General features: G+C 30.9%; 4 protein-coding genes and 1 pseudogene across 4 annotated transcripts; 3 read left to right on the top strand and 2 right to left on the bottom strand.

The window, feature by feature from the left end:
- Window positions 1-4,014: 4,014 nt before the first annotated feature.
- On the top strand, window positions 4,015-7,377 carry LOC105629058 (excitatory amino acid transporter). Its single transcript, XM_012210573.4, has 3 exons — window positions 4,015-4,186; window positions 4,262-4,399; window positions 7,133-7,377. The coding sequence occupies exons 1-3, from the start codon at window positions 4,096-4,098 to the stop codon at window positions 7,147-7,149; spliced, it is 246 nt and encodes an 81-aa protein (XP_012065963.1). The 5' UTR covers window positions 4,015-4,095; the 3' UTR covers window positions 7,150-7,377.
- Window positions 7,378-8,585: 1,208 nt separating this feature from the next.
- Window positions 8,586-13,051, bottom strand: GSO1 (Leucine-rich repeat transmembrane protein kinase). Its single transcript, XM_012210574.4, has 2 exons — window positions 9,235-13,051; window positions 8,586-9,153 (listed from the first exon to the last, which is right to left on the bottom strand). Exons 1-2 carry the CDS (start codon window positions 12,752-12,754, stop codon window positions 8,783-8,785), a joined length of 3,891 nt encoding a protein of 1,296 aa, XP_012065964.2. The 5' UTR covers window positions 12,755-13,051; the 3' UTR covers window positions 8,586-8,782.
- Window positions 13,052-24,272: 11,221 nt separating this feature from the next.
- On the top strand, window positions 24,273-26,103 carry LOC105629075 (Peroxidase superfamily protein). Its single transcript, XM_089715629.1, has 3 exons — window positions 24,273-24,620; window positions 24,710-25,055; window positions 25,662-26,103. The coding sequence occupies exons 1-3, from the start codon at window positions 24,276-24,278 to the stop codon at window positions 26,072-26,074; spliced, it is 1,104 nt and encodes a 367-aa protein (XP_089571755.1). The 5' UTR covers window positions 24,273-24,275; the 3' UTR covers window positions 26,075-26,103.
- A 13,965-nt stretch (window positions 26,104-40,068) lies between these two features.
- LOC105629060 (Transducin/WD40 repeat-like superfamily protein) lies at window positions 40,069-51,128 on the bottom strand. The gene is made up of 13 exons (XM_037636525.2): window positions 50,964-51,128; window positions 50,754-50,881; window positions 50,427-50,570; window positions 49,425-49,555; window positions 47,932-48,162; window positions 47,250-47,425; window positions 46,684-46,784; window positions 45,046-45,201; window positions 43,955-44,010; window positions 43,809-43,866; window positions 40,816-40,933; window positions 40,631-40,741; window positions 40,069-40,528 (listed from the first exon to the last, which is right to left on the bottom strand). Exons 1-13 carry the CDS (start codon window positions 50,971-50,973, stop codon window positions 40,416-40,418), a joined length of 1,533 nt encoding a protein of 510 aa, XP_037492453.1. The 5' UTR covers window positions 50,974-51,128; the 3' UTR covers window positions 40,069-40,415.
- A 7,570-nt stretch (window positions 51,129-58,698) lies between these two features.
- LOC149493124 (uncharacterized) lies at window positions 58,699-59,355 on the top strand (annotated as a pseudogene).
- Window positions 59,356-72,089: the final 12,734 nt, after the last annotated feature.

Raw genomic sequence — 72,089 nt, forward strand, 5'->3', positions numbered from 1 at the left:
TCTTGTCATGCTGATAGCATACTGTATGCAAAATATGAATATAAACACTCCCAAATACACTCTAAACTTCCAACATCTCCAAGAATCATCATAACACAATAACCCTTTATATAAATATCTTTACATAATTATATAAATCCTCAAAAGCATTTAATATCTAGCAATTAATTTCATTCAGAATCTATATCAAGTTTTCATGACCTAATCATATCAACTATAGTAAACTATTTCATCTTCAATCATTTCATAAATATTATTCTTATCACCAACTACTTACACCAAAATAATTACATGTTTCACTTATATTTACAATCACATAAGCTCTAACAATAAAAGAATTATACATGCCATAACTCTTAATACATGCCATAAATCTTAATTCTACATCTCTCAATTTACTATGACCAAATTAAGCACTTCTGCTTTGATAGTACTCCTCAAGTCTTCAAGTAACAACCACGATCTTCAACCTGCGCGTGATAAAAATCGACGCGCTGAGTATAAAACTCAGTGGTTCTTATACTTCACATACTAAACAAAGTGCGATGGCAACTAACTTCAAATACCAATTTCATAAAGCATTGATACTCATAGAATCAGTAAATTTTAACATGAATGTCTCTTTGTAGCAACGAATAAACTTCTAACTCATAAACATAATTAATCTACTTCTCTCATAACTCCTTTACATGAACCTTATATTACACATTATGATACTATCATGGTCTTACCTGCTGTTCATTGTGTTGTCTGCATGAAATCAATAAATATGTAAGAATACATAACAGTATATGTTCATTGTCTTACTTGCTATTCATTATGCTGTATGACTTATGCCCTTTTAGTCACATCATATAAGTTATGATTAATAACAACTCATGACTGTATGGCTTCTTAAGAATTAAATAAATAAACTTGTGAGCATATATAACATTATACTTTCATGATCTTACCTGATGTTCTTTATACTGTATGAACTCTGCAACTTTGATTAAACTCAGTGAATATCACAATGAATGAAGAAACATATAAGCACATACATATGTGGAAATAAATACACATTTACTCGCATATGGAATGTAAGCACACATATCATGATACTGTCATGTTTCACTTGATGATCTTTCTTGCTGTATAGTATACTGTATGATTCATGCAATGTTATGTCAAGATATCTGTATGGCTCCATAAGGTTATAGTGAAACCTAAGTGATAAGATAAACTGTATGAAACTGGGTGAAACTGTATGCTATAGGCCCCGAACCGGATTCGCCTATGCCAATAATGTCCGTTTTGGTGCCCCTAACCGGATTTGCACCGCACGGTTTAATCATATCCACTCAACGGCCTGTAGCCGGAGTTCCAAACTGTATGGGGCGCAGATCTGCTATTCTATGTCGCGACATAGCCTTATCTACATGGTTTCTCCCTAACCTCAATGGAGCTTATTATGTACATGTCAATAATATAACACCATAATACATAAATGGTTGCATAACTTCATATTTCATCATGTTGATTTGATTTCACATCATATGAATGCTTGTATGTTGTTTTCATCCATGTTCTTATGTTGTATTTTTGTTGAAAAATGATTGGATGCATGCATGTTGAGCAAAGGAATGTAATTACATAGCAAATGAAAGGCAAAAGAGTGTCAAAGCATCAGTCGCGAGCGCGACATTCCAAGTCGCGAGCGCGAGATGCTTCCCAGAGAGAAGTCGCGAGCGCATCTTCAAACCTCGCGAGCGCGAGAAATGCATTTGAGAGTCAGAGGGTTTTCTGGCGCAAGTCGCGACCGCGCAGCACAAGTCGCGAGCGCGAGATGAAGTCGCGAGCGCGCTTGTGTGATTCGCGAGCACGAGATGCGCACACTGAGAGTCAGAGAGCTTCTGGCCAAAGTCGCGACCGTGCATGTGATCCTCGCGAGCGCGAGTTGTGCAATTGAGAGTCAGAGAGCTACCTGACTCAAGTCGCGAGCGCGCAATAGGAAATCGCGAGCGCGACTTGCTTTCCAGTATGCGCGAGCGCGCGACGTGATTCTGTGCAGTCTGTATTCTTTTGGCCATAACTCTCAATAGCTAACTCCAAATTGAATGATTCAAAAGCCCATGTAAAGCTAACACAGAAAGGAACAAATAACTCTTCTATGACAATTCCTAATTCCATCACTTACTGGGGTCAAAATCAAGATGAAGTTGCTGGTAAAATTTCCAGCAAACTCTGGTTCATAAACTCATTCCATCCCCTGTTTTCACATCATTTTCAATCCTCTCACGCCACAATAAGCAACATATGATCTCATGAGCAACACTCCACACAATTTTTCATGCAAAGAACATGGGAAATAACAAGAGATATCAAACCTTGGTTTCAAAAAGCTGGGACTCTGTTTTAGCTTCTCTTTTCTGCAACTTTTGAACTTTCTTCTCCTATACACAAGAATTCTCATAACTCATCTCCAATATAACTCAATGAAATAGGAAATAACATCACACTTCAAGGAATTCTACTTACTTGCAGTTGACTTAATGCTTAACTATGTTGACAATGGAAAGAAAATGGGCGGGACAAGTAAGAAGAGAATGATAAACATGAAAATAGGAAAGTGAACTGATAAGAACGGGTAGTCTCTAGAAGAAGTGAGTTGGCTGTGTAACATATCTAATTGGTACCTCAAGTGTACAAAGGCTACAACTTCATACCCAAGCTGTATGTTTTAATGCAAGCAAGTCCTAACTTTACATTCACATAAGTCCACTTATACTCTCATTCTACCCCAACAAGGTTTGATTCAACCCAACTCAACTTACCTCTATGAAATGACTCAACTCAACTCACTAGGATGTTACATTCTCTCTGCTTCACCATCGACCTCCCTTTCTTCTCTCTTTTTTCTTCCCCTTTACCTTCAACGTCTCCTTCTCTAATCTGTCATCTGCCATGGCTGGATAAGCGCAAAGAATAAGTGCAAAGACATACACAAACAAACAGCTCGATAAAACAATCAGTGCTCAAAGCACAGTGCCTCTTCATTTCTTCTTAGATTGGGCAAAAAATTTGGGAGTTATTTACCAAAATTCGCCACCTTTTTCTTCATTTTACCTCTCTTTCTATCTCTAGATCATTTCTTATATAATATATATTTAGCTTCTTGAGCACTAACTGATGGCTTCTTGATGGATATGATTTTTGGTTTTTACTTACTATTTGATTAATTTATTGGAATATTTATTTTTCTTTTTTCTTATTCATGGTTTTGATTGCAAAATGTGGAAATTTTATTTTCTTAGGTTAAACAAAATCTTTTTCTTCATTTTTGTAAATCAATAGTTAGTTTATTGCTTAAGAATAGAGATGACTATGCTTTGGTTTCAAACCGGAATCGAACCGAAACTGAACTGGTTAAAATTGCACTAAACCACGGTCAACAGTTCTGATTCTAAAACTGTAATCAAAATCGTGAACTTAGGGTTCGCTTTCGGTTCTTCATTTTTTAAAACTAAAATCGATAGTTCCGATTTCATGAAAAACATATTCTTAAAGGAACTTCTAATTTATTTTTTTATTATATTTTTTTAAAGTAATTTTTAAGAAATTATTATTAAATTAGTTTAGTTTTTTTAAAAGTAATATTTATCATTATTATTATTTATTCAAACTATAAATCTTTAAAAAATATTTTAAAAAGTTTAAAATATATTATTTAATTTCAATTTGAAACCAATAAAAAATTGAAACGGACAATTTTAAAACCGTCGTCAAAATTGTCTAAAATTAGTTCGATTTCAATTTCACCTTTTTTATATCGGATCTAACAATTTTAACATAGAAACCGATAGTTCTAGAACCATGGTCACGCATACGTTCAGTTTAGTTTTGTAATTTTTTTTTTCAAAAGGGAAAAAAATAAAAAATAAAAAGAAAAAACGAGTTAGGGAGCAACGTGGCAAGATCAAGTAGGTTTGGCTGATGATCACAACCATTTAAGAAAAAGAAAAAATGGAAAAAGCCAAGTAAATACAACCAGCACAGAGTACTGTGAAAGAAAAGTTCTATTACTGGGGAATAAGAGAGAGGTTTGGATCAGAAAAAATGGCGTTGAGTGCGACGGTGATCGGAGCATTGCTAGGACTGGGCACCCAGATGTATTCTAATGCCCTTCGCAAACTCCCCTATATGCGCCGTACGTTCTTAACTATTTTTATTTTTATTTTTTTGTCTTTTTCAAGAACTGAATTAAATGTTTATGAATATGCAGATCCATGGGAGCATGTAATTGGGATGGGATTAGGAGCTGTATTTGTTAACCAGTTAGTGAAATGGGATGCTCAGCTCCAACAAGACCTCGATAAGATGCTCGAGAAAGCCAAGGCCGCTAATGAGCGCCGTTACTTTGGTACTTCATATCATTTCCATACTTTATTTTATCTTTTGCGTCTCAAATTGCAATTTGAAATGATGAATTGTGTGTATTCGTTAGGAGATATGGTAGAATTTTTATTGGAATTAGGTTTTTTTACAATCTTGATAATATAGGGGTTTTGCTAATTAAAGAAAATGATGTTTTTCCTCTTTGTATTCGTTTAGATACTTCATTTTTTCATTTGCCTCTGGCACATCACCGTATTGGTAATTGCAATTTGAAATGATAAATTAGGGGTATTTGTAAGAAGGTAAGGTAGAATTTGTTGGAATTAGGTTATTGACAATCTTGATTAATATAGGGTTTTGCTAATTAGTGAAAATAGATTATTATCTATATTCTAATGACAGCCAATGATGTGGAAGGAAATGGTTTAATAATGGCTGCTTCACAGAAATAGTTATAGAGGAAGGGGAAAAGTGGAATAACGGAAAGAGATTCGAATGAGAAAGAGAGATTGGGAGGTGATAATGTAGAACTAAAATGAGATGATGTAGCAAAAATGCAGCAAGGTATTTGGCATTTGAATATTTGGAAATAATATTGGTTTGACTATTTGGAAATAATGTTGGCTACCGCATGCGGAAAGGAAATTTAGGATTGCATTGTTGTTAACAAACGAGTGAGTTTTTACTTGGAAGGTGCAGCTGTGAAGTAGTTGGGAGCATGCACAAGAAGTCTAAACATCTAATGTGGTGGATAGAGTTTGCTAACTATCTTCTTTCAATTGCAATGTTATTATTGATTTTCTTTTTCACTCTACCATCCTAACGTCTTCCCTTTGCATCCTATTCCCTGAATTTTAGACAGTCGAGAATTGAAATTAAAAGAATAATTTACCTTTGATTCTCTCTTTTGAGTATTGTATGTCACCAGTTCTCTTTATCTATATCTTTGTCCTACTGCTACTAATTGATAATTATTGTAAAGAAATTGTTTCATTTGCTAGTGCATGTGGCTGTCACACCTTTGAACCTTATACTGCTTTTTTCATCCGTATGCTTCCTATGTCATGATAAATTTCCTAGTTGGATAAATTATCCTTATTTGTGAGCTTCAATATTAGTGTCACCTTATTAAAATGCAAAACCTTGAGACTTGCGCCCTGCTTGGTATAAATAAATTCAAATTGTATCAGGCATTTATAAATAAATTATAGGTTCAATTCATTTACAAATGAATTTTCATTGCTTGGCATACTTAACTTAAAATATTTAATTCAATTGAAATCCACTTAATCATGTTTGGAAAAAGTTCAGAATTGAAAATTCATTTGCTTTTATTTCCTAAAATTCCATTGACATAATAATTTTGGAAAGTTAAGGACGGATGGTTTTGTTAAAAAATATGGTTGTTTTGTTTTGAGGAATTCATTTGGTTCACCTATTTTAATTGGTTTAGTTATGTTTAATTCTATTGAATTGAATTTGTAGACTAAAATCTTCGGTTTTCTTTTTCATTCTAAACACAAAATTTTGGATTTCTAAATGAATTTCACAAAATTTTGTAGGACTTATTTATTCCAAATAATGGGTTAGATGTTATGATGTTTCAAGCAACTAAACAAGCCTGTAAAATTGTCTTACATGTGAAACAAAGAAAGGAAGTGAATTGCTTTGTTTTGCTGCTAGAAAGCCTGCAAAATTCTTGCTTTAAAAAGAAGTTTATTTCTTTTTTGTGCTTTTTATTGTTAGTTTATTATTTTGCTGGATGTTGATATATAAGCTGTAGTGTTTATGTTCACGAACCGTCTTAAGATGCAAAACATGTAAGCTTGCTCCTTCTATTTGAAAATTAGTGGTGTATTCTTAATAGCAGTTGTCCAGAAATCAGTGATAGTTCATAGATCACGGTGCAAATGCATCTTTTGTTCCTCTTTTTAATTTCTCCAATTGTAGTAATTCACCATTAAAGCTCATCTGTCTCTTTGTTTTTGATGGAGGAATAACTTCTGAAAATAAAGAAAATGATGTATTATGTTCCCCTTTACTATTTGTGCCATACACAAACTTGGCATTCATTTTATGATGAGGGATCATATCTTTTCTTGTAATAAACTATGATTCAATAAATTTAATGCTTGGATTGTCCTCTTCCCATGTATGTTCCTGGGTATGCAACATATTATTCACAGTACATGTTGATTTTTCTTGAACTTCCTCTAGGAGACTGTTATACCTACAATTATTCAGACTGGTCAGAACTTTTTTTAGGACTAAAGAAAATGAACCTATGTTACATTGTTGAAGAATAATTCAAGATTTTTATTTTTTATTTTCAGTTATAATGGATCAATTAGTTGAGATATTCTAGTGAAGTTTTGCTAGTAAATTTGTTAGATATAGACATGGGAATGATGACTCATGATCTCTTAATACTCTCTATTTAAATGGGTTTTTGGTGTGTATGAAAAGTACAAGTAATTGCAATAAAAAAGAAAGAAAGAAAAGAATTCTCAAAATTTCTGTTTCTTGTTTCTTTGTTCTTTATTTATTTTTTTTATTTCCAACATACTTTTGTGCCCAACAGATCGAGGTCCATTACAGTTATCTTTCTTTTATCATCTATCTTGAGTTTTGCTTATAACAGGACTGGACTTGATATAATTTATTGGTGTTATGATATTGGCATATGCATTCAAAACCATATTTCCCTGTGTTGACATGAACTAGATTTTTAGATATAACTTTTGGTTTCCTTTTTCAGATGAAGATGATGATTAGCTTACGTGTTGATTCTCTTTGCAACTTTTTGGACAAGGGGTTCCTCTTTCTGGAAAATTGTAGCCTCTGAATGACATTTATCATGGGCTATATACACTTGTTGGTTCTTTTTTTATTCTCTGTTGCTGAGCATGTAAGGTTGCTAGAACTTTTGTTAACTTGTACTGAAATGGCTAAAGCTGCACCTCAGATAATAATTGAAGCAATTGAGTGATTTTCTTTGTTTCAGTACTGTTTTTTGACGCAATTTTATCGCCTTCAAACTTTTAAATGCTTTCCATTAATTTTTCATGGGTTAGTACTGGTGCACCTATTCAAAGGTTAAACCACTTTGAAGTGAGTATAATATTCAGAATGTGGTCATGGTTATCATCAAGTGTTGCTGCAGTAGAATATGATTAATGATTATCAATTTCTTCTTGCTATATTTCTCCAGAGACCTTGGGACATAAAAGTGTGGATAATTAGAACAGTTTCCAGATACTTTTGTAGAGTAGAGAATGGCGCAGAAATCAAAGCAATTGTCTGAGCCCTGAATTAAGCCTAAGATCTTATATTTAATTGGAAATTCATTTGAGTTTATTTTCATTGTCATTCCAATTTCAAGTTGAAGGAAACAAAGTTGTACTCTCACTCCGTTCTTTTATACATATACAGGAAATACAGGAAAAATTTATATTTTGGATGTTCTTTTTATACAGAGAATTTTATATAATTTGGTAACTTCGGAAATAATATTTATATGAAAAGTCTATCTTACTTTTGTCTTAGTCCTTCGTGAAGCATTTAATGCGGGGGATTTTCAAGGTAATGACAGACAAAAAGTATAGATGGATGGATTGTTTTATATCAATTTATGATGAAAAGTAAGAAAAACAATATGTGGTTATAGGAGATATGAGCGCTAATTAAAATTGTTTGAACATAAAATGACCACAAATTTTTTGGTTAAGCATATTGAGAGGAATCCTTATGTATTTCATCCGAATTTTAAAAAAATTGTGTTATATTTAAAATACGTTTTTAATAACCAAATATGGTTGGAAGATTAAATAAGCATAAGTTTTTATATTTTTATACAATTTTTTCAAACAATAACTAAAAAGCATTTCCCTTTAAATTTCAGGGTATAAACTTTTCCTTTTTGCATCAAGATTAGAACGAAATTTTAGACGTATATTTGACATTAGATGTGGAATTAACATAGATGTGGAATTAACGAGATATTAGGAGTAAATTAGGGAAAACAAGATAAACAAAGTTGGTTAATCATTTTTTAAATCTTGGTGAAAATTTAATTATTCCTGTATAAAAGAAGGAAGAGTGCTTGTTTTCCATTAATTTTTGGCAGGATTAGTACTGGAGCACCTAAACAAAAGCTAAAAAATTTCGAAATAAGTAAATTCTTTAAAACAAATGTTCAGATTATCCACATGTTAAAGAGAAAATCTTGTGCAATTCCTCAATGCTAGTAAATATAGATACACCAAATAATGATAACAATTTCTACTCTTCTTTTCCTGAGTAGACAACATAATCAAAACAAGACTGTGAAGTTAGCGTAGGATCTAGAGAACTAATTAGAGGTCTTATTGTAAACTTCAACTTCACTCAAAATAATAATTTTCAACAACTATTTATAAGCATCCATATTCATCTTCTCAAAATCTGTCATTCTATTGTTGAACAAATGCAGGAGCAGATCGCAGGCTTCCCTCGATGATGGCCTCTCTCGTGGGCTAGTTTTAGTGCACTGCAAAGCAATTTCAAGCACTTGATATGCTGCAGCGTCTTCACCTGGTAATAATGGTTTCAATTCAGGATCTATCAACTCTTCGCGACTACACCCTTCCATTTCCATTTGCTTCTCTACCCATCTCACCATATCTATCTCAACACCAAATGATGCATCTGTTGGCATTTTTCCACTCACAAGTTCCATCAGCACGATTCCCATGCTATAAACATCACTCTTCTCTGTCGCCTTGAGCGAGTATGCGTACTCTGTGAACACACCAAATGTTAATAATGTATACATAAATATGGATATGAAGGAAATGAAGTCAAGGGAATCTATTGCAATACCTGGAGCAATGTAGCCATATGAACCAGCGAACCAGGAATTTGATTCTGTATTAGAGTCATTATCCTCCACAAGTGCCTTTGCCAATCCAAAATCCCCCAAATGGGCTTCCATATTCAAATCAAGTAATACATTGCTCGATTTGATATCTCTGTGGATTAGAGTTGGGACACAGTCATGGTGGAGATATTCTACTCCCTGAGCTAATCCGACAGCTATCCTTAACCTCGCCTCCCAATCCAGGCTTTTCTTCTTCTTGCTGTTAACTGGTTGTTGATGCAGCCAATCCCATACGCTTCCATTCTCCATATACTCGTATATCAACATATTAGAACCTGCTCCCTTGTTAGTACAATATCCGAGCAACTTCACTAAGTGCCTGTGCCTAATTCTCCCAAGTGTCTTTACTTCTCTTGTGAAACTTTTGTTAAGGAGAAAATCATCTTTCCACAGTATTCTCTTGACTGCTACTATTTCCCCAGTGTGCAATTCAGCTTTGTAGATTGTTCCAGATCCCCCTGAGCCGATTATGTACTCATCGCTTAAATTTTTTGTAGCTTCCATAATGTCTTCCCATCTGAAATCTCTCTTTGCAGTGCTGCCATTTTGGAAAAGTGGTCTCCGCTGTGCTTTTGAAGAAGTAGAAGAGTAAATGCAGCTTAATTCGCTTCCTCGTCTGAGAGACTCTCGCTTGTGTTTGAAGAAAAGAGCAAGTCCTAGTACAAGTATAGCAATTGCAGCTAAGGTAGTAAAAGCTGAGATTACTACCACAGTTGATTCGCTTAGGCCAGACCTTTGATTACCAGAACCAAACTCATCACATTGATGAAGAGGACTCCCACAAAGTTGCGAGTTTCCCTGGAATGCCTCTGCTGGCCAGTGTGAGAATTGCTTGCCTAATTTCCCTTGAAGATTGTTGAAAGATAGATCGAGTTTGCCTAGACTGCTCATTTCTGCAACTTGTACAGGGACTTCTCCAACAAGGTGATTGTGGGACAGAACAAGAGCTTCAAGTTTGGACAATGTTCCAATGGAAGGCGGGATTTGACCAGAAAGATTATTGTAGCTGAGATCCAACATGATTTGAAGATTCTTCATTTGTCCAAGCTCAACCGGTAATTCACCACTAAAGCTGTTATTAGACAGCCTAAGTTCATACAATTTATTTAGCTTACCAATCATCTGAGGGATTGGCCCTGACAATTGATTATGGTTAAGATTAAGCACATTAAGCACTTCCAGTTTTCCAATCTGAGCAGGAAGACTTCCATTCAGTAAATTACCATCAAGAGAAAGCACCAAAAGTTTTGAACAATTAAACAACTCCACAGGAATAGGTCCAAAAAACTGATTCGAGGAAAGCTTCAGCTCCCCCAACAAGGGCAACCTGCCAAGCCACAGTGGTATAGACCCAGAAAGAAGGTTGTTGTTCAGATCAATGTGGGTCAATTTAGTACACAACATAAGCTGAACAGGAATTGGACCCGTAAGCTTATTTCCTGATAGGTCTAATAGCGATAAGTGGAGAATTTTCCCCAATGTCCAGGGAATTCTCCCTGAAAAATTATTGTTTCCTAATCTTAACCTTTCAAGGAAAGGTGAATTCCCCAACTGGGGAGGAATTTCATGCTCAAATGCATTATCTGTGACATCGAATGATAGAAAGGACCTCGAGCTGCATAATGCGGAAATGCTACCTCTCAATCTGTTTTTAGACAGATTGATTCTGGTCAAGTTTTTTAAATTGGTAAGTGAATCAGGTATTTTACCTTCAAGAGAATTGTTATAAAGCATCAACTGTTCCAAATCCTGAAGGAATCCAAAACTTTCAGGAATTCCACCAGAAAGATCATTATCTGCCAAATCAAGAATTATCAGTTCATGACAGTTACCCAAACTAGAAGGAATTTTACCCACTAGCTCATTTTGCCTCAAATGGAGCAAATTCAATCTTTCTAACTTCCCAACTGAAATGGGTATTTCTCCACTAAAACGATTTCCAAAAAAGTCCACCATTTCCAAATTTGAACAATTTCCAATCTCCACTGGAATTTCCCCTGATAGCTGATTGTCATAAAGATACAAAATTTCCAAATTGCTCAGCATTCCAATTTCTTTTGGCAGATTACCTCGAAAATTGTTGTGATATAAAGCAAGCTCCTTGAGGTTGGAGAGATTTGCTATTAAAGGAGATATTGAACCCTCTAAACTGTTGTTATGGAGATAAAGATAGGCCAATTCAGGTAGTGAAAAAATTTCAATGGGTATTGACCCGTTAAGTGTGTTATTGGACAAATCAAGCTGTTGCAGGGATTTACAAAGGCTTAATTCTTTTGGAATTGGTCCAGAAAGTTGAATTTCTGCTAACATTAAACTCTCCAAATTAGTAGCATTTGAGCATATGTTTCTTGGTAAGACACCAGAAAGATTGTTGTTTGATAAAACCAAGTAAACAAGATTACCCATATCGCCAAACTCCTCTGGCACGCCTCCGGTCAGCTTATTCATAGACAAATCAAGATTCTGAAGATTACCCAGTTTAGCCATAGACTTTGGAATAGCTCCTTCAAGATTATTACCAAGTAAATTCAGATAAACGAGTTGACTCAGTTCACCGAGTTGACTGGGAATCTCCCCAGAAAGACTATTATTTGCCAGGTTTAGGAGTTGAAGATTCTGTAAACGACCCATTTCCACTGGGATTGATCCATTTAGATTGTTGAGAGCTGCTGTAAAGATTGTAAGGCTTGAACAGTTCCCTAACTCGGCAGGAATCGGTCCCTCTAACTGGTTCTGTTGCAGGATCAAATTTTCAACTCGGGTGAGTTGACCGAGTTGAGGAGGTATTGGACCAGATAGGCTGCACGAGGCCAAAGCAAGAGTCACCAAATTCGTAAGTTTACCAAAAGAAGTAGGAATAGGTCCAGTGAGTCCATTATCACCGATTCTCATGACTCGGAGATTACTGAGTCGACCGAGTTGAGTTGGAATGGAACCAGTGAGTTGGTTTGAGAACAAAAGCAAAGATTCCAATAAAGAAAGATTTGAAAGAGCAGTTGGGATGGGACCCATGAGATTATTAGAAGAAAGATCAAGATGGATTAGGTTCTGTAAATGACCCAAAGAAGGTGATATTGTACCAGATAATGAAGAATCAGATAAGTTTAGACTGACAACTCTAACCGAGTCATTAACCGAGTTGTTCATGAGCCCACAAGTAACTCCATTCCATGTACAAAAATTTGGGCTGCTTTCATTCCAATCATGCAAAACATTTTGTGGGTATTCGGTAAAAGATCTTTTCACTTCCAAAAGAACTGAAAATTCATTACTTTGACAAATAACAAAACCGAACAAAGAATGCATTAGAAGAAGAACATTAAGAACAGATAGAACCTGCTTAATACAAGCCATGTCTGTCTTCTTCAGTGAAAAAGAGTAACCAAATAAAGAAAAAAGGGACTGAAGATGGGTTATAAAGACATGCAAGTGTAAGTTTTTATTCATGGCGGTGGATTGCATGTGAAGGAGTTCATGGAGCTTAAAATGAGGTTTCTTGATTATTGATTACGGTGTGTTGGAAGTTGGTATAAATTTGCAGAGCGTTTTAAATAAGAGGCCTTAAAAAGGGTGACAATAAGAGATAAGAGAAGGTCAATGAATATATTTTATGCCATAAAAGAGAATATATATACTACTGGACTGTTCTATTGAGGTCGGAGACAGTATAGAAGGTGGCATGCAGGATTAAATGAAAGAGAAGGTCAAAACGGGTCAGAGATGGGAAAAGTTCGAGAAATGAGAGTAAATATAAACAAGAAAGTCAAAATATATCCAGAGGAATGAGAAATTTGTTTGGTTGTATTGATTTTGCTTTTTGATGGTCATTAACATTAAATATTAATATAATGGAATAATTGAAAACGGGATTGATGGTTAAAATAATTTGTGTATTTTCTCATACAATTTTATTTTTCTTTTCCGAATTATTAAATAATAAAAAAATAATCATAGTTTTTTTATAGTAATAAAAAAAATCAAAAAACAAAAATCAATATGGATAATAATCAAAATAAAAAGATTTCAATCTAAATATTTTATTAGGTATATGGATAGAATTATTAAACACGTAAATTGATTGTTGGATATACAATTAAATTTATTATAATATTTTAGAAAAAATAAATATAAGACTCCACTAAAAGAACTCCATATTTAGTAAATTTTGGGAGATGTTGGCTCCTATTAGCCCGTGTGTCCGTCTTGACTCCATTAACATTTTGCTAGAAAGAAAGGAAAAAGAATATCTGGAGAGAGTGGTTGGTGGGTGGGTTTGATTGAAGAAGATGAAGATATTTATTACGTATGGAGAAGGTACAGTAGTTACATGACAGACAAAAGAAAAAGATGATTGATGTGGGTTTGCTTGTTATAGTGTATTAGCTAAATTATTCAAACCCTAATAAGAAAGTGAGGGGTTAGATTTCTAATTTAATTCCCTATATATTTGTAATTTAAAATGTTTTATAAACTCAAAGTTGTCATTCCTCACGTAATACCCAAATATCTGTCCCAATTGCATGTTTGTTCTATAAGCAATTACTCTCCCTTTGTCTATAAATATAAGTCGTTTTATAGTAATTTTTTTATCTACAAATATAAATCATTTTTTTCAATTTTCTTATATATATATATATATATATATATATATATATATATATATATAATAAATTAATTATTAATACGCGAGATAAAAAAGTAATTTAGTTAAATCATTAAATATTTTGTTATATTTTAGGAGTCCGTTATTTTTTTAATCACTATGTAAAAATGTTAAATGATTTATATTTATTGACGGAGGGAGTAACATTTTATACATTTATATTCTTATATTTTGGTTAAAGGCTTTTGTGTCATTATCATCAACTTTCAAAGGAGAATAATATAATGTTGGTTGTTAATTATTGTTTAATTATAATTAAATTCTTATATTGGGTTGAGCTACCAAACCCTAATGTCCTTTTTTGGCCTTTTATATCTTTTAATTGGTTCAAGTAACCCAATTGCCTAATCCAAAATACTCTACTTGACACCTTGTCCACTCAAATTATGAGGAATTAATTGGGCATTTGTTTAGTCATAACTAATTTTTCTTATACTCTTCTTTTGCTTTGCACAATCATGTTCAAACCTACTTCATAAATTATAGAATTTCTAATATTCTTCATTTTATGTGATGGCATATTTTTTTTAAAATATAAAATTTATTAATAATAATAATATCAAAAATTACAAATAAACATATAGACCAGACATAGAACATTGCTAGTTAATAGAGTTCGTTATCTTCTAATGAAAGAAAAAAATTCATATCATTTTGAATAATGAAATTAAAACTAAAAAAATATAATGTGAAGGCTTATTATTAATGTTAGTTTAAGCTAAAATTACGTTTATTTCTCCATTGGAGCTAGCCTTGATCTACAACTACCACTAGAATCAAAATTGGCTATTCAATTATGATAAGAAGAAAACAAAAATGAAATTATAGTCTAATCAAATCTTATCTTGTAGTAAACAATTTTCAAATATTTCACTCTTGTGCACAAAATTCAATAGGCCTGATGTGATTGAATAGAGAATTAAACAATGTACCCGAGAGAATATATATATATATATATATATATATATATATATATTATTTCTTATGTTAAATAATACTTATCAAATTTGAAATTTATATTTTTTTAAAAAAAAATTATTAAATTTATCAAAATTATAATAAGTTATTTAGTAAATTGACTCTATTATTCTTAATTTAATACTAATTTTTAAAAAAAAATCATTAAATTAAAGTAATAATTATTGGTCATATAGAAAGGGTAGATATAGAAAAAAAAATTTATTGCTCTTTAAAACTACAAATGTGACAAGTATAATGGAACATGGGGTTCCACAGGAACTTTTTAAGTAGTTATAAACATTATTATTTATGATGTTCAATAACGTAGTATTTGAATTAGCTTTTAAAAGTTAAGATAATGTTTTATAAAAGGTTAATCTATATAATATTTAGTTTTTAGCAGTTTATAAAAAAGCTACGCTACAAGCTACTTAAACAACTAACAACTATCAAAATAACTAATTTTGTAAAATAGGCCCCGAGTAAAACATGAAAAGAAAAAATTACCTTGAAGTGAATATAGCATATGTAGCAAAAAGATTTTACAAAAAAAAAGGGGAAAAAATCTATATGCATGCAAGTATATATATATATATATATATATATATTTGGCCGGGTCCCATGCCGTAAAACATGTTCTGAGGTACCCAGGATGGTCGCTGAAATATCCACGGTTTTATGGGAGACCACTGGGAGGCATTTTGTTGGTATCAGAGCCTGTTAGACAAGATGGCTATGAGATTCGGAATCTTGAGTAGGGGTTCTCACAGTGTGACCTGTGACGAAATACTGGCTCTTACCCTACCAAGACCCCGGGCGGCTAGCCACCGCGGGAGGTTGGCCTTGTCGTGAAGCAAGATATGGTGACTGTCTGTGCATTTGGCCGGGTCCCATGCCGTAAAACATGTTCTAAGGTATCCAGGATGGTCGCTGAAATATCCACGGTTTTATGGGAGACCGCTGGGAGGCATTTTGTTATATATATATATATATATATATATATATATATATATATATATATATATCTCATCAATCAAGTGTGGCCTGATTAGTCTTCTCACGTCTTGTTGAAGATGTGGAGCTATCAGCCTTTTCAAGTATAAAAAAAAATAAAAATATTTAACTTACTCATCTCTTCACAATTTTTTCATGAACTAGTGTCAAGAACTTGAAAAGTTATTATGTTTCTTCTTTGTCTTTGTCTTATTTTATACCCTAAAATATCCCTTATCTTATAGATTTAAAATGATTTTTTGACTGCTAAATATTAATTAATTAAATAAACAAATAGCTATAGGCCTTATCAGCCACAAGTTGATGTAAGACAATAATGCTTTTGTTGATATTAATTTATTATATTTAATCTCTTCATGTGAACTAATTCTTTGTTCCACCTTTTCCCTAATCTCAACCCCAAAAGGTATAATTTTATATTAATTATTTTTTAAACTTTACAGGCTTCAAATATCTTTTGTTTTATACTTTTATTTAATGTTTATTAATTAAATTAAATTGCCTAATTATTTATTTGCTGTTGTTTATACAATTTTGGCTATAGCCATGTCTCTTTTGATGGCTGTTTGAAAGAATTTGGTGCTCATAATCATATTTATTGAACAGAGACAGCCTGTGATTATTCAGGATTTCTGTTCATAAAATTTATTAGATGCTAATTAAAGGTTTCACTTAGTTAATTTTAAAATTTATTTTTGCATTCTTATATAACTTTTTTTTTTCAAAAAGGAACTTTTATTATTAATCATATTCAATTATAAATAAACTTTAATTTAGAGATACTGAAGTTGTTATAAAATTTTAAAATTACGAGTTTAAATATCCAATTACATTCTAATTTACTAAAAAAAAAAAAATCAGACTCCAGCTGATGGTTGCTAAATATAATTATTCGAGTTTCAAACCGTCAATAATATGATGTAAAAGCAATTATTTATATATATCAAAATCAAGCATTAATTGGGACTATTTTTTTAATAAATTTAAGGTTTATTATTTATATTTAATATAGTCATTTAATAATTAATTTATTAAGTATATATCGTGTTTCAAAATCAAATTCTGATCAACATCAAAAAAGAAATCATTTGTCAATTGAATTAAATTTTAGAGTTACTTTTTTTTTTTTTTTTAAGTATTATGGGAGGCAGTTTCGAATCCAAATCTATTTCCGGATAATATATATATATTTAGTACTGAACTATGCCTTGATCTATAAATTTTAGAGTTAGCTGAAGCATAAGATATGTGAATATTATTAATTATTTAGACTAAATAAACATTAGATGCTTAGTCCAAGAGAATGCAAACAAACAATATGTAACTTAAAAGTCTTTAAACATTATACAATTTGCATTATAACTTCACTTAGTCTAAAGCTATAAGCAGTTTCTTTCTTTCTCTTTCTTTTTTTTTAAACCATCTGGTATGCGAGTGTTTAAAAATGATTTTATATTTTATAATCGAATTCGAAGTCTTCAATTAAAAAGAGAGAGCGCATTTCTATTGTCTCTGTCATTTCATCTTACCTTTTAAAACAAAACTATATAAAATTTTCATTCATATAGAAAGAAAAAATTTTGTGTTATATACATGAAGTTTCTATCTAGATTTTTGGAAAGATTTACTTACACTTGTGTACGATCTATAAATTTAATAATGATAATTTGATGTAAATAAAAATACAAATATTTTTTAAAAAATAGATAAAACGGTAATAAAAGTCAAAATTTTTTAATCAATAATAAGCTATTGACTCTGTGTATGATACCAACGATGAATATATATTCAGTTTACTAGAATGTTTTTCATTTTGCCATTGTTTCTGAAGTTTCTTGAATTTACTTATATAAATGTATATAATTTTCCTTCCACCAAAGAAAAAAAAAAGTTGAAGTTACGCACCAAATAAGATTAATCATTCATATTATGTGGGGATATTTGCACTGAAATTAGATATAGACAAGGGTCTATTCATAAATATTAATTGTTTTAGTAGCTGTTAGCTGTTTAAATTAAGAATATTCGATAAAAATAACTGGTTAATTTAAAATGATAAAGAATGACATTAATTGTTTAATATCTGAATTCGAAGGAAAAAAACAATGGATATAGTTATCAAAAAATTTAATTAAAAGCTAAATGCTAAACGTGGTGTTTTGACTTGATCAAAATCCTAAAAGTTAGTTGAAAAACTGTTGTTGAACAGCCCAAAATTATAGAAAAAAAATAAGTAAATAAATAGATAAAACTTTATGGCTGCATTTCTATTTTAGCATTTAAATTATGATACATGTTTAAATTAGTATTTTAAAATATCTATTTTTTTATAAAAAAATAATTCAAACTCTCTTTCGTTTTATTTATCAAAACGTATGTCTGTCTGTAAAATGTTATTGAAATAATTAGACTATATATAAAACCAAATATATCACATATTCAAATTTTGAATTAATTTTGTAAAATATTTTTTAAGCTTTGGTTGTACCTTTTTTTCCATTATGTTTGTGGTATGAATTATTTAATATATATATATTGAAGTTTTTGCTGAGCTTGAAAATATGATTTTTTGATAATATTGGTAGTTTATGACCATCACACCCTAATAACCTATGTTATTAGGGCCTAGATGATGATGATGATGATGAAACAAAGATAATTAAAGCAAATGATCACCTACCCTAGTCTGTAATGGTGACGCCCTGGGACTTTTGGTCCCGGATTCGATTGTAATAACATAACGTAATGTTTAATTTCAATTTATATTTGTGTTTTTTAGTGGGTTGTATTGCACTGACGAGCTTTTAAACCGCTGTAACTTTGTCAATAGTGTAGAGTATAGAAAATTTACCGTATATAATTCAAAAAAACAAAGATAATTAAAATTAATATTAAGAGTTTTTTTTATCAAACTAGAATTTCATTAATTGGAAACTATATTCAGATATGAAATACAAATTAATATGTTTCTATATTTTTGTATAGGAAGCTTAATAATAAATCACTTATACAAAGAATAAAAAACCACAATCTTGATTTAAAGTATCTGATTGAGTTGACAGAACATAATATTGTGCTATAGGAGATCACTTGCCTCACTTGGGCACTATTTATGGTCATTGTTCGACTCCATGGTCTTTCTACAAGTCCAATTTGATTATCTTCAAATTTTTTCTTTCTATTGCAAAAGAGATTTGTATTTTTTTCTGCATGACTATCTAAATAATAAAAATGCTAAACAAAATCACCATAATAGTGATAATTATAACTTAGAACTATATCTGAGGATAAAATATCAATATATGAACAATAATAAATCTTAATATATGATTAACAATAACTCAAATCTGTAAATAAATTTAAAAATTATTTATAAAAACTAAATAAAAAAGGGAAAGAGTGACCATGAGAAGTTGTAACAGGACTTATTATTACATTAGAAAAGTGCAGGTTTTCAAACTAGGTATGATGCTTTTTTATTTGTTGTTTAATACAAATGTGCCATATGGTCTATAGTTGATGTCGTGTCATGGACCTATGGCCGAAGGTCATTATCTATCCAAAAATTGGACGGCAACTGTCAAGCCCAAGTGTGAATAGACTAAACTGCAATTCTTCAACTCAGTTCCATAATATATTTTATAAATAAAATTGTGACTCCTAAATTTTATGGAACACCTGTTGTATGCAAAGACATGAATTTAGTAATATTGTACATCTATTTACACTAATAATAATTTTTAATTTTTATATACAAAATATTAATTTAATAAGTGGTTAGTATAATTTTTAAAATAATAATTTAAATAATTTTTAACTGTCTAATAATTATTAGATTAATTTAATTTTATAAATAGGAGTATTCAATGAGATCATTTTATAAATTGAAATATTTAATATGTAAAATTTTAAGATAAAATGTTCAATCGATCAAAGTAAAATTGAAAATTCGATGAATTTCTAAGTAAAATACAGGGATAAATTTATACATTGGGCCTAAACTTTATACCATTCAAAATAATTACAATGTGACGTTGAAGTTTTTCTCTTTTTATCGTGCTCAACGTTCAGTAGTGCTACAAATTCTTTTACACCCATACGATTTTAAATACGCCATTATATATTACTCAGTCGTTCTAGAAAAATAGTTATACTTCTTTTTGACATAGATTGAGAATAGATAGTTAAATTAGTTCAACCATAATATTTATTCTTCTTTTTCCATATATATTCTTATATGAAGAATCTTTTTCAATAAAAAATTAAGGTTTAATATATTGTTTCACCATCGACTTTAGATTTTGTTTAATTTCACTCTGATTTGATCTTTATGTTAATTTCAGCTTGAACTTTAATCTTTTATTGTAATTTCACTCCAATTTGATCTTTATACCAATTTTTACCATGAACTTTGGTATTTTATTGCAATAGCATTATAAATTATAATTAGGACTTAAATTGTAAATAAACAATAAGTTGACTTTTGACTTTGGACTTAGATTAACTAAATATATTTGTGTCAATGAAGGAGTATGGGTTAATAATATGAATAATCTCTATTATTATTTTGAATATTTTTAGATTGTTTTTTTACTTTATAATAAATAATATTTAACAATTAATTTTTTGATATATGAATGTATTTTTTTTAAAAAAATAGAATATAATTATATCTTATATTCTATATTGATAAAAAAATGTTACAATTTCTAATAATTTAGAAGTCAAATACATTGATAGAAGCTTTGATTTAGATTTTATAATTATTTTAAAATTTATATTAAAATCAAACCATAATAATATTTATATTCGATTTTTTTTTTAAAAAAGGGTTTGTATTAAAAAAATTAATTTTTAAATGTTATTTATTATCAATTAAAAAACAATTTAAAAATATTTAAAATAATAATAGAGATTGTTTGTGCTATTAATCCAAATTCTTTCGCTCGTACAAATGTATGAAGTTAAACTAAGTCCAAGATCAAGTGTGGACCTATTTTTTATTTACAATTTAAATTCTAATTATAATTTAGGGTGTTATAGCAACAAAATGTCAAAGTTCATAGTGAAATTGGTATAAAGGTCAAATTATAGTGAAATCGTAACAAAATGTCAAAGTTCAGAGTGAAATTGATATAAAGGTCAAATCGGAGTAAAATTGCAATAAAATTTAAAATTGAGAGTGAAACAATAGATGAAGCCAAAAATTAATATCTCAGCACAAGTTTCAATTACTTTATACTTCCCATATTTCAAAATATAAATCGTTTTGAGTATTTTAAAGAGTAATAAATGATGTGTTTTGAATATTACCCTTATTTATATTAAATTTAATAACTACTATTGGTTTTAAGATAAAAGATAATTTGTTCAAATTACCCTTAATTTTGTTATAATTTAGGAGAATTAATTACTTTCTTAATCCGTGGAAAAACCTTAAACGACTTATATTTTGATCGGAAAAAGTATTATTTTATATTTATATTTGACTAAATATTTAGTGATTCTATGTATATTATTATCAGCACAAATTATATTATAAGGTATTATAGGAAAGTTAACAAAAAGATCATTTCCAAAATGGAAATGAGATTATTATTTTTTGAAAAACCTGTCATGAAAAGTGAAATTATTATTATTTTTTGTTTTTTGGGACGGAGGGAGTTGATTATAAATTCAAAAGAGACTCAAGACCAATTGCAGACAATATTATAAACCCATAAAACTTGGGACAGGTATTCAAATCTGAGACGCAAATCGTGATGCAAAGTTTACATAATACATAAATACAGATGCAAATACGAAACCAAGAAAATATCAGTAAAAAAAAAATTAATAAAACAAATAAGCAGCTTGGATGGTCTGGATGTGGAGGGTGATGACCTGTTTGCTTGAGTATGATTCCGAAGTTCACATGTAATATGAGCACCGGAACTTGACATGACTTTTTTAGGGTTTAAAGAATGTTATGCATATCTAAGCTTTAATAAAATTTTTAGAAAGGAACTAGTTGTGGCAAGAATGAAAAAGTTTTGTAATTAAGTGTTTAAATAATAAAAATTTTATCAATTAAATATTTTATGCACACATCTCTCGTTGAAAATCTTAGAGCATCTCCAATGCAACCATGGATTGTTTTAATTTATTTGTCACGTTTGAAAAATTGAAAGTTAAAAAATAAAAAACTTCTCCACTCCTATTGTCAGTTTAACCTGTGAGTCTAATGTGTCAAAAAACAAAAGCGATACTGTCCATTACGCTCTCTGTTTTCAGTGGGTTTGTTAAACAACATGATTCAGTTTTTTATTCTGTTTTTCCTATTCATTCATTTTTTCTTGCACTAAAAATGATTTCTTCTTCATGCATTGAAGAGTTATTTTTAAAATCTAACATTTACAAATATGCATTAAGCCAAATTACCATCCATAATCTCTATTTATTAAGACACATCAATTGCAATCCATAATTGCGTTAGAGATGCTCTTACAAGGATAGTATGAGAATTATTCTTTCATTGCTGATGTGCTAAGATGACTTTGAGTATGTGGAGTTAGAATATTTTCATGTGAAAATCACATGCCTTCTGAAGAAAAAGACTTTTATGCCCCATTCGAGAGAAAATGAGAGTTTAAGTTTCAGTTACTTAACCAAAACCAAAAGATGAGATCTAATGTTTTTAAAAAATCAGACCATACATCAAATTAGCTTGGTTTCTAACTCGCGGTTAGATCCAATCTTCTTTTTTACTGTTTCTAAAACATCATTGTAATCTGATTGACGTGCAGTAAAAAAATAAAAAAATTTAACAAAGTACTCTATCATAACCCGAGTTATATCATCCTCCTAAAAAATTTTCCCTGTATCATAATTCATTTTGAAAATAGAATTTCTTTTTCTCCTGAAATTAGCCTCGGAATAAAAAAAAAAAAAATGAAGTGTTTTTATCCCCTTCTTTAAGCCATGACATTCTAGAGCGTTGGGCCCACGTACTTTTCTCCCTAGCTAGTTGAATTTCTGCTTCCTTCTGCTTCTCGATATATACAATCAGCTGCCTGTCAAATTTTCTGTCGAATAACCATTTCACTTCGCAAAGATATTAATTGAGAACTAACATTTCCGAAATGCCTGCTATCCCAAACTCTAAGATCCGAACTACATTTGAAAATTTTATCATTCAAAGATTCAACACTGCTGCTCTCACCAGAAAAGTTCCATGAATTCTCAACTACTTGATTACCCAGTAAGGGCAATTTTGTCTTTAGGTTTTTACCCTAAACCTGTTTGACATGTCAAATCTTATCTGTCATACCATAAATTGTCCTGCTCAATAAATTTTTTAAAATTAAGTGGATTCACAAGTGCTATTCTTGTTTTTGACCAGCCATGTAGGAAGGAGACACCTGATTGAAAAAAATTTATCGGTTTAAAAACTTTATTGCAAACGTTTTCCGTTGAAACACTGAAATAAAAATTTTTGAAGAGATCAAAGACTAAATTTATAACTAAGCCTTTTATTTTTAGTAATATGTTTAGCTTTTTTTTTTTTTCCATTATTATTGAGGTTTGAAACCCTTTAAATACATTATTAAATATACAGGGCTTACAAAAATTACGTTATAACTTTATTTAAATGAAGCATTCAAAAATAAATAAATAAATAAATAAGAAGAAGATATTTATCTAAATAAAAGACCTAATGGTTAATGGGCCTCCAAGAGACCCACTAATTGAGATCCCTATCATCTATTGTACCAAATATTCATTTATAAAATTAATTAATCGGAGTCAAGTCAAATTCACAATAATTTTAATTTTAGAGTTCATTTGCAAATTTAACAAACTTTTATAGTATTTAATTTACTTTATAAAATCTTTAAAATTAACAAGATATAATTCCAAATGAATTTTGGTTTATATAAAATTTTAAATTTTTTAAAAATTTTAAATTAAAACATATTAATTTATAAATAAATACCATAAAAATCCATAACACTGAATAAATTTGAAAATAAAAGAGCAAGAAAATAATAATACAAGTCAACTTCTTTTTTTTTTTTCTTAAATACAACAGTCAAATGTATCCTTAACCAAACTCTACATGGTGGCATGTCACTCCATGTTTACAGGAAAGTGCCTCTCACGTAGTTCTCCACCTAATAAAAAAAAAAAAAAAAAAAAAAAATATATATATATATATATATATATATATATATATATATATATATATATATATATGTCATTACATGATCCTTCAATTCATAGCTAACCCATATATTATATAAATCAAAACTTGAAGAAACTCTATCATAACTCCAATTTTTTGTATCTTAATTAATTTCTGAAATCATGAATTCTCTCATCTTCTACTTTCTCTTTCTCCTCTTGTCTTTTCATTTGATTTCAGCCTCAAATTATTATTACAACCCCGCAAAATCAGAACAGAAAGAAGAATACCAGGACGATGAAAGTAATAACAGTAACAATGAAAATGAAGGAGAAGGACCATTCCTCACCATTCCTACATTGCTTGATCTATCTTCAGATGATGATTTGTTATCTTTTGTTTACTATCATAAAAGCTGTCCACAAGCTGAAGCCATTATCAATAGGAAAGTTAAAGAATGGGTGAAGAAGGACTATACTTTTGCTGCCAGTCTCCTTCGCTTGCACTTCCATGATTGTGCTGTTAGGGTAAGAACTAAGAAGTGATGATTGATTGTTCAGACATTATATATACCATTATTTAACTCTTTTGATTGTTCTTAATTAATTATATATAGGGTTGTGATGCCTCCATTTTGTTAAACCATGAAGGAAGTGAAAGGACAGCAAATGCAAGCAAAAGCCTTAGAGGGTTTGAAATAATTGATGATATAAAAGCAGAGATTGAGAAGAAATGCCCAAAAACTGTGTCTTGTGCAGACATTCTAGCAGCAGCCAGTAGAGATGCTACTGTTCTTCTTGGAGGTCCATACTGGATGGTGAATTATGGAAGGAAAGATGGCAAAGTTTCTCTTGCTAAGGAAGCTGATCTAACTGTGCCGATGGGTCGGGAGAGCATTACTAGTTTGATTGAGTTCTACCAATCTCAGGGCCTTAACGTGCTTGATTTGGTTGTTCTTTCAGGTAATTTCACAACCAAATGCACATTTTTATTTATAGATATATATACATGGGCTGGTTTTGTTTAAAAAAAAAAAAGTTTTGAGAACTCAATCAAAATGAGCGGAGCCGAGCTTGAATCTGTCTTGCTCGATATTTGACGAGTCTGAAAATTTTAAGCTTGAATTTGACTTAAAGCTCAAGTTCAATTCAAACAATTTTAAACTCGAGCTTGGCTCGAGGCTCCGTGCTCGCATAAATCTAAAATAAATAAATAAATATATATATATATATATAAGTTTGATAAGAATCGACGAACTTTCGAATTGAACATCATTAGACTCAAACTTAACTCATTTGTTAACGAATCGGCTCGAGTTCGTTCAGAGCTGAACTTTTTAGAACCTTTCATGAGTCAAGCTCGAATAACTCGCGACCCAATTTGGGTCATTTACACCCGTACTTGTAGTAAGTTAACTTTTTATATTTGTACCTCCTAACTTTTAAAAAATTATTTTACCCCTTTAATTAGTCTTCAATCCTTGCTCCCTCATTGTATAAGATAGCTTTCAATTGATTAAGTTGATTACAAATTTAATTAGACATGAGAATTTTCTCTCTGTTAATTAGGTGCGCATACAATTGGGAGGACTACATGTGGTTCAATACAACATAGGCTCTACAACTTTGAAGGAAGTGGCAAGGCAGACCCATCTCTTGACGAAAAGTATTTGAACTTCTTGGTAAGAAAATGCAGATGGGCATCAGAATATGTGGATCTTGATGCTACAACTCCAACCACTTTTGATCTTGAGCACTTCAAGAACCTCCAAAGAAATATGGGACTTATCTCCTCAGACCAATTGCTATTCTCTGATCCAAGAACTGCTCCTCTTGTTAATACATTAGCTTCTGCTCCCTCAGTTTTCCATTACCAGTTTGGTGTTTCCATGGCTAAGCTTGGCAATATTCTTGTCCCTTCTGTTCAAGATGATGGTGAAGTTAGAACTGTTTGCTCCTCTGTTAACTCTAATAGTTACTAGCCTTTTGTTTTCTTTTTTTTCATGGTGTAATGAGGTTTCTTGCTTCTATATCTCTTTTGTCCAGTGTTTTGGTGACTTTCTATTCTGGTTTATTCACATAAATAGAAATTTTGCTTCACAATTAATTATATGTTGACATACATGAGATCCTTTTTTTGGGTACTCTTGTTTGAACAAAATACTATATGGCCTCTCATTTCTTCACTTCAATTTTTTTAGTATTGAATTTTTTGAATGATTAATGTATTCTCGTGTATATTAAGCATAGTACTTGGCTAAAATCTTGTACCCGAGATCTAACTTTCTCCTTCTAGTACTTTGAATTTCAACTTTAGTAACAACATCGTCCTAATTTCAAATCGTAGCTAATATTAAAATAAAAAAATATTTTATTCATTATATTGAGTATAACTTAAAATATTATTTTTAAATTGACACAATATTGAATAAAAAATAATATATTCATTTAAAAATAAAATACTTCCTATTTATTTATATAATATTCACAACAAATAATGATTTCCTAAAAGTAAAATTATACTGTAATGAATAAAATCTACTTTTATAAGAAATCTAACTTAAGTATAATTTCAATAAACTCTAATTAAAATTTCATGCTTAAAAAGTGGCAAAACAAAAACTTAAACCAATATTCTATGCTTACAACTAACTAAAATTTATTATTTTACTTGGCTTTTTATGAATTTAAAAAAAAATTCTAACCAATATAAATTAGGATATTGTTAAATGGTGAGTTTTTAATTAAACTGACTATGTAGGTCTGATGAAAGTAATATTTTATTTATTAAATTGAGTACAATTTAAAATTAGGGTGCTATTAAAATTAAAATTAAAGTTTAAAGGTACTAGGAGAAGAAAATTGGATTTAGGATATAATTAAAAATACCCACAAACTTTGAGATTTTTTAATAATTTACCATAGTAGTTGCATGTATTACCTAGCAATAAATTTAGGTTGGAATTCTCTTCCTCCAACCCAAAATATAAGTCATTTAAATTTTTTGCACAAAAATCAAAGAAATAATTAATTTTCATAAATTATAACAAAATCAAAGGTTATTTGACCAAATTACTCTTTATCTCAAAATCAAGAATAACTTGTGAAAATAGTTATTGTATTTAATATAAATAAGACTAATATTATTTATTACTCTCTGAAATACTTAAAACGACTTATATTTTAAAACAAAACAGCTACTATAAAATGATTTATATTTTGAAACAGAGAGAGTATATATATAGACTAGACTGCACAGACATGAATACTGGACATGAGATACGACATGACACGAATACAGGATATGATAATTTAAAAAAAAAAGACATTGACACACTTAGAACATGCTGCAGTAAAAAGTATAATTTATCAATAATTCAAATAAATAAACAATCATTAATCATAAACATAAAATAAATAAATAAATTCTTATTTCAATATAATTAGTTAAATTCTCAAAATTAACATCAGCGTCAAAAAATATAGTATTTCTAACTTAATTAGAGATAACTTGACAATTTTAAAATTTCCTACATTTTTAAAAGAAATCAAATTAATCTCCGATGATATTCCACATTTTAATTTTCAAATGTGTCTCTAAAGTATCTACAGAAATATCCTTAAAGTGTGCCAAACTAATAAAATAAAACCAATAATATGACAGTTTTTAAAATGTCTGACACATACGTGTCTAGGTTGTCCAAGAGGTGTCGATGTCCAACACGGATACGACATAGATACGTTGAATTTTTTAAGGTATCCGTATATTTTAGTATATAGATGTCCCCTAAAATTTTGAAAATTTATTTTTATTATTGAGTAGTGCTAATTGTCTCGATTATTGTATTAGCTTTGACCTTTGTGGCTAATCTTAATATGTAATGCAATAATTTTACAATTTTATTTCCAGATGAATACTAATAAGCTAAAAACATAGTACAAAATTTCACTGCATTTAGTATATGGGTATACACCAAGCTGATTCATGAAAGATATTTTAAAAAATTACTAATTATTCTAATATTTTAGTGAATGATAACGAATTTTTTTATTATAATTAAAAATTTATTTTTAATTGGTTTGGTGTACGAGTCACTGTGCATAATTGTAGTCATATCACTATATTGCATTTCAAAAATAAGTGTTGCCACTCAAATTTGAAGTGTATGGTTGTGCTTTTGGCATAAAATCAAAATCCATAGACTCTTTAAGAACCAATTATCTCTTCCGTGGACCCAACTTGGTCCTCCTTCGAGGAGACTGTAGGTTGCTTCTCCCAGCGCGAGACTAAAACACGTTATTTTATGCATTACTTTCTTTCTTTCTTTCTTTGTATATTTTCAGCACCGCCACAACAATAGTACATTGTTAAATAAAGCCATCAACACCTATCTCTATCACCTCCTCAAAGCAAAGCAATCCCACCTCCACCTCCACCTCCCTTTGCTTTCCCCTTTCCTTTCTTTTTCTATCTTTTCTCTCTCTCTCTCATTTGAATTCTCTTTTATTCTTATAATAAACCCTACAAGGTATCTTCTCTACTAAGACCACCACCTTCCTTTCCTATCTCTAACTCCTCAAGAACAAAAATATCTATTATATATTTACATGTTAAATAAAATTAATTAAGGGTTTTTCTTTTATGCTTCATTTATATATAAAAATTCCATTTTGCATGGCTAGTGATGTAATGTCTTTCACCATCTTCTTCTTTCTCCTTATCACTACTATTATTCCCATCACCTCTATGGCCAGTGACAGAGAGCATAATTTCCAGGATTTGACAAAAAACGACAATCAGTTTTCCCCAAGAAGACTCGGTCCGGCCAATGCAAGGGTTTCAAAAGGTAATACTCATAATAGTAGACAGAAAGAAGGGTTTATTAGCAGATCTCCATTGCCCTGGCAAGAAAGGATCTTTAACTCAAGCTTTCATGAAGTTCCAAGTGGTCCAAATCCCATTTCAAATAGGTGAAAGAAAGATAGAATCCGAAGACAGAACGTCATTTCATCTTCTTCTTCCTGTTTTTGGTTTGTGTCGTTTTGCCCTTTTTTCTTTTCTTTTCTTTTCTTTACATATATATATACAGGTAATTAGCAATTTAGGATTGTGAGATCACTACAGTTGATTCATATTATTATTGTTTTCCAAACAGAACCTATCTACCAATCATTTAACCATGAGAATGAGATCACATGTATATGATAATGATATGATTATGATATGTTTTGGGAATTTCTTTTTAATGATGTACAATAGTCATGATTATATATATATATGCCACATTTCTTCTTTATCTTCTCCTCTTAATTATGGCTGCAATTAATTAATTATACTTAATCATTATATGTAATGTTCTTTCTTTTTAATTTTTTTCCTCTATGTACTAAATTTAGTCAAACTATATGTATACATTTGCATCCAACCTTCTTGTTTTTTTATTATTATCAGATCAAAATCAATGAAAATGATAATATATAATTACTATGTCAAGCAAACTATAAATAGACTTTTATTTTTGTAAAAAAAATTATTTGAAATATTTTCTTTTTTATTATTAATTAAATAGGGAACACACGTCACACATACTTCTTCACAAAACTATGACAATTTTGTAAATATGTAATAAATATAAAACATTTAATATACATAATCAATATACACTTTACACAATTATATAGGATTTGGAAGGACTAGCTCACTCCCGAATAAAAATAAAATATTTAAAATGTATGATGAGCTTTATTTCTTTTGTCTTTTTATTTTTATTTTTATTTTTTATTTTTTTGGATTTTCTATCTTTTCAAAAAATAGGAGAATGAAGTGAAATGTGCTGAGGATATAAATAAATCTTTTAGAAAAAGAAAAATAATTTCCTTTTTGAATTAACTTAAAAATTAAAAAATAGAAGGATTTATGAGCTCAGCAAAGAGATAAAAATTGTGATTTGCGAGACAAATTGTACTGTAGATGTACATTAAAAAAAAGACATAATGATTAAAAAAAATGTATTTGGGTTTTGGGCTTTTTGTTCATTTTGAGACTGCATAAGCAATTATGAAAATAAAAAGAAGGCCCAAAATACCATAGTTTTGCGTGTAAAGTGATACGGACTGGCATCCAAAGCTGCAATGAAGAGTCTCTTTACCTGTCTCTGAATTTACTGAACTACCCCTACTATACTTCTGGTTATTACATTTGTTGCCACTCTTTCAATTTCTTTTAAAAGCTGAAATGAATCGATCAAGACCATGAAAAGGCTCATCTCTGTCTGTATATAAAATATATGCCTTATTTGGTGTTTTTACCTTGTCGTTGGTTTCTTCACCTTATTTGTTTTTTACTGCAACTGCCATTAGTTTTGTTTCTTCTGTTGGCTGCTGCTTTATCTTTGAGCCTACGGTTCTTTTTGAAACTGCAAATTTTAATATTGACATTTTTTTATTATTTTTGGATAAATAAAAGTTTAATTAAAACCCATTTTGCCAAAACAAGAAATTCAAGAATATATAAGAGAAATCATATAAATGATATGGGAAATAGTTATTTATGTGATATTTTTAATTTGTTGTAATATTAAAAATAATAAATAAATATTAGGAAAAATAGTTTGAATTTTCCTTCCGTAAGTCCATTGACGTACCATAAAGGGACTACTCTCCCAAAGTTACAATTTTCATACTCAAGACAGCTTGAACTCAAGACCTTTGATTAAGAGAAAAAAAATTTCAACCATTCCACCCCAACTAACATTAGTGTATAGAGCCAATTTCTTTTTAAGGTAAATTGAAATTCAAAATTTTAAATTAAAACATTTAAATTCACTTGTGCAATGTTATTCTCAATTCAGAGTATTTTTGAATTAATAAGATTGTCTATCAATATAATTTTTAAATAATTTTAATTTAGAAACGATCTTTAATTTAAATAGTTTCTAAATTTATTTAGCAATGGATTTAGCTCATTTAGAAACTTAAAATCCGTTTCTATTTTTTGTTTTTCTTGTAATTTAAATAGTTTCTAAATAGATTTATCTTTTTTTTTTTTTTTTGAGAATTAAATTGATGATTTCTGAGTAAATGTTTTATTATCTCATCATATAAGATGTTATATTCTCATTTGGAATGATTAATCAAAGATAAGACCTTATGCTACATATTAAAGTGAGAATCAAGATGTTTGCAATTGATTATATTCCCTTACTTTCCATAATTATAAAAACTTTCCTAAAAGCAAGTTTATCAAGTCAAGATAAAGACTCTTATGGATTTTGCAAACACTTTGTCTTTGCATAATCTTCTCTCTCACACACACACATTTTACAAGTCTAGAAGAGCAAGTAGGAGAGCTTTGCTTTTGGCAATCAAAATATGATGCTGCCTTCACTTTTTATTTTGAGTAGTTTAATCAAACTTTAAGGGACTTTTGTAACAATGACTCAAACCCAAAGACCAATGTACCTACCTAGTTATTACTTTCCACTAATCAACACTCTAGCTTTGAAGATTTCAACTTTTTTTTAGGAATTTTCAAATAACTTATTTTCCATTGTTTGACTGTAATATTAAAAATTAGTTAAAATATTAAAATTTTTGACTTATAAGACCATAAAAATATCAATAATAATAGAAATTTTGTATTTAAAAAATTTTATTGTTAAATATGAGAAGAATGCAAATATATATATATATATATATATAAATTATGAAAGTCATGGTGAACGGTAACTAGTGGCAATGGCTATCGATAATTATTAAATAAAAAAATATGAATTTATAAAGTTATAATAAGTTTGTCAATGTTCGAAAAATATTTCTCTCTTAAAAATGAAAAGTCATTTTCCTTTGATCAAGAAAATATTTTCCGTTGACTTATTTTCCCGAAAGCGCCCAAACAACAAAAAACTATGGAAAATATTTTCCTGCAAGTTATTTTATGAAAACATACGGAGCTTTAATATTTGTATATATATACCTAAAAAAGTTTTTATATTTGTTAATCCTTTTTTTCATATGTTGAACTCGAATTTCTTTTTTTAGATCCATCAATCTTACTTGATTGTGAATAAAAATTCTTTGAAGGTAAAAATTATTTGTATTATAAGTTAACTGATGAAGAAATAAAAGAAATAAGTAGAATAATTATAATAATTAAGAAATGGTAAAAAAATTTAAATTTCTTATAAGTTATTCTATAATTTCTTTAATACCATTGAATTTATTATGCATACAAATAATGAAAATCATATAAATTATAAAATTATATATGAATCTTTCACGAAACTAATCATTCAGCTGATTCATTAGCAAATGGTCTCTCTTTTGACCTCGTGGACTTCATTATCTGAATTCTCCGTCTGTTAGGACTCGAGAATTTTCGGATGCTAACGTTATTGTGTGTGTGTTTGTGAATGTGAATGAGTTCTAGCATTCTAGCTTTCAGAACTTGGAACAAAAGCACTCCTCCATTGTTGTATTTAAGGGTTGCAAGCAATAAAAATATCCTCAAACAGACAAAGGAAAACTGTTTGTCTCCTTTGAACAAAGCCGACATGAAGCATTCTATATTATTTAGCTTTTCTTTATTGAGAGAGAGTTGTGATATTCCTCTGCATATTTCTCCACTCCGTTCAAGCAGCGGATCCAACCCAAATGATCAGGGGGTCAAAAAATAATTTTACATAATTATAGTTGATAAAACTAAAATATATTTCTTTTCAAAAATCTTTTACACTGAGATTTTTTTTTTTGGGGGGGGCCACAGCCCCTTTGGCCCTAGCCTGCGTTCGCCCCTGCTCCATTCCTTGAATGGACAAGGAGAAACGGACCACACTTTTTAGGGGTGGATTGAACATTACGAAGGACACATGTCATGCATGCTGACTATCTTTTAATACAAAAAGTACCAATTTTATAAGAATGGTCCTTCATTTTCATTCAGCCTCAAAGGCAGGCATGGCCATATTGCGGTTCCGGGAACCGGAACCGTCGGTTCGAACCGGCCCGGAACCGCAACTGGAATCGGTGAGAACCGGAACCGGGACGAACCGGAACCGGAACCGGAAAATTCCGGTTCGATTCCGGTTCCAGCAAATGTGGAACCAGAACCGGCGGTTCCATAGAACCGGTCGGAACCGGAATGGAACCGCCGGTTCTCCGGCCGGTTAGAACCGCCGGTTCGAACCGGTTCGAACCGGCGGTTCTAGCCGTTGTAACTGTCAGATTTTTGTTTTTTTTTTTTTAAAATTTGTTGTTAAATGTCTTAATTACCCCTCCCAACTGTCATAAACGGCTACATAACGGCTAGTTTGAAGGGTATTTTTGGAAAAATGAATTTTTGGATTTATTATAAATACCTCATTTTATTTACAAATTCATTACAAAAAAATCTCAACTCTCTCTACTTACTCTCTCTACAATATACTACACTCTCTACTTACTCTCTCTACAATATACTACACTCTACTCTATATTATTCATTTATTTTTCTCTACTCAACATTTATCTCTTATTAAGGTAATTATTCTCTCTAATTTTTTTTATTCAATTTTCCAAATTATATTTTATTATCATATAATGGCAAGTGGAGGAAACTCAAATTCGGGTAAGGGCAAGGGAAAAATTGGAGAATCATCTATCCCTACAAACGACATCTATGATATGATTCCCGACCAATTTAATTTTGAGGGTTTTCCAAATGAAAATTTGGATATTCCAACTCAAGAATCCGAATTTAATGAGCAATTTCAAGAAGATGAAGAGCAAGAGCAAGAGCAACGAGCAAAAATTGTTACAAGAGCAAGACAAAGTTCCGACATATTCTCTATTCATTTCACAAAAAAATTCAAAGGTGAGAAAATGTATGATGTAATTTGCAATTATTGTGGAAAATCTTATAAATTTAAACAAGCGGGCGGCTATGGATCATTTTGGAAGCATTTGGAGGCAAAACATCCAACAAAAATAGGAGTTGATCGGTCTCAACAACAAATTTCCGGGTACACTTCTAACCTTTCTTTATTTAAATATTCTGAAAAAATACAAAAAGAAGAATTAGCAAAAATGATTTCTATGGAACATTTATCTTTTAGTTTTGGTGAAAAAGTAGGTTTTAATAATTATTGTCAAAAAGCTTTAAATCCTTGTGCTAAAAGAGTACCAAGAAATACAGTAAAACGAACTATTATTTCTTTGTATAATAAAAGAAAAAAAGAATTAGAGCTTTTATTTTCTCAATTGAAAATTCGTGTTTCAATTTGTTGTGATGTTTGGAGTGATCATTGGCAAATGCATTCTTATATGGGTATTACATGTCATTGGATTGATGATGATTGGAAAATTCAAAAAAGAATTATTGGTTTTCGTGTTTTTGATGATAAACATACTGCAAATAATATTTATAGAGTAATTGTTTCAATTTTAGATGAATATAAGTTGAAAAAAAAAATTTTTTCAATTTCATTTGATAATGCTTCTGCAAATACTAGATCTATTATTGAACTTAAAAGAATTTGTGAACCAAATATTGGTGGTAAATTTTTTCATGTAAGATGTGCATGCCATGTTTTAAATTTATGTGTACAAGATGGTTTAAAAATTCTTGATTGTTTTATTTCTCCAATTAAAAAAGCTATTTCATATTTATGGACACATCCCCAAGTAATGAAAAGTTGGGCTAAATTTTGTAAAGAAAATAATAAAAGACCAAAACGTTTTCCAAGGGATGTCCCAACTCGTTGGAATTCAACATATGAATTACTAAACGAGTCTTTTTCTTATAAAGAATTATTATGTTTTTTTGTTACTAATAATATTGAGGATATTAATTTATATCCACAAAATTGGGAGATTTGTGCAAAAATTTTAGATATTTTAAAAATTTTTAATGATGCTACCTATAAATTTAGTGGGGTTTATTATCCCACATCTAATTTATTTTTACCTATGTGTATTAATATTGTTACTGCACTCCAAGAATTTCAAAATGATGATTTATTAAAAGATTGTATTTTTTCAATGAAAAAAAAATGGTTATCTTATTTTAAAAATATACCACCTCTTTATCTTGTTGCTATTGTATTTGATCCTAGATGTAGAATGGATGTATTATGTGATTATTTGACTATTTATTATGATGTATTAAATCTTGATGTAGAAGATAATGTTAATATAAATGTAGTAATGCATGAAGTTAAACAAAATATTATGCAATTATATAATGAATTTATTCAAGTTTCTAGTTCATCTACATCTACTTCTATTTCTACTTCTTCTCAATCTAATATTCCACAATTTTCAACACAAAGGGTAAGTGGTGTTGGTGTTGCCCAACAAGTTTTATTGCAAAGACAAAAAAGAACAAGGGAATCCAATTCTATTTCAGAATTTGATAATTATCTAACAACTTCTTTTGAGTTTGGTGATGATTATGCAGATGCAGATTTTCCAATTTTAGATTGGTGGAGTCGTCACGCAAATACTTTTCCAATTCTTTCTTTACTTGCAAAACAAATTTTAGCAGCTCCGGTCTCCACTGTTGCGGTTGAACAAGCTTTTAGTCAAGGAGGTAACATACTTGATGAAACACGATCTCGTATGACACCCGATTCATTAGAAGCACAAGCGTGCGTGGATGATTGGACCAAAGCCGAACTAAGAGCCCAAGAAAATCCAAACGAAAATGAAGATTTATTTGATTTATACGATGGGTCCTCAACGGGAACATCAACCGGTGGTGCAAATAGCGATTAAGGTAAAAGGGGTGACATTGATATAAGGTAAGTAAGAACTACGTGGGCTTTGATTCCTCTAAACCCCAAGAGGATACGTAGGCAACTTAATTTTTTTTTTTTAAAAAAAAAATTAAGTTCAAGCCCATTTTTTTTTTTTTTCAAATTATGTTCAAACTTAAAAAAAAAAAAATTCAGTTCAAATTTTTTTAAAAAAAAATCATTATGTTCAAACTTAAAAAAAAAAAAATCAATTCAAATTTTTTTTTTTAAAAAAATCATTATGTTCAAACTTAAAAAAAAAAAATCAGTTCAAATTTTTTTTTTAAACCGGTCTTAAAAATTTGAAATTTTTTAGGTGTATTTTTAAATTTTTTATGTTCAAATAATTTTTTTTTTAGTTGGTCTTGATATTTTAAAATTTTTTAACAGTATTTTTAAATTTTTTATGTTAATATAATTTTTTTTTTTAAACCGGTATTAAAAATTTAAAATTTCAAATTATGCGATTCGCCGGAAAACCAATCGGAACCGTCGGTTTTGTAATCGGATCGGAACCGGAACCGGAACCGGAACCGGACGGTTCCAAACCGGAACCGGAACCGGCCAATTTCGGTTCGGTTCCGGTTCCAGCTTTTCTGGAACCGGAACCGCCGGTTCCGGAACCGTGGCCATGCCTACTCAAAGGAGATTTGGCTCGTAGTATCCAATTGTTATATTTTTAATCTCACCAAGTAAAATTCAGAAATTTAAATTAATTAATTGATACAACTCTCAACCTTTAGGCCTGGATTAATTAAATTGGAAACCCTATTTCAATCAAATCAATTAAAGAAAGTATTGCATTAAAGCCGGATTAATTACTCCCTGGTAATATGATTCAGATACTGGTGATTTACACAGAAACAAAATAATGTGATTTAAAGATAAATGTGGTATATTCTAAAAGATTAAAACATTATGTTCTTTGAATGGTGTATTACAATATTAATTTCAAGAATCTAAGTTTCAAATCTCATAGTTGCTCCATCTTGGTAATAAAAAGGTTAATTGCATTAGCATTTAATTATGTGTTTTTGATTAATATGATTTTGCAAATTTCTTTTATATAGAGTGGCATTATTATTAGAATAAAATTATCAAATGTCATAATTTGCCAGAAGGTTAAATGTATTAACTTTGGGAGCAAATTTATGTATTAGGTCAATTCAGAAGAGAATCTATTTTTAATATTGAAATTGATTAAAATAAAGGAGTAAGGACTAATCTACCCCTTGAACTTAAACACAACATAAAATTTGCTCAAAAATTAATTTTTTATATAATTGGTCCCTTGAACTTGCACCAAAAGGACAAAATGCCCAATTTTTTAAGAGAAACTTTTTTAATAGTTTTAACTAATAAAAAATTACTTTAAAATTTAAAATTAGAAAATAAAAGTTATTTAAAATATGATAATAATTATAAAAATTTACAGTATTTGTTAAAAAATAATATAATAAATATTTGATTTGACAAAAATTATAGAATTAGAAAAAGATTTGATTATATTGAAATATTTGGTTAGAAAAATATTTATTATTTTTTTATTTGATTAGTTGTTTAATTATATTTGATTTAGATAAAATATTTAATTTATTTTTTAATCATATTTGATTTATTTAAATGAGAAGAAGAAAAATAAAGGATTTATGAGTCATTCCTTAAGAGTTGAGGTATGAGATTCTTTTATAATAAAGGCACATCCAAGAGATGGGCCAGCTGTGTTGTGGAGCTCACTTCTACGGTTCTACCAAATTGTCTAAACATACCTTTTCTTACTTTTTACAAAAACCTAATATTAATTTTGGATCTTATCAAATTATCAAAAAAAATTTAGAGTTTGCCAATCATGCACTGATCTGATTGGTCTTCTCACTTATGTGAGAAGTGAAAGGTCTCGAGTTTAACTACTATGCCTACGGTGTAGTCTGCAATATTATTTCTGTCCGTAAAGACCTTTATTGTATTAAAAAAAATTTTGGAGTTTTTTCTGAAAAAAAAAAAATTATCAAACACTACTTTCCCTTAGACGTCAAAATCATTCCTTGTAATTGGTGTTAACAGATCATATAGCGCAAATGGAATTCTCTAATCTCACTATTTCCACTCCATTTGTTATAGAAGAAATCATGTTTCTGCAATTTTCTAATATTTGAGATATGGTTGGAAAAATTCATAAAACGAAAAATATTTTTTTAATTAAAGAAAATTAACTCATTATCCTTCAAATATTGGATGAATTTCTTTTTTTTTTAGAAAAATCAAACTAGAATTTCATTAATTGAAAACTTTATACAGATATGTGATACAGATCAATACATTTCTATATTTTTGTATAGGAAGCCTAACAATAAACCACTTACATAAAAAAAAAAAAAAACACAATCTTAATTTGAAATATCTGATCTAGTTGACAGAATATAATATTTGTGTCGTAGGCGATCGCTTGCTCCACTTGGTGGCTATTCATGGCTACTATTTGACTCCATGATATTTTTACAAGTATGATATAATTACTTTTAAATTTCTTCATTTTGTTGGAGATGATATTTGCACTTCTTTCTATATAACTATCCAAATAATAAAAGACGCTAGACAAAAAATTACCATAATGGTGATAATAATAACTCAGAACTAGACTGATGATAAAATCGCAATATATGGACAATAATAAATCTCAATAAATGGATGATAACAACTCGTATCTGTAAATAACTTAATTCATAAAATAAATAGAGGAAAACTTATCTTGAAGGCTTTGAACTTTCTAAGTGAACTCTTAAATTATTATTTTTAATGATATTGATAATTGATTTATCTCTTTAAAAATGACCTAGTTTACTTTTAAATTTTCATATGTCAATGTTAACTCTTTAGAGATTCAAATTATAACTTTTAATGATATTGAAGACTAATTTGACACCCATCAGAAATACATTTACTATTAGATTTTTACCTTATAAAAATATTAATGTACTTGGATTTCCATCACAGAGTTCAGTATTTCAAAAATAAAAAAAAATAAAAAAAAAGAAAATCCCAACCACATTTTCTTTTTAAAATGGCTTATTTGCCATTAGATTTTTGCCATGTCAAATTAATAAACTGTCAATATCTATTTAATTTTCCACCATAAAATTTGTGTCTTTCTTCTAAAAACAACACATGAAAAAACATGTAAAGATCTATTATTTTTTTTTCGCTATATGATATAAACACCGTACACAATAACCACACAAACACATTAAAAAAAAGGACTCCATAAAAGTCCTACAAGCTTGTGTTGTCATATTTGGCATTGGAAATGAAGTTGACTACCTTTTCCATTTTGCAACTGTTACTGATTAGAGTAGGAACCCTCCAATTTGCAAATTATATACATCAAATAACACAATTCTAGTTTAATGTTTCTATTATTTGATGTGGTAAGAACTCAGAGACAAATTGAACAATTTCTGCTAATCAAGTGAATTAATTGATCTTTCTATTTTCCGTAAAAGATATAGGAAGTAAGTGGTCTCATGTTTGAGTTCTCTCCACCGGAAATATTATCAATAATTTAGTGAATGTTATTCTAAGGGAAGGGCTACCTTAACTGTGTAACCCATAACATTATTCTGGTCCGTTAAACCTCCCATGTATCAAAAAAAAAAAAAAAAAAATCTAAAATATGTTAAATTAGTTCTCAAAGGTCAGTGAAAATATAATTCAAGCATAAATATAATTAAAAAAACTTAACAAAACTAAAGGGCGTTCCATTCATTCTCAATATTATTGAAAATAACAATTTAAAGAATAGATAAATATATTTTTCAAAACTCAAGATAATATTCTTCCATATTTCTCAACTTATTACCAGAGACGTCTAATTCGGTTCAGGACTTAGTTACAGTTAACGCTCTTTACCCTTCCTTGTAAGTGCATTCAGTGAAGATCGAACCCGAGAGTTCTTCCTACATGTCTAACCTCCGCTGAACCAACTGAACCACAACCTATAAGTAATTTTGTTTTAAATCTTAAACATGAATAAAATCAAATTTTAAAAATGCAAGTTAATTATCTATATGAATGATTGCCTATAAAAAAATTCTGTTACCTTTGCGGTTGCTTAGAAAACAATGATTACTTTACTTCTTCCAAATTAAATTAGAACCTGAATGATGCTGGGTTCCAGGTTAAGGGGACAAAAACATAAAATATGGTCGTTTACAATGAACAGAGATGGTTCCTTCACTCTTTTGGTACCGAGTTAACTAAGTCTACAATCCCGGATAAAGTAAAACCGATAAAGTAAATTCAAGGATGACTGGTGAAAATAAGCTCCCTTTGCTCTAAGACCCAAAAATGGCTATCACTGCCCTAATTAGATTTATAGCTACCTATTACAAGAAGGCTGGACCACAATTTTTAGCCTTAAAAACTTCAACAGATGACATAGTGCTATCTATATCCACAAAATTCACGACTACATGTTAAGAGTTAATCTTTTTCCATCAGAAAACAAATGCAAAACCTTCTTTTCCCCGGACTCCCGTTTGGAAGTAACTCTGACTCATGACCAATGCACATAGAATAGTCCCTCCTGTGATCCACACCATGCCCCCCAACTATTGTGCTGACCAGATTGGAACTCTTCGTATCTTTCATCTTGTAATCTCACATATCCTGCAGATGAGTCGAATATTCAAATTAACAATCGCAATATATACTCACATATCCTGCATAGAAAAGGAAAATTATAATGAATAGGATGCAGAATGGATGTACTCTCGGATCTCTGCCAGCACCCAGTTGAGAGGACTGAATCGGAAACTTTTTCCTCATAGAGTAGCTCACCGGACTTAATACTCCAAAGCCGTAAATTGCAATCCTCACCGCCTGTGAAAAATGCCAAACAAGGTCAGACTTGAGAAATTTTAAGAACATATGAGATAAATTGGAGTGATATAAACCTGCCATAAGAAACCTCTCTGACTGGTCAACGGCAAGCTGTAAACGAGAATGAGAGTTCACATTTCCTTCGTAAGATTGAAGTTCCCCTTTAGTCATTCGATGATCATAAAGCTTAATCTGCAAGGGGAGAGAAACAAAAGTCCATGAATGAAGTTGCTTCACAAAATTTAGAGAGCGGAAAATGATAATAAAATAGAACTACAGACCACGATAAGCGAGCAAATGACCTATATAGAACTTGGAGATAATCCAGCAAGAGAACTGCTCAAGTTATTACATACATTCTCTGAGTAAAGGAAGGGGGATTTTTACAGCTCAGATGGCCTAGATCTCTTTCTCTGAGTATTGGGAGGGGGTTTTTACAGAGAGGGCCTCCAGATCACTACTGGATAGCTTTATACCTTTACCATTAAGCCAAGGCATTTCAGTTTCTTTTTTCTTTTACTATCTCATTGTTGCTATGATTTTTGCGTTTCACAGAAAAAACAAGCATGAGAAAGATAACAACCTGCCTTGCTCAAAATAGTGAAAATCATAGAAAAATTTGATGCGTTTTTAGCTCAAACTTCACGGGAAAAACGTGGACTTTTACATAAGTTGAACAAATTTCCACCAAATCTAGCAAAAAGTAATCCAAAACCTCGGCACTTCTTCACAGTGGAAAAAGTAAAGTTACTTGTTCATTTGCCTCCAAATAATTTAAGTGGCAGCCATTGAAGATAGTTCAGCAATGAAATTCTTTCAGCTAAAAACTCCAGAATAAAAAAATTGAGCATTTCCAAGTCAAGAGTGAAGAAAATGAGATATAGACCCAAGATCACTCATGGATAAGTAGTAAAGAAGAATTTAGTGGGCATTAGAGGCTTAATATATTATTTCACCACTAACGTTTCAATCAGTTGAGCCCAATTTGACTTTCATACCATCGATAACCCAATTTGGTGTTTAGCAGTAATTGCACCCGAAAAGCTAGTTAGGATTACGTTTAACAATAAAATATGGTAAACATGGGACCATAAGCATAGCTCGAGCACAGGTTCACTTAACAATTTATACAACTTTCTAACCAACCTCAGCTCCCTTCTAACCAAAAATCACCGTTTCCCTTTTTTTTACACTCCAACTACCACTGCTAAAATCTCAACGCCAACACTGTTCTCACCAAAAATGAAACTATAATAAAAACATAAAATACAAAAGCAAAATCTTCAATTTAGATAAATACACCACCATCACCTGGCTACTTAACTACCATTTCCTTCATCGACACTCATTTTTATGGCCAAGTTGACTCAGTCCCAGGTGGTTTACTTTCCTCAATCTCTTCAGCTATGGAGGACACTTGAGAACTGGCTCACTGTCTTCTCCCATATTTTTCTCCAGATCTTTAGAGCTTCAGGTCACTTTTTTCTCAATTATGGTTTAGGTCAACTTAAAGCTTTGGCGAACTTTATTACGGCTTTAATTTTCACTTCCATCATTTCAGTGGCTTCAATTTCAAAGCTGTTCCTTCTCAACCTGTAGATAGTCCATCGACAATTTGTGGGCATGATGAGAGAGAAAAGATAAGATGGTAAGAAGTAGAGGGATGGATGTGGGCATCTGTCAGTTTGAGTTTTATTGTAGTACTGGTGGCATGGAACTAGAAGATTTAAGATTTGAATATCAATTCAATTCAATGCTTACATACCATTGCCTCTGCTCATCTTCTCTATCTTCTGCTTTCTTTGGCTGTTAATGGGTAGTTGTTTCAGGTTTAAGAGATACTATAGTTGTCATTTTCCTAGTACAACATTCTTTCATTGATTTGTGGTGGTTTTGATGGCTCTTGTTGATAGTATTCCTAGAGTGGATTCAATTTCACATGGTGAAAGAGATGAGGATGAGGAAAATTGATTTCAGTTGTGGTTTCATAGACTTTGATGGATCGCAAATGAAGGATAATAAATGGGTTCAATATTCTGTTTGGTTGCCTAGAAAGGAGAATGAAGAAAGGAATATGAATTTTGAATCCATATTTTTTTTTTTCCTGTCGATTTTGATCTAGAGTATTTGGACTTACTGGAGAGAGTGAAATGGGGGTATTGATACAAATAGACTTGAGTTGACCCAAGCTCCAGCTGTCATGTTTTATATTTTAGTAGCTTTTGGGGTGCAATTACTGCTAAACATCATAATTAGGGTACCACTAACACGAAGTTCAAATCAAAGTGATATTGCAACTGCTCAAAAAGTTCATGGCGAAATAGTATATTAAGACAGACATTAGACCTTCTCATAGATGCATACAAAGTGAATGGTTACTCTTTTAGCATGTCTACAAAGGTTTGATCCAAAATAACAAATCCTCCCAAATATACAGATTAAATCTGTCCATACATGCCTTCCAGTCTTAACAAATTTGAGGTCCAAATATCAAGATCCAAACTGTATGTTATGCATTATAGTTGTAACTATCTAAAAGAAAACCACCATCCCCAAGGTTATTGGGAAAAAAGAAATTTGGAACTGTTCCTTAGCTGTTCTGTAATTTTTATTAAAATAAAATAAAAAAAGCTACAACTTTGAGATACAGCCATGAAAAGATTCCAACTATATAGTTGGCCTTGCAGTTGAGACAGATTTTTCAAAATAGATCATCCTTGATGTTAAAAAGACGATTTGGTACCATTTTTAGCTTTTTCAAAGTTTTTATGGACAAGACATATCAAATATACCTTAAAAACAAATTCTTACGCTTTCAACCAACATACTATAGATAGTGTTCCCCGAAGCTATAGTAACAATGTCAAACAGACCTTATTTATATTCCAAATTCCTGGAATCAGACACTACTAGCTAAATCAACAAGTTCAATGGAGAAAAGCCTTTAATCAATAAGATTGATGCATTAACATTGTAAAATTAAAACCAAAACTAATTATTGTAAACTGTAGCAGAACAAATTTGCAAAAAGCACACTCAAGAGTTTAAATGAAAAATGAAGACTAACCGATCCATCCATGGAACTGGCCAAGAAGTACTGGTCATAAGATCGAAGTGATACCAAACTGGAAGTTCAAAACAAGGACAAAACATGTAAATTAAAAAGCACAAGACAAAAAGTAGAAACAAATAAATGTTTTAAGGCCTACTAACCTGCATATTGACGAAGGCATATAAAAGGTACAAGAAGGATATACGTTTCCTCTGACCTGGAATAGATCAGATTAAGGTCAAGCACCATAATTATATGTATATATATATATAATTCCAACCATGATCAAGCTGTATTCATCATGCAAGGTTTAATACATTGCATGTAAAAACCACCATAATAAAGAAAAGAAAGAAATGTCAATCTGAGAAGATCTAGGTAAATTACTAGAGAATATAACTCCACAGATTAGCCTCTTAATTAATAAATATGAAAAGCACCAACTGTAACACAAAATAAAATTTAGCCCTCAAAAAAAGATCATAGGATACGCGTACCATTTTTTACAATGCAAATCTGTTTACCAAGATGGATTTTCCTCAGGCTTTATTTGACACTGTAGAAATTGAATAATTGCCCTGTAATATTGGTAGTTTGGGACAAAACCCAAAAATTACACTTTCTTCACCCAAATATTTCCCACTAAAATTCCAAAGTTTTCCTCTTTTCCCATTCTCTTAAGAAAAAAGAAAAGAGATAAATCAATTATGAGGTATTTATTATTCTAAAATCCAGCTTCCTGATTCTTTTTCCACGATTAAATTTAATAGTTAATCATACATCTAAAATCGCAAAACTCATAATTCAGCAATGACAATATGCTAAAGAACCACTGCATCATCCACTGGATGTTGTTAAAACTGAACCACATACATAGCAATTAATTAAATGTCAAATTCAAAAGGCCATAAAACATTTTTTGCAGATATCTACTAAAGAAGAAAAATACTCAGATTACCATGTAAAAAATCTTATAACAATTTTTCCCCCATTCTTAATTTAAAAGGTATCTATTTGTTTTCAACGCAAAGATAACTGACACCCGACCAACTATACTGCCACTAAAGCCCATCCAATTTTGGTTCTATTACTTCCTTCAGGTGTCCTGACAGATTCAAAAGCCAATTTATGTAAGCAGATACAAGCTGAAGATTTTCAATAATTTTGTGTGTCCTGGCTTCACCTTAAACTTCACATTGGGAATAAAAATGACCAGCTTTACGTTTTAGTACTTCTAAAAGAAATGCAATACCTCAAACCACTGTTTACTAGAATTTTGATGAAATTTGCCCAAAGTTGAATGAGGTATTCTATGTCTAATGAGTCTAGCAGAAAACCCTTCTCGGTTTTCACGAACATCAACAGTCAAAATTGCTCCATTTCTTAATCCACACAAAACAACATTTCCCTGTCACAAAAGAAAATAAGAAAAGCTCAGCAAATTTTCCACATTTCAAAGGAATGAACATGTTATTAATTATAGCAATCAATTCAGTTCTCAAAAAATGCACCCTGCATTACATGAAAGCTGGACAAGATCATATCGTATCTGAGAGACATTCAAAGGTATAATTTATGCATAGTCACACACCGGCTATGGATGTGCGTTAGTGCACCTAATCCTTGGGGGAGAAAGAGAGACGAACAGGAGAAACTAATAATATTTTCAAATACATTTTAATTTTGGACTCCGAAAGATTCCAGTGGCAATCAAGCAGCTATAATTTCTAGGCATATTTACAGGCAAGATCAGTTTCAATATTTTACAGATGTAACTAACACATGCTTCCTATGTATTTTCCTACTCTTCCTGTTTTCCCCCAGTTTCCATCTTTCCTTCATTTTCTTTATCTGCTTTTCTTCTCTTAGCGTTTTTTTTTTTTTTTTTTTTTTTTTTTTTTTTTTTTTTTTTTTTTTCTGGTTCCCAAAGGAGAGTGGCACAATGACAAGTTGAAACTATGACTTCCTACATAACCCAGCTGTTGAGCAGCCACTGAATCATACCCCTAAGAACCTTCCTGATTATGAAATCTTAGTAATAATAAGAAGAAAAGATGAAGAATCATATGAAAAGTTGGAGCTGAGACGGTATTCTGACATTATCTTCAACACTTTCATATCAGCCATTCTATTAGATGATGACTCAAAACATGCTAAAACCTAGGAGATTAATTAAACAAAATAATTCCCCTATGCACGAGATGACAGCCATAAAATTCGCATAATACTATTTTAGGTTCTTGTTCTCAGATGCATGTGAAAGTAAATTAGAACAGAAAACGATATTTCAATGATTATTTCTCTTCATCATAATTTTCAGATGACCAAAAACAATCTTCCTTGTTTGGAAGAAAAGTTTGTGTTGGGGCAAAGTTTCCAAAAAATCATCCAAGATGGCGAGCTGAACTGGTTTAGCATCCAAAGAACGAATATTTCATATTGTCCTTTCTTATTCCATTTATCATTTTGGAACAAAACATTAAGAGCACCTTAAGCTAGAATAGTAACTGGCTATTGCAACTTTGGAGGTGTGATCTTGCTCACATTCAGCCTTTCAAGTGGCTAAATTGAATAAAACCCACGTCAAAATCCTCTAGCTTCTCCACAATTCAAACTAGTTTAGAAGGATTTTTCTCCCAAACTAGTTTAAACTAGTGATCCACAAATAATAGAGGTTGATGGTCTCAGCTGTTCCATTACTTGATGTAATTAGGTTTTAAGACACTGCAGATAGATGATGAGGCAAATTGAACATATTCTTTTATTTATCAGCCACTTGAACTTTGTATATCGTCAGTACAAAGGAGATATAAGTTCAACCATAAAGTTCACACACAAGATTATCAGGCAACTTAATGAGTCTAGCAACACTAAATAATATGAATATTACCGACTGATCAAGCTGTTGAGCTAAAACATCACTTTTACTTCTACACATCCATGTTCTTGTTCCTGTTTCCAAATTTATCAAAGCAGCTCCAAGGTTGGTTCCTAACAACCAGAAACAATGAACAAATTAATATATAAAAATATCAGATACTCCCTAAATCCAAAACCTGGACAGGTTACTATCCTTGTTTGCCAATAGAACTCTCATGTTCATTAACTTAACATCATCTCCAGTGACAAGGTGTTTGCCCAATGAAGGAACCACTCACTTCAAATTTCTACTATGTATAGTGAAAATATAGATGAATTAACAAGTAGTAGTAAAAATGAAATCTTGTTTTTGCCTGTTGGTCTATAGTTCAAAGCGGTCAAAGATATGTTGGGCCTAGTTACTTCTTGGTTTAAGTAGCACCAAAAAGGGAAACAAGCCAAATTTAATATGTAGGAATTTAAATGCAGAAATAGCCTTATTGATTGACGTCGAACTGAAGTGGTAATCCAGAACAGTCTATTGCAACACAAAAATAGAGCACGATTAAAGAAATAAAATAAAGATAAAGTACTCACCAATCACCACTTGATTTGAATTTTGGTTGAAATCTGCAGTCCAGATGGTGCAATTGAAAGATGTAATCTCGCGCATTGATTGCCTTAAAGGAGTCCTCGAATAAAGATCTAAAGGCTCAATAAGGTTAAGGATACAAACAGATCCACCAGATGTCTCGGATCCAAGAGTCGTTATTCTGTTATCTTAAATTAAGGGAACGCAGCTTCAAAAATTACTTTCATAACACAATTAATGAAATTGTATTAATATGTTACAATAATTATGTTTGTGAGTATGTGTGTGTGTGTGTGTGTGTGTGTGTGTGTGTGCCAACAGCAAAAAGTACATATGCAAATTAAACAGATAGAAGCCATGAATCAAGTAGATACAGAAAAGAAGAAGCTTATGTAAGGAATAGGAAGAAATCTTATCGTCCAAAGACCAAACTAAACCAGGTACACAACATAAGTGAGTGCCAACTAATCCTAGGGAAACCTATATACTTCATCACTTGTAGACTTCCATGGATGTAGAATGTAAACCTCTGAAAGCAGCAACCAGCAACCAACAACCAAGCCCCACAGGTCCCAAACAAGAACTAAGGCACTAAGCAAGCTTAATAGCAAGAAAATTTAGCAATGTATTAATAAACAAACTAGTTACACTTGCACATCAGAAGAGCATGGTGTAGGAAAAGGATACAAGGCATGCTGGATCGTAAAAGAGTTATCAGCATAAGGAGATTGCTTTACAAATGGTTTTATAGAAGATATACTTGATGGCATTTGTAGTGAAGCTCCTGAAGGACGCCAAATATCAAGAGGAGGTTTCCTACACTCTGCTTTGATTTCTCCAACTACAGGTCTCACACGATCTGGAATGCATTTTACCCCATTATCAAAATGTTGTCCAACTTTTCCAACTTCAAAAAGACTGCGAGAGCACCAGACTTCAATAGAAAGAGCTGGTAATCGATAATTAAAAGAAATCGTCTATGATGATTTTGAAACATCACAGCAATTACAGATGCAACAGGAATCATAAGAGGGAGGGAAGTTAAACCATACGGCAATATAAGTACAAAATAATAGTGAGCTAATAAGACATAGCAAGAAATGGTATCACTCAGTTCTTAAAACTAATGGAAGTGAACAAATAGAAATCATCTCCAAAATGACGACAAAGTAAAAGACATGCAACAGAAGTTATGAAGTAACACAGCCATTAGGTTTTAAAAGGCCAGTAAAACTTGTTTCGATATCCTCCAAAGTTGGCACAAGACTATAGACCATTGAGCCATATTTTGACAATGTACTGTACTGGAAAAAGGCGATGTAAAGAACATACAAAATAGAAGTTTCTGATCTAATTCCACAAAATATGTTATGGTTCAATTGAACTCTAGGCAAAATGCATATTTTGCAAAATATTACCTCCAATATACAAAGTCAACTTCTATTCAGGATTATATATCATTGTTAACGCTCTGGGGTTCACACATATATTGGACAAAGGTAATGTTAAACATCATAAATAACCAAATGTCATGATCAATTGATTCTTGAAGAAAACCCAAAAGATGCTTTTGTGGGAATAAGTATTTGATGATTAATATAACATTATAAATAATGACTCCATATAAGTTTCAGATTTTATTACCCAAACTATTTCATGCTTCAATTGAACTCTAGACAAAATACATATTTTGCTCAGCATTACTTCCAAAACACAAAGTCAACTTCTATTCAGCATTATATATCACTGTTTGCATTAACACTTTGAGAATCACACATTGTATTGCTCCATAACCTCAATCACATATATATTCAGCAAAGGCAATGCCAAGCACAAAAATAACCAAACATCATGATAAAAAATAGATTCTTCAAGAAAACCCCAAAAGATGTTTTCATGAGAATAATAATCAATAATAATATCAAATTATAAATAATGACTCCATATAAGTTTCTGATTTAATTTCCCAAACTATTTTATGGTTCAATTGAACTTTAGGCAAAACGCATATTTTGCCAAATATCACCTCCATAATTCAAAGTCAATTTCTAGTCAGGACTATGTACCATGATTTGTATCAACACATATGGAATCACAATATTGCCTCATAACCTCAATCTTCACATTTGTTTTCTTAAAGTATCACATGGCAAAAGTAAGTCAGATTACAAATTTATTACCTCAAGGAACCACTTCTACTGCCTGTTATTAAAACATCGACCTGAGTTTGACCCTCTGGTGTGAGTATATTTATACGCATCTGGTCTAAAGCACCATCACCTTGTTTTTGAGTCCCTTGATACTTCCAAACCTTCAATGCAGAAGATGATAGTAGTAGTATTAATAAAATATACATATCATACATGTAATATAAAAAAATATTATTCAAAAAATTTAAAAAATTTATTAATAGTAGTAATAATAAAAAAATATACATTCACCTTCAAAAATAAAATAATATACATATGATCATGATAGTATAAAAAAAATGATTATTTTACATTTTAAAAGCATTATTAAAATTTTACCAAAGAACCAACTTTCATCAGCTAACAGCTATTAACAACAGCTACTACCAGCTACTAGTAATAGCTGAACAGAATAGGCCCTAAGAACAAAGGTAAAGAGAGGTTATTTCTAAATATTAATGTCAAGACTGACAAAATTTGCCAATGACTTCAACAATAGTCATCCAATTGGAAGTAAAATAGGACTGCATGTTGTATTCTAAGGCAATTTTTCACAATACGTTGTACAACAGAAATACCTACAAGCCAATTTCAGGAACTCCCTAGTTTTTTAATGTTTAAGCTTGGGATGCAATTTCAAAATGATAGTAACCACTAATCTAAGGGAAACATTCTAAGAAGATACCATCTGGTATGCATGTGCATATTAAAGATGGATACGGGATGATATCCTAGTTATGCACAGTTGCACACATTTCTACAAGTTCTAAACACACTATTATATAGGAAATCCTAGTTAGTTCCTTTCACTCCTTTCAAAACCTCAATCGAATCCTAAATCAAGCATTTTAACCAATTTTACCAGAACAATAGTTGAATTATCAAATATATTACTCATGTTTGAATTTATCCATGACTCAAATTCACTAACAAAATATAAACCAATAAAAGAAATTACACAGAAAATTATAAGCCCATATGCTATCAACTTACCATTGGTTGGGATGCTTGTGCTTTTAATAGTTCCTCTACAAAGCTATGCTTCCCTTTATTGAAATTGATTATGTCCCCATTCAACTCCCTACCTTGAAGGAGCTTAGAAATTCTTACTCTCGTTCTCCTACAGGAATTGCTTGCCTGAAAAGAAATGAATTCAAATAAGAGCAAGAATTATTGCAATATGTTAGTAAATAACCGCAAGAAAGGCAGAAAACAACCATAATATAAAAGAGAGAGCAATAATCATAGCTATTGAATTAAGAAATTTGATACTAGGCAGAAAAAAAAAAAAAAAAAAGGCTCCTTATATATAATACTGACCTGGACAGGCTGTGAAGATGTTTTTGCAGTGTTGTTGGTAGAAGAAGATGGACGCGAAGAACCTGGAATTGGGCCTTTGAGAGGGAAGTATCTGTTCTTCTCCGCATCATAATAAAAACCAGGAAGTTCTGCAACAGATAAAATATTAATCAAAGAAAATTTTTAAGTAATGAAAAAGAAAAAATCGAATCAAGAGCAAGAGAGAAAAACCTTTTGGCATTATACTTCTAAACAATAGCGAGAAACTGTTTGTCCGGTGATCTTTGCCTTCCTTTTAGGAATAGAAAGCGTATATGTGTGTGTTACCGAGTGTGTTTCTGAGCATAGAAGCATTGGCAGTGAAAGCAGAAGGTTCGGTGCAAGTCAGTCAGCGATCGTTTCTGAGTCCCGCGGCTTTATATTACCAAACCTCGTGGCTCGGATCATACCTGGATTAAAGTTCAAATTAGCCCCTAAATTTTTAGATTGTAGTCAATGAGGTCCAATTTTAAGTTTAGGGGTCGTGACTTGTGACTTGTGACTTGTGACTTGTGAGGCACTTGCAAAATCATAGGGGATAAATTATCTTTATTTAATATTATTTCGGTTACATTATTTAGTCTCCCATCCGATTTTTATCAAAAAAAATATTTATTAATGGCCAAAATCAAGGGTTAAAGGATAGACAAAAAATTTTAATTCTAAAATACTTCAATATTGACATATACTTAATTTAACTGTATCTTTTTCTTGTTTTCTCCTTCTTTTCTTTTAAAAAAAAAAATAATTATTTAGTCCTTGAAGTTTGACGAAATTAATCACTTCATTTTTTAGTTTAATAAAATTATTATGACGTCTCTGAATTTTACTTCCACCTTACTATATACACCTTACTATATAGTCCTTCTGTCTAAAAAAAATTAATTTGTTTGTTAAAGGGTAAATTACCTATATTTTGGACCCACACCCATCTTTAACCTTTAATATTGCATTTTATATTATATTTTAGAATTCAAAATTATACCAATTATACATCACTCTTTCCCTCTCCAGCTCTCTCTACTCCTCCTCCATTCTCGGCGTTACCACTCTTTCGGTAACATCTCTTGGAACATTAATATAGCATTAGGTGAGCCAATCTCTTTAACCATGGCAACATACTTAGAATTAGAATTATTGCTGCTCCGCCACATAGCCCATTTGTATCGACAAAATAGAACACGTATGTCCATCGTTTTCTGTTGGGTTACTGTGAGTGTGGGTCCAAAAATGAAATAAAAAGAAAAAAATAATTTGCTTTCTGAAATTTAGGATTAATGTTAGTGGAAGGGCTCAACTATATAGATACGCACGTGAGAGAGTATCAACCTCAATTTGTAATTTAAAAATATCTAAAAAGGCCAAAAGAATTTAACATTGTTATTTAAAACAATAAAATTACACCAATAAAATTAAAATAATTAAAAAAAAATTAACACTGTTAATTTGAACAAAAATAAAAATTATATTTGATAAATAACTTTTTCTTAACTAAAAAATATTAAGAAGTTTATAATTTAATATTCTTTAAACAAAGCTCCACAATACAAATACCTCCATTATCACTCTAATGAGATCCTAATTTAGCTTAATTCAAATAATTTCCATTATCAATTGATTTCCGCTAATAAATCATCAAATATCACAGACAAAGAGAACAAATATAAAACAACAACATAATGTCATATCAATATTTGCAAATGTCAAGAAACTTTAATTTAACTAAATACAAGAACTCCATTAAAAAAAGAAAAGTTAGAAGAATTGATGCAAAGAATTGATGAACTAAAAGTGTTCCCATGTTCTGTATGGTTTTAATAAGTAATTCTTTTTACTAAATCTTATAATTTTTAACTATAATGTTATTAGTGATTTCTTGTTGTTGTAATATGTTGTATAATTTTATTTGATTTATTACTCTATTATTTTTTCTCTCCTTAAAATATATTTAAAATAAATATTTGATGCATTTTTAGTATAAAACTTCAATTGTCATAAGCTTCTTCAAATAATATTTGTTTCAACGCTATATTTAAAATATTTCATGCATTATTCAAATCACAATTGAGCTCAACTAATCAAAGGTGTATCACATATGTTTCAATTATATTCAAAATTATATTTAAAAATATATTTTAAGTTCTACTATATTTGAAGCTGTTTAGCGAATTGTGATTTAAAAATTATCAAACATAAAAGCAAAATAAAACTCTTATTGTGAAAAGCATCTTCTAGCTATATTTTTTTGAAAGTTATATTTAACATGTTTTCATATATTATAAATTATATAATTGCTTATCATATTACAAAGAGTTTTGTCGTGCAAAATATTCATTAAAATTAATTTCAAATTGCTTGAATTGAAATGAAAATAGTTATTTATTAATGTTTATTATTAATGATTTCAAATGATAAATATATAATAAATAATCATTTATTATATATTGATTGTGGTAATTATTTATATAAATTAATGATGCCATGTAATTTTGTGTAATAAATTCGTACCTTCTCTTTTGGACAACCTTATTATTTTTCAATTTACATTCTTTGTGCATCTAAATAACCTTTTACCAAAAAAGGAAAATGTGATCAGCACAACAAAGGCTAAATCATTAAAAGTTTGGAGTATTTTTAATAATTTAGCCCACAACAAACAGTTCTTTAATATGGTTTATTTTAAGTACTTCCATCGTTAAAGCAAGAACCTTTGAATTGCAAGTTCAAACATTCAGAATTCCTTTGAGATCAAAAACCACATTTTCAAAGAAGAGACCATTATAAGAAATAATTTTGAAGCTTTTTATTATGATTAAAATATATAAGATTCAACTTATAATCTTAAACCAGTATTTCAACATGATAATGTTCTTACTAGTAACCCAAAGGAAGAATGTTTGAAATGCCCCTAAACTTAGATCCAAAATGCAGAATAAATGTACAAGAAGCCTCGTTCTTGCCAAGGTCAGTGCGCGTCTAATGCAAACAAGAACAAAAGCAAGTGAATTTAAAAATAGAGTATTTTTTGAATATAATTTGAAAATAGAGTATTCAAACCCATTTACTTGCTTTTATTATTTGTAGATTGAGAATACTAATTGAGTTGATCCTCTAACCCTTGTTATTAAGAACCTTTACATTTTTTCCCTTGTTATTAAGAACCTTTACATTTTTTTTTCTTTCTTGGTTTACCTTTAATATTTTACCATTTGTTCATTTCCAATTTGTTGCTAATTCTATTGTATTCTTCATCAATTCGTCATTTTCTAGTGTGAAAATAGCTTGTTTTAATCATATTCTCCGTGGGTTGCGCAAGACAAAGACAAACACATTTAAATGATTGCAGAGCTGGTTCAAGATCTATGGTAAGTCAAGCAAGCTCTAACTTGCACTTTTTACAACTGATTTCTTCTTCTCGCTTTAACGAAAAACCTAAGAGACATGATTCAATATAGAAATTCAATTTTTCTGGGTTTTAATTTTAGGGATAAGTTTCTGTAGGATTCAGTTTTGCTTGTTTTAGATTTCCATGTTCCTTTTTGCAATGGCCAATTCACAAACCCATACTTCAGTAGCCAATCTCAATCTGCGATATAATAGTAGTAATGCTTTCTTTGCTTTTCATAATTCATAACACTATAATACTCTCCTATCTGTTATTTTCTCTGGGTTCTCAACTTCTATTCAGGATAAATAAAAACAAGAATGAATCAACTTAGTGTGTTATCGTAGGAGTCAGTGGAGAGAAAGGAAAGGGATAACAATTCTTGGATTGTTGAGACAGTCAATGGACAATGTAGATGAGAGGAGAAGAACAACGAGGATGGGTCTAAAGGAACCATTAGCGTCAGTGACGATGACGAGCAATCACCGGATGGCTCCATTGCACTCTGTTTTATCCTCTTCAACGAGATAGAGAATAATTAATTTAAATATTATAATCTAATTTTTTTTATTAGTTTTCATTGATGGCGTGTGCACACGGAGTGAAAAAAAGATAGGAATTAGGCTTTTTGTACATTTTTAACCAAGATCATGACTATTCTAAAAACAAAAGATGAAATAAGGGCATTTTGTGTTTAGGATTCAAGTTTAAGGGGTATTTTGAGCATTCTTCCTAACCTAAATAACAATGCAAATAGATTGATAATAATAATTATCATTAACTACTTTCCAAGTTTCATAAATATCAAATGGTTGTGCTTAAAATGTTGTTAATTTTAAATTTGGATAATTTTATTATTTATTGTGGATTTTAAATTCAGATTGTAACAATGTTGATTTTAAATTTTGATTATTGCTTATCAGGTTTTTGATTGGAAGAAAAATGAATAAAAAAAAAAACAAAAAAAGCACAATTTATTTTTAAAAAATGGACAAGTTTGGGCCCGCTCGTGGCTTGCTACGGGCCATGCTGAGCTTGAACATTGAAAGCCTATTTTTTAACGAGCTTTTTTGGCTCTGTTCCAAAACAGAGAAAACTTTATATTCTGAAATAGTAGGGGCAAAGTCACATATTTTGATAATATATGAGGATAAAATAATAATATTTTTAAAATTTAATGATTTGATATTAAAAAAAAATTCTATTTCTTAAATTAAATTATTTTTATTATTATGTAATCAATTAATACAGTTTTTGTTTTGTATTTTCTCTTATTACATATATAAAATTAGTGGAACCACCTTGATGGATGATTTAAGAATAATGGAAGTTCAATTTATTAAGGGTGAAGAAGAAGTAATGATTGGAGTAATGAAATTAGCAATTTGTATTATTTTTCGAGTGTGAATCAATAAATCATATATATATATATAAAGCAAACAAGTTTTCTAAAGTGGTGACAAGAGCTTAAAAGCTAGCTTAATTTAAATATTAAGTCCAAAATTAATTAAAGCATTCATTTAAATATTAGCAAAATTTTAATTTAAGTGATTAGTACATAGATGGTATTAGCCCAAAGAAGGAAATGATAAACATAAAAAGTTTAAATTTCCTATTTAATCGAACTCCTAATTTTCTTCTTTTAGGTTTACCAATTAGTATTTCTCTATACGTTTCCTATTTAGTATTCTCTTACATCTCCTATTTAGTTTAACTATTGTAACTTATAAAAGACAACCATTCAACGTTTCTACTCCTCTTGTTTTCAATTTACATAGCAAAATTGAATTTCTTTGAAAATTTGTGGAGCTTAACTCAAGACTTAATAAATAGGAAAACTAGTTTAACTCTCATTCAATAGGTATGAATCTTCACTCTAATTTCTATAATTTTATAGTTTTTTTAATTTTTGAATTGCTATGTGATTTTAGAATTTGTATTAAATCTAAATAACTAAAATAAATTTGAAGTTTAATGTTGCACTCCTTGATTACCCCGCAAGTATATGGATCGCAACGTAGTAATAAAAAGATCGATCACACGAGGAACGGTTTATGTCCACTCTACTGCTTATCCTCAACACTTATGTTTACAGCAATAAAACATGAAATAATTAAACTATAATCCTATTTAAACTATAATTAGATATACTACTTAATTTGATAGATAAAAGTGTAGTAGGATTCTTAGAAGAATTGATTATGCACTGGATTTTCTTTTTCTATAGCAAAACCTGTAACATACAATAAATGATTCTTTAATCACCTATGGTAAAGTATAATTCACCGTTCTCTCAGTGTAGAATTACTCAATTTATTATATGTATCTCTACTTATAATAAATACCTTACTTTGTCAAATATTGAACTTATTTCTTATTCTTTGATTATTTCAATAAGACAGATTTAACTTTGACAAAACAAGTTAAAGATGCATATGCAAATCCAACTAAGTGAACTTTATCTCTTTGATCTTTATTAAATTATTTCTTTCTGAGAATATAACTAAGTAAACTTGATTAAAAAAAGACCAAAAGATAACTTAAAGAATTTTTATTGAACGAAACCAAATATTGTTGATTTGCGTAGAAAAGTAATGATGATACAACAAGTCTTTAATAAAACAAGAGGAAGATTTAAGTAATCAAACTCAAGCCTCCGGAGGGCGTCACACCTCGAGGAACTTCTTGATGTTCTTTGCACAAACAATAATAAGTGACTCTCGTCAACTTATTTCTAAGTACTACTTTTACACTTTTCTACTACTAGTTTTTCTTCTTCTCTTTTTTTGAGTGACTTCTGAATGATTTCCTCTTCACTTGTTTGTAATTTATAGAAGAGGAGGATGATGTTGGTTATGATGGTGATTGGTTAGCCAAAAGGTGCTTCAGATGACTCTTGTTGGGAAAAGTTTCAACCTGTTCATGGGAGGACATGATTTTCTGGTGAAAAGGTAGCAATTGACGTCTCATGGAAACTTGCGCTCGCGAGTTTAAGAGTCGCGCTCTCGATCTTTGTTTATGATCTCTCTGCCTCTTCTGGAGTGCTTTTCGCACTCGCGAATTATGCTTGGTACTCTTCTGCCGTTTTGGTTGTGTTTTTCTCGCTCGCGAATTATGATGTCGCGCCCGCATATTTCGTTTGAAGCCTTCTGGAACTTCTGCTATATAGATCGCACCCGCGCATTTTGGGTTTCGCTCACGAATTTTCATTTCTTCCCATGCTGCACGACTTCATTCGCGTTGCGAATTTGCTTGGCAGGACTTCTCTTTTCCATACTTAGTCAAATTTTGATCCTTCTTCATAACAGCAAGCCTTTCCAATCCTCTACTCAAATGCATTCCTAAAATAACTTTAAACCAAAAACAATACGAGAAAACGTAAAATATATAAAAACAAACACGCAATCATGCAAATCATGTGATTATAACTTAATAAATTTGCCCGCTTTGCGAGGCTATCATTTAACTCTTTGGTTTATTGAGTCCTTAATTAAAAGTTTATTTTGAAACTATTAAATTTTAATATTCACCTATTTTCACCCGTAGCAAATATACATATGTAAGAGCAATTCCTACAGCAACCATACATATAGGTTTGGTGAAGAAATTTGCAAAGTTTAAAGAAAAAAAAAAGAAAAAGAAAAAAAAAGATGTTAGGTAAGGACCTATATGCAATGAAAATGAACTTTACATAAATAACATAATATAAATGTGTCTGTGTGTAACTCTTGAACTTGTATCCTAGTAGTGATAGTTAGTTAAGGACCTCAATTGTAATAAATAATAAGCAATATTTTATTTTTTTAGTTCCTTTATTTTATTTTTGTTACACTATTTAAATACTTGTTTGTTTGGATCCAAAATGTTAGATAATCACCAATGTGCATATATTGAATTGTAGATGGAAAAAAATACAATTGATAAATATTTTAAAAGAAAATGTAGCGAGAGTTCAGAAGCAAACGCGTCTCCAAAAGCAAGTGCATCTATAGAAGAAAATGTTTTATTGCCTAACTCTGATTTTGATACTCAAATTGGAGAGAATCGCCCTACAAAATCTTTAAGAATTGAAACTAAAGAATTTGATATTGCTTTTGTGATCCTGGATTACGACCACACATTTTTACTTATCCAGTCAATCAACAAGATAAAATTCATCGAGCATATATTCCTTTTGGTCCGTTTCAACCTGTTCACTCAAATTATCCAAAATCTGGTGAAATAACTCATCTTTGTAGCTTTCAATCTTCATGGTTTGATTTGTTTCCTTCATGGTTAGAATATTCTGTAGCAAAACATGCTGGTTTTTGTTTGTCATGCTATCTATTTCATGAACCGTCTAAGCATCTTCAACAAACTGCATTTTTTGTCACTGGATTTTGTAAATGGAAGAAAGTAAGGAGTAAGAATTATGCCTTTGCAAAACATGTGGAAAGATCCAAACTCTCCTCATAAAACAGTTGAAAGATCATTTGAAAAGTTTACTTCTCAAGAAATTCCTAATAATCATTTAGGACTTAAGTCCTCAATTGAAGTAATTCAATGGCTACTTTTCAAAGGTGTGCTTTTAGAGGTAATGATGAATCTAAATACTCAAATAATCGAGGAAATTTTTTATAATTGTTAAAATTTGCGGCATGTCATAATGAAAAAGTTGCTAAAGTTGTACTTGATAATGCTCCTCAAAATGCTACTTATACCTCACCACAGATTAAAAAAAAAAAAAAAATCTTGCATGTTATAACAGTTAAAATAAAGAAGGAAATTTGAGAAAAAATTGGTGGTGAAAAATCTTGTATAATTATTGATGAAGCTAGAGACGAGGCACAAAAGGAACAAATGGCTATTGTATTGAGGTTTGGTAATAAAGATAGTTTTACTTGTGAAAGGTTTTTTGGGCTAGTTCATATTTCAGACACTACAGCATTAACTTTAAAGCAAGAGTTATTACATGTTCTTTCTAATAATAATCTTGATGTTCAAAATATTCGCGAGCAAGATTATGGTGGTGCAAGCAATATGCGTGATGAATGGAAGGGATTACAGGCTTTAATCTTGAATGAATGTCCTTATGCCTATTATGTTCATTATTTTATCCACTGTTTACAACTGGCCATAGTTGCATCATCTAAAGAAGTTATTCCAATTCATCAATTTTTTACCAAGTTGTCTGTAGTTATTAATATTGTCAGTGCTTGATGTAAATGCCATGATGAGTTAAAAAAAGCTTAAGCATTTGGGTTAGCTCATATGCTTGCTATTGATGAGTTAGACATAGGGAGAGGGTCAAATCAAATTGGTACTTTGCAGCGGCTTGGAGATACTCATTGGGTTTTTCGCATTTGAAATGTCTCTAACTTGACAAAAATGTTTGCTGCAACTTGTGCAGTTCTACTTAATATCATTGATGAGGGGACAACGTCTACCCAACATGGAAATGCTGATGCAGCAATGAGGTAATGACATCTTTTGAATTTGTCTTTATCTTATATCTTATGGGAAAAAACTTTGAAGATAAATGATGTACTTTGTCAAGCTTTGCAATGTCAATCCCAAGATGTTTTGAATGATATGCACATTGTATCATCAACAAAATCACTTATACAAGAATTAAAGGAAAAGGGATGGGATATACTACTTGATGATGTGAAAAAATTTTGTGAATTACGCAATATTGATATCCCAGATTTGACTGCTCATTGTGTTGCAAGTAGAGCCGTGCACGCCACTAATAAGATGATGTTACAATATAACATTATTATTGAGTCAATATATTTTATGCTACTATAGATTCTCAACTTCAAGAGTTAAATAGTAGATTCAACGAGGAATCAATAGACTTGCTTATTTTAAGTTCAACTTTAGATTCACGTGATGGAGGTAAATCTTTTAGAATTGATGATATTTTAAATTGGTCAAGAAATATTATTCGCAAGACTTTGATGATTATGAGATATCACAACAAGATATTCAACTTCAACATTATTCACATATTCATTAACATGTGGATTTTCAGAAATTATCAACTATATCTCAATTATGCAGGTGGTTAGTGACAACAAGAAAATCACAAGTATATCCTCTTATATACATATTGATAACCCTTGTGCTTACTCTTCCAGTTTCTATTGGCTCAAGGGTCAATTTCTAATCTCGGATTTTGATGATTAATACAAAACAAATAAATTTAAATTATCTTTTGTGCTAATATTATTTTATGCAGAATTCTTATGGAAAGAAATCATACAAGGCAAGTTCTACAAAATCCATAGTGTGTGAAGATAATTCGAAGACCCTAGTGGTTAGGTATTTAGGATACTTTGTAGGATAGAGAGAAAATTCATATATGAGCACATAAATTAATTTTTCTCTCAACAAAAATATTTTTCGAAAATTAGATTCTTCAAAATAAATTTTTTTTCGTCAAAAATTTATTTTCGAAAATATTCTTTAAAATCGAAATGATTTAATTACCTAAAATTAAAGAGATTTTATCTCTAAACGATTTTAGTAATAAATCATACATTATCTTTTTTGGAAATTTCTTTGAAAATCTAAAAGAACTTCAATTTATTCTCTTACCTTAAAAACGAAGGAAGAATCTTTTTGTTTTTAGTAAGAGCATCTTTTCGTAAAAATATTTTCCAAAATAAAATGCTGCCGAAAATCTTTTGTTTAAAGGAAAGTGAAATCGTCTTTTATTCTCTTACCAAAAAGGATAAAATAAATTTTTGGTAACAAAGATTTTCGTATCTTCTAAATAAGGAAAGCAAATATTCTGATTTCAAAATAAAATATTCATTTTCCAAAAGCAAGAGACACAAAGCTCTCTATATAAAGGGGATTTCACGTCTTGAGCTATGGTGAAGTAAGAGTTTTCGTTTTAAGAGCATTCTCTCATTGATCAAATCTTTCTCTCTCAAAACTTACTCTCTACCCCCTTTTTTCTTTTCATCTTTACTCTTCATGTTTTTATCTTTAAAGAGAAAAGAATTTTTACAACTACTTTTGAAAAACAGTTCTGCGTTATAAACAATTTTCTAATATGATAAACTGTTTTTCCTGTGCTTATATATGCATTTCTTTCTGTCTATTTAGATTTTGTAATCTATAGTAGACATGCTTTTATTTGATAAACATTTGTGTAATAGCTTAGGTTAGAAGCTATTGTGATAGAGGTTATCAAGCGACCTTCTCCTTGTGTGGGATTTTAATGTCTTGAATTGAGTTTCTGTACTCTGCCAAAAACAGAAAGGGTTGAGGTTAACTAGAACCTTTGAAAAATCTAGTGGGATAAAAGGGTAGATCTAGGTGTTGATCTATTGTCTTGTACTGTTGGTTTGTCTCTTACCCTTGAAGAGAGATAACATAGTTGAGGATCTCAAGATGAGTCTTGAGGAGTGGATGTAGGCGAGTTAGTGCTGAACCACTATAAATCACTGTGTTAATCTTTTAATTTCTGAAGTTTGCTTGATACTGCTTTACTTACACTTCTGTTTATATTTTAGAAATGCTAAAGTTGAAAATGAATTTGATGTTCTAAAACTGTAATAAGTCTTATCTTTTCTGAATATTAGAACTATGGAATTCTGATAAGTGAATATACCAAGTTCTAAACAGTTCTTCTATTCACAGTATATTTCACTGCTTGGGTTTCTAATTAATTTTCTAAACTTTATGAGGAAGTTCTAATTTCAATAGCTTTCCATCATAAAGTAGTTCTGATACTTGATTAAGGCTTTGTGAAGCAGTTCTAAGTTCAATAACTGTCTCTCACACAGTCTTATATGATTTTCTAAACTTTATGAGGAAGTTCTAATTTCAATAGCTTTCCTTCATAAAGAAGTTCTAATATTGAATAAGTCATTGTGAAGCAGTTCTAATCAATAGCTGCACTTTGCACAGACTTTCTATCTTTTGTGAATAGAACATTGTGAGGTGATTCTAGTCCATAATCTATTCTCACAAGTTCTATATTTTTCCGCTGCACTTAGAATTCTATATTTTGTTTTAAATTCTAAAAGATTTTTAGAAAACCCAATTCACCCCCCTCTTGGGTTGTGCCATACATTTACAGGACCCACAATCTGGTATCAGAGCCTTGGCTCTTGACTTACCGAAGCTTAACCACTTAAGAGATAAGATCCCATGGCAACTCCACTTCCTCTTACTTCTTTAGAAGGTCAATCTGTTTCTAGACCTCCTTTGTTCAATGGTTCTAATTACTCTTATTGGAAAACTAGAATGGAGAATTTCATGAAATCAGTTGATATAAACTGCTGGAGAAATATTATCACTGGTCCTCGTATTCCCATGAAAGTTGTAGGAGACGAGATAGTTAGAAAAACAGAAGAAGAATATACAGATGCTGATTGGAATGACATTGCTATAAATGCAAAAGCTATTAATATTCTTCATTGTGCTTTAGATGCAACAGAGTACAACAAAGTGTCTGGATGTAAATCAGCGACAGAAGTATGGGAAAAACTTAAAGTCACCTATGAGAGTACAGATAGAGTAAAGGAATCCAGAATAAATATCCTTTGGAGAGAATATGAAATGTTTAGTATGAAAGAAGGAGAAACTATTGCAGAGTTAAATTCTAGATTTACTAATATAGTTAATCCTTTGAGAACTCTTGGTAAGGAAATTTCAGAAGATGAGCTTGTTAAGAAAATCATTAGAATTCTACCTAGAAAATGAGATTCTATAGGAACTGTCATGAATTACAAAGAGACTCCCGTCACTTATGATTATCTTATAGGAGCTCTTGTTTCAGAAGAAATGAAATCTTCTTCGACTATAGAAGATAAGAAAAAGAAAGGACTGGCTTTGAGAGTAGATTCTAGTGTAGAAAGTTCTTCTGATCTTGATAGTGATGATTTAGCACTTGTTGCTAAAAGATTCAAAAAGTTCTATAGAAAGAGTGGAAGGCCACAGAAAAAGTTTAACAAAAAGAACTTTCCACCCAAGAATGGGAACTTACCAAAGAAAGAACCTTCTGAAGTGGTTTGTTATGAATGCAACAAACCTGGACATGTCAAGCCTAATTGTCCTAAATTGAAAAAGAAGTCAACGAAAGAGAAGCTGAAGCAGGCTTTTGTAGTTGCTTGGAGTGATTCAGATGATTCTAATCCTGAAAGCCACAGTGATCAAGAAGAAATTGCTAATATCTGTCTAATGGCTACTATCGATTCCGAATCTAAAGAAATCAGCACTCTGACTTCAACACAGGAAGCTGAAATCAACGAAACAAATGCAATGGTCCAGAAGCATGAAGAAAGCACTGTAAGTATTTCTGAACCTGAATAAAAAAATGATCTTCTAAATACTTACAATAATCTTTGCAATGAGTTTGAAAAGCTTGTTAGAAAGTATAAAGTTCTAAAGAAAGATTTTAGAAAGTTAAAATCTGAAAGTAATCATTTAAAAGATGCTTTTTATCAAGAAGTTACATGCAAAGATCTTATTATAGAAATCAAAGATATTAAAAATTGTAATAATCGTTTTTCTAAAAATCTGACACATCTTGAAGAAAAATGTAAAAATCTAAAAATGAATCTTTGAAAACTGAGATTAGAATTCTAAAATCAATTTCAGAATCGTTTTCTAAAGAGAAGACAAGTTCTAGCTATGATAGCATTTCTAAACTGAATCGTGTTTCTAATCAGAAAAATGCTGTTTCTAATGTTGTGACTTTAGAATATTAAAGTTTCAACAGAAAGAAAAATCATAGTGCACCTGTTACCACTAACCCTCCAGGACCTTATATGAGTTGGGTACCTAAATCTGCTTGATCTTTTCAGGTGTGCCTAAGGAGCGAGCTGAAAACAGAGATGTGGTACATGGACAGCGCTTGCTCTAGGCATATGACTGGTGATAGAAAGAAGTTCACCAGATTAGAAAAGAAAAAGGGAGGTACAGTAAGCTTTGGAGACAAAGCAAAAGGTAAAATCGTTGGCATTGGTGTGGTAGGTTCTAATCCTTCAATAGTAGATGTATGCTTAGTAGAAGGATTACATTATAACTTGTTAAGTGTAAGTCAGATTTGTGATAAAAATAGAAGAGTGATCTTTGAACCTTCTCATTGTGAAGTTCAAAACATGCATGATAATAAAACCTTATTCGTTGGAAAAAGGTTTGGAAATATATACCTAGTAGATCTCTCTGATATGCATAACCAGGATATATGTTTAGTTTCTATTGATAATTCTAGTTGGTTATGGTATAGAAGACTTGGACATGCAAGCATGCACCTTATTTCTAAACTTTCTAAGAAAGATTTGGTTTGTGGTTTGCCAAAGTTGAAATTTGAAAAAGATCACATTTGTGATGCTTGTCAAATGGGCAAACAAACCAGAACTTCTTTTAAATCCAAGGGCATGGTTTCTACTTCTAGACCTTTAGAATTGCTACACCTTGATCTATTTGGTCCAATTACTCCTTCTAGTCTTGGAGGAAAATTCTATGCATTTGTTATTGTAGATGATTACTATAGATTCACCTAGACACTCTTCCTTAGAAATAAGGATGAGTCATATGACATGTTTGTTCATCTTTGCAAGAGAATACAAAATGAGAAAGGATACAACATCTCAGCAATTAGAAGTGATCATGGAGGAGAATTTGAAAATCAGAAATTTGATGCTTTTTGCAACGAGTCAGGAATCTTCCATAACTTCTCAGCATCTAGAACACCTCAACAAAATGGAGTAGTGGAACGGAAGAATAGAACACTTCAAGAAATGGCCAAAACCATGTAAGTGATTCTAAATTACCAAAGTATTTTTGGGCAGAAGCAGTTAACACTGCCTGTTATATTCTAAACAGGGCTTTGGTAAGATCTAAACTTAAAAAGACTCCATATGAGCTATACAAAGGTAGAAAACCAAATATTGGTTATTTTCACATTTTTGGGTGCAAGTGCTTTATTCTAGATAATAAGAAAAATCATCTTGCTAAGTTTGATGCTAAATCTTATGAAGGTATTTTTCTAGGATATTCTAGTAATAGTAAAGCATATAGAGTATTTAATAAAAAGACTCTAGTTATAGAAGAATCTATTCATGTTGTGTTTGATGAAACTGACTCTACATCTAGAACATTAGAAAGTGATGATGTTGTAGATTCTAATCATGAAAAGCAGAATGAGCAATCAGAACAACTAGAACAGCCAGAAAGTGATCAGAACATCAATAGTCAGGCTGAACCAGAAGTAGAACATGAAGATCAGAATATAGTTGAAAGTCAAATGCCAGAAACAGAAAATGAAGTTTCTCAATTACCAAAAGAATGGCGATTTCATAAGTATCATCCTCAAGAAGACATTATGGATAATCCCTCAGAAAGGATGATGACTAGAGCTCAACTTAGAAGATATTTTGGTAATGTTGCTTTCGTTTCTCAATTAGAACCTAAAAATTTAGAAGATGCTCAAAATGATGAAAGTTGGATTCTTACTATGCAAGAAGAGCTGAATCAATTTGAGATAAACCAAGTTTGGAAACTTGTTTCTAGACCTAAAAACCATTCTGTTATTAGAACAAAATGGGTGTTTAGAAATAAGCTTGATGAACAAGGTAACGTTGTGAGAAATAAAGCAAGATTAGTGGCTCAAGGGTACAACCAAGAAGAAGGCATTGATTTTGATGAGACCTTTGCCCCGGTTGCTAGACTTGAGGCCATTAGAATGCTTTGTGCATTTGCATGTTTTAAAAACTTCATGTTGTATCAAATGGATGTGAAAAGTGCTTTTCTAAATGGTTTTCTAAATGAAGAAGTGTATGTAGAACAACCTCCTGGCTTTGAAATTTTTGATAAACCTAATCATGTTTACAAACTTACTAAAGCTCTTTATGGTTTAAAGCGAGCTCCTAGAGCTTGGTATGAAAGATTGAGTAAGTTTCTATTGGAAAATGGTTTTTCAAGAGGAAAGGTTGATACAACACTATTTATTAAAAATAAAGCACATGATATTCTAATTGTACAAATTTATGTTGATGACATAATCTTTGGTTCTACTAATGATCTTCTTTGTAAGGAATTTTCTAAGATTATGCAGGGTGAGTTTGAAATGAGTATGATGGGAGAATTAAACTTCTTCCTTGGACTTCAAATCAAACAATGTGAGAATGAAATTTTCATTAATCAAGAAAAATATACTAGAGAATTGCTGAAACGATTCAAAATGGAAAATGCCAAGGTATGTAGTACACCAATGAGTCCATCGTCAAAATTAGAAAAAGATGAAAAAGGCAAGGACGTGGATATCAAGTTGTTTAGAAGTATGATTGGTTCTTTGCTATATCTAATGGCAAGCAGACCAGACATACACTTTAGTGTTTGTCTATGTGCTAGATTTCAATCATGTCCCAAAGAATCTCATTTAATTGCTGTAAAAAGAATACTAAGATATCTTTGTGGAACTTCTAATGTGGTATTCTAAAGATGATACATTTGATCTTGTTGGGTGTAGTGATTCTGATTTTGCAGGAAGCAGAATAGATAGAAAAAGCACGTCTGGGACTTGTCAATTTCTGGGTAGCGCCCTTGTATCATGGTTTAGCAAGAAACAGACATCTGTTGCTCTTTCTACTGCAGAAGCAGAATATGTTGCTACTGGAAGTTGTGTTGCACAAGTTTTATGGATCAAACAACAGTTGGCCAACTATGGACTGAAATTAGAAACAGTGCCAATCAAGTGTGACAACATAAGCGCCATCAATTTATCTAAGAATCCAGTTCAGCATTCTAGAACCAAGCATATAGAACTCAGACATCACTTCATATGTGATCATGTACAAAAAGGTGATATAGTAATTGAGTTCATTCCCACAGAAAAGCAATTGGCAGATATCTTTACAAAACCTTTGAATGAAAGTCAATTCTGCTCAATTAGAAGAGAACTTGGTATGTTAGTTCTAAACTCGTAACTTTAGAACTCTGTAAGTATGTTCTAAACTACTTTCTATATTCTAAAATAGAAGACTTGCTATGCTCTAATTTTTGTTCTATGTGAAAATTGATTTTTGTCTAAGACCCACATTGCCCTGATATGACTTTCTAATGTCATTATCAGAATCTTGCTTTAGACTAAATCCAAAAACAGTTACTTTGTTATGTGTTTTTGTTTTTATTATGTTTTCGTGTCTTTAGTGCTTTGGCGGTTTCATTGTTTTATTTTCTTTATTTATTTTATTCCTTTTTATCCTATTTGTCGTTTTGAATTCCTTTTAAAAATTGTTCTTCATTTTTTTCTTCCGCCACTTAAGTTTTCCTATTTCTCTATTAACTGCTTCGTATTCTTTCTATCGTCCTCTTGCTAACAAAACCCTAAGTTGCTCTGTGTTTTGAAAGTCTTAACAATGGCCGAATCTAGTTCCAACTCCTCATCCAACTCTCTAACTGAGCAAGAGCTTCAACTCCTGAAAAAGCTGTCAAAGAAATATGAGCAAAAATAGTCAAAGCAGAAAAAGCAAGAAGAGGAACCAGAGAAAGTAAAAACTGAAACTGCTACTTCAAAGAAACAAGAAGTTAGGGCACGCGACAAAGGTAAATCTATCCTTTCTCCATATCCTCTTATGCGCTCATATGTGATTGATTGGAAATTCTTTGGTAGCGATGAGTTTGAGTTTAAGGAACTCTTTGAGTTTCAAGGCTGGATGAATTTTTTGTCTCTGAACAAACTGTGCTATGAAAGTTTGGTTAAGGAATTTTATGGTTCTCTAAAAGTTAATGGAACAGAGTCGATCTCTGTTAAGCTTCAGGGAGAAACCAAAGCGTTGTCTTATGCTGATTTTGGGAAAATTTTTGATGTGCCGAATGCTGGGTCTAGGGTGAAAAAAATTAAGGATGTGTCTAGGGTTAGTGATTATAAAAAGGAAGACTTTGTGAAGAAGATTGTGAGAAAGGGTTCTGCAGACAAACAGGGTACAATAGAATGCTCAAACCTAACAGACAACATGAAATGGTTGTACAAACTCATTGTACACTACATTTATCCCAAGAGTGCTTCACTCACTTATGAGAACCAAGTAGAGCTGTGCATAATGTGGCACATAGTTGAGAAGAAACCCCTCAATCTATGTCACATTATTTTTGACAAGTTGCAGAACAACCCTAAAAAGCTGCCCTACGGTATGATTCTTACACCAGTGTTTGAGTTTTTAGAAGTTGATTTAAATGAGAATGATGGTCATAGTGTTTCAAAGTTGGACAACGGGTCTCTAAAAATGAAAGATGAGGAAGGAGGAGAAGAGAAGGAAAAAGAAGAGAAGAAGAAGGAAGAGAAAGAAAAAGAAGAGAAGGGAAGAGAAGAAACTGAGAAAGGAAAGAAGGAGAAAAGAGAAATTGAAAAAGTAAAGAAAGAAAAAGAAAGAGTTGAGCAAGAAAAAGAAAGAAAAGAAGAGATAGAGAAAAAGAAGAAGAGAGAAGACAAAGGAAAAGCAAAGCTAGGAGAAACAGAAAAAGAAGAAGAAAATAAGTCAAAAGAGAAAGTAGAAGAAAAAGAAAAGAAGTTAGAAGAAGTAGGAGAAGAAGAAAGAAAGGAAGAAGAGAATACTGCTGATAAAGAAGCAGAATTAGAAAAGGAGACAGAAAAGAAAGGGTCTGAAAAAATGGAAAAAGGAAAGAAAGTAGAGGATGTCAGTGATGCTGAGACTGAAAGGCTAGAAATAAGCGATGAAGAGAAATCTACTGAGGATAAAATAGAGAAAGAATCTGAGATGCTATCAGCTCAAAGGAGTAGGGAGGCTATGCTAGGAAGGTTGGAAAGAGAGCTAATAGAAGAACACAATAAGGAGCTTGATGAGGTAATACAACATTGCAAGACTGTGATTGGAAAGAATCAGTCTCTCATTGAGACCTTGGAAAGGATGAAAGATGTAAATGCAAGGAAGTTAGCTACTCTAAAAGTGAAAGGAACACCCTACATCCCCTCCTCAGAGAAACCAAAGAAGGTAAAACACACTGCAGGCAAGCATAGGACTCATGGAAGAAAGCCTCCACTGCATCCATCTTCTAAAAGGCCAGAAAGTTCTTCTGAGACTGCTCCAGCTCAGAATTCGAGGAATTCTAAGAGACTTAGAACTGATTCTAAGCCTCTCTGATTTGTTTTTATGTGCTCTGAACAATTTATTTTTGCTTTATCTTTGTAGGTTATATCTTTGGAACTGTTTATTTTTCTTTATTTTGCTCTGATTTTGTCTAACCCTTTTGTATGATGACAAAAAGGGGGAGAACGCAGGTATTTTGGTGGTACTTTGAATATGTTGGTACGTACTTGGTGACCAAAGTACTTATATCTTAGCATTTATTGTTTTCTAATCTGTGATGGTATTTTGGTAAGCAAAATTTTATATGATCAACTGAGTGTGTTTAGAACTTAGATTCTTATTCTAACGACTGCTCTGCAGGTTGGACATAAGATTTTTGTTCTATTTCTAATATCAGTTTCTATTCTATTCTTTCGCTCTGACCATATGTTCTGATTATTAGAACTTAGAATATCTTGTCTATCTTTGCTAGTTTTAATATTTATGCTCTGATTATTAGAATTTAGAAAATCTTGCCTATTTTTTGCTAATTCTAAAATCAGTTTCTAAAAGGTCTCCCTAGTTCTAATTTTCACAAAATAGTTTTATTGCATCTATTTAGGGGGAGCAAAATAAATGTTCTAATTTGCTTTATATTAAGATCATTCGGCATGAGTAGAACTTATATGCATAAAATTTAGGGGGAGCACATGCTTTTATATTTGTTAAATTTATTGGTTTTATCATCATCAAAAAGGGGGAGATTGTTGGCTCAAGGGTCAATTTTTAATCTCGGATTTTGATGATTAATACAAAACAAATAAATTTAAATTATCTTTTATGCTAATATTATTTTATGCAGAATTCTTCTGGAAAGAAATCGTACAAGGCAAGTCCCACAAAATCCATAGTGTGTGAAGATAATTCGAAGACCCTAGTGGTTAGGTATTTAGGATACTTTGTAGGATAGAGAGAAAATTCATATATGAGCACATAAATTAATTTTTCTCTCAACAAAAATATTTTTCGGAAATTAGATTCTTCAAAATAAATTTTTTTTCGTCAAAAATTTATTTTCGAAAATATTCTTTAAAATCGAAATGATTTTATTACCTAAAACTAAAGAGATTTTATCTCTAAACGATTTTTGTAATAAATCATACATTATCTTTTTCGGAAATTTCTTTGAAATTCTAAAAGAACTTCAATTTATTCTCTTACCTTAAAAACGAAGAAAGAATCTTTTCGTTTTTAGTAAGAGCATCTTTTCGTAAAAATATTTTCCAAAATAAAATGCTGCCGAAAATCTTTTGTTCAAAGGAAAGTAAAATCGTCTTTTATTCTCTTACCAAAAAGGATGAAATAAATTTTTGGTAACAAAGATTTTCGTATCTTCTAAATAAGGAAAGCAAATATTCTGATTTCAAAATAAAATATTCATTTTCCAAAAGCAAGAGACACAAAACTCTCTATATAAAGGGGATTTCACGTCTTGAGCTATGGTGAAGTAAGAGTTTTCGTTTTAAGAGCATTCTCTCATTGATCAAATCTTTCTCTCTCAAAACTTACTCTCTACCCCCTTTTTTCTTTTCATCTTTACTCTTCATGTTTTTATCTTTAAAGAGAAAAGAATTTTTACAACTACTTTTGAAAAACAGTTCTGCGTTATAAACGATTTTCTAATATGATAAACTGTTTTTCCTGTGCTTATATATGCATTTCTTTCTGTCTATTTAGATTTTGTAATCTATAGTAGACATGCTTTTATTTGATAAACATTTGTGCAATAGCTTAGGTTAGAAGCTATTGTGATAGAGGTTATCAAGCGACCTTCTCCTTGTGTGGAATTCTAATGTCTTGAATTGAGTTTCTGTACTCTGCCAAAAACAGAAAGGGTTGAGGTTAACTAGAACCTTTGGAAAATCTAGTGGGATAAAAGGGTAGATCTAGGTGTTGATCTATTGCCTTGTACTGTTGGTTTGTCTCTTACCCTTGAAAAGAGATAACATAGTTGAGGATTTCAAGATGAGTCTTGGGGAGTCGATGTAGGCGAGTTAGTGCCGAACCACTATAAATCACTGTGTTAATCTTTTAATTTCTGAAGTTTGCTTGATACTGCTTTACTTACACTTTTGTTTATATTTTAGAAATGCTAAAGTTGAAAATGAATTTGATGTTCTAAAACTGTAATAAGTCTTATCTTTTCTGAACATTAGAACTCTGGAATTCTGATAAGTGAATATACCAAGTTGTAAACAGTTCTTCTATTCACAGAATATATTTCACTGCTTGAGTTTCTAATTAATTTTCTAAACTTTATGAGGAAGTTCTAATTTCAATAGCTTTCCATCATAAAGTAGTTCTGATACTTGGTTAAGGCTTTCTGAAGCAGTTCTAAGTTCAATAACTGTCTCTCACACAGTCTTATATGATTTTCTAAACTTTATGAGGAAGTTCTAATTTCAATAGCTTTCCTTAATAAAGAAGTTCTAATATTGAATAAGTCATTGTGAAGCAGTTCTAATCAATAGCTGCACTTTGCACAGACTTTCTATCTTTTGTGAATAGAACATTGTGAGGTGATTCTAATCCATAATCTATTCTCACAAGTTTTACATTTTTCCGCTGCACTTAGAATTCTATATTTTGTTTTAAATTCTAAAAGATTTTTAGAAAACCCAATTCACCCCCCTCTTGGGTTGTGCCATACATTTACGGGACCCACAGTTTCTATAGCAACAACGAAGCGATCATTTTCTGATATGAAACTAATTAAAACAAGATTGTATAGTAAAATGGAAGACGATTTTCTATCTGACTCATTGCTGAGAAATTTTGTGTAGAATCTATCATAAATGATTTCCATGATCTAAAAGGACTTTGTGTTCCTCTTTGTTAGAT

Source organism: Jatropha curcas, chromosome 10 (genome assembly GCF_041381405.1).
Source record: "Jatropha curcas cultivar XTBG-Jc1 chromosome 10, XTBG_Jcur_1.0, whole genome shotgun sequence".
Classification (NCBI taxonomy): Eukaryota; Viridiplantae; Streptophyta; class Magnoliopsida; order Malpighiales; family Euphorbiaceae; genus Jatropha; species Jatropha curcas.

Excerpts from the sequence above, each read along its gene's own strand:
- LOC105629075 (XM_089715629.1), top strand. The coding sequence starts at position 24,276 with ATGAATTCTCTCATCTTCTACTTTCTCTTTCTCCTCTTGTCTTTTCAT. Across the intron at positions 24,621-24,709 it reads TCCATGATTGTGCTGTTAGG|GGTTGTGATGCCTCCATTTT; the intron begins GTAAGAACTAAG and ends AATTATATATAG. Across the intron at positions 25,056-25,661 it reads TGATTTGGTTGTTCTTTCAG|GTGCGCATACAATTGGGAGG; the intron begins GTAATTTCACAA and ends TCTGTTAATTAG.
- LOC105629060 (XM_037636525.2), bottom strand. Across the intron at positions 49,556-50,426 it reads CACAAGCATCCCAACCAATG|GTTTGGAAGTATCAAGGGAC; the intron begins GTAAGTTGATAG and ends TCTGCATTGAAG. Across the intron at positions 48,163-49,424 it reads AGTAGAAGTGGTTCCTTGAG|TCTTTTTGAAGTTGGAAAAG; the intron begins GTAATAAATTTG and ends GTGCTCTCGCAG.
- LOC105629058 (XM_012210573.4), top strand. The coding sequence starts at position 4,096 with ATGGCGTTGAGTGCGACGGTGATCGGAGCATTGCTAGGACTGGGCACC. Across the intron at positions 4,187-4,261 it reads CAAACTCCCCTATATGCGCC|ATCCATGGGAGCATGTAATT; the intron begins GTACGTTCTTAA and ends ATGAATATGCAG.
- GSO1 (XM_012210574.4), bottom strand. The coding sequence starts at position 12,754 with ATGCAATCCACCGCCATGAATAAAAACTTACACTTGCATGTCTTTATA. Across the intron at positions 9,154-9,234 it reads ATATGGCTACATTGCTCCAG|AGTACGCATACTCGCTCAAG; the intron begins GTATTGCAATAG and ends GTGTGTTCACAG.